Source organism: Vidua chalybeata, chromosome 11 (assembly GCF_026979565.1).
Source record: "Vidua chalybeata isolate OUT-0048 chromosome 11, bVidCha1 merged haplotype, whole genome shotgun sequence".
Classification (NCBI taxonomy): domain Eukaryota; kingdom Metazoa; phylum Chordata; class Aves; order Passeriformes; family Viduidae; genus Vidua; species Vidua chalybeata.
This window is the reverse complement of record NC_071540.1, coordinates 8,923,687-8,994,163: the sequence shown is the minus strand read 5'-3', so window position 1 is coordinate 8,994,163 and position 70,477 is coordinate 8,923,687. Positions and strand designations below refer to the sequence as shown.

Below are 70,477 nucleotides of genomic sequence, written 5' to 3'. Positions count from 1 at the left end.
AAACAGTAGTTGTATATACTTGGAAGTTTGGAAACCAACTAAATAGTCCTTAATAGTCCTTCTATTAACACCACCCTGTTAGTCACTGTTAAATCATACACGGAAGTTCAGAATGCAGAAATGTATTTAGCATGTTAATACACCAGAATTTTTCAACTCTCAGTTAATAAAGCTGATACTGAAAATCTTTATAGAATGCACGTTATTCTGACTTGTATTGCATACAATATATGTCACAAACAATAATGCAATTAAGTCTTACTTCTTTGTATGGGCACTTGGGGACTATTTGGATTAAATATAAATTTCTTAATCACCACTTCAGTGAAAAGATTTAGCCACTGTTTTGACATGGTATAGCATATCACAAAGTATCTTGATCCTCACTTACTAGATTTACACAGCAATGTCTTGGGTAAGCAATCACAATACATAGACATCTGTTATCTTTCTAATTCAGAGAGCTCCAGAGGGAAATATTATTATACAGTGAGATTTTCAAAGGTAGAAAGGGAGTGAAGTATTCAGTTAATACTGATTTTCAGTCAGATGTCTAACTGCCTTTGTAGCTTCAGAAATTCCCTCATACATATTTAGGTAGTCCTGTGAGGAGCAGGGAGTTGGACTTGTCGATGCTTTTGGGTCACTCCAAATTGAGATGGTTTGTGATTCTGTGATTCCATCCTCACCTGAGAGCCCGACCCCTTCTGGCCAGTATCAAAAAAGGTAGCAGATACATCAGGGGGTTCATCAGTGTAATGATAGGGTCAGCACAGAGGTAAAAGAAGAAAAAAAGCATATGATTTGGGATTTATCTTCAAAAGGAAAGAAATATAGCTAACAAGACAAAGATTTTAAGGTAATATTAATTGTAAGTCAGACACTGCTTTTTACCCATCTCTTTAAACAAAAAATATTGTCTCACCCAATAAGATGAAAGGCAATATACCTAAATCTTCCAAAGGCCATATTATTTCCAGGCATTTTTTCCACAATAATGAATTGATCAGTACTTGCCTCTGACAATGAGAAAACTGAAACTTGGAACCAAAGATAGCAACATTATTTCATAGAAGTAAATGACATTATTTTTGGTACCACTGTAGCAACCAGACATTAGGATTCCAATTATCACATTCCTAATACAATCCCTGCAATCATGCCCAACAGTGCTCAAAATTGGTTAGGTTGGAAGCAGATAATCTACTAGCACAAAACACAGTACAAGTTAATCCTGAAAATATTTACGTAAAACCTCAGCAAGTGTTACCTCTTCCCCTACATTCTGTGAGGGAATTGGTGTCCCAGGACAGTCAATTTGGACATACCTACAACACACTAAAGGCCCTGCATATAAATCATTATAAAAATAAATGACAACTGTATAACACTGCCTCATGCCTAATAACACTTTTGTCATTATTACAAAAGAGCTTTTACCAGAACTTTAAAGATTTGAATGAAGAAAAATTTTAGAAGTTTACAGGTAATAAATATCTCCTAATCAAAGGCAGCTTGGAAGAAATCATAAAGGTTACATGAGATTTACTTAGTCTCTTTTTTTAATGAAAACTTGGTTGATGACGGTGGGAGGCACAGACATAAACCACTTCAATTGCTGTAAGATTTTTGATGAATAACTGTTCTTATTTCCAATTAATAATAGAAATAAACAGGCAAACGAATTAAAAACTGAGTCATTATTAAGATGAGATGATTCTGTGGTCAGTGGTTTTTCAAGTTTTCCACACTGACAAAGAAAATACTGATAAAGTTTGCAGGTAGCCATACATGGAGAACTGAATCATAACAAGAACCAGTCATTTATAATAAAAACAGATATAAAAAAAGCCAAATCACAGATCTTGAGCACCTCCTTTTTGACAGGATTAAACACTGTCTGGTGTCACAATTGTCTCTCTTCCTCCAGAGGATATCTGAGTGTCCTTCTTTTGAAGCAAGAAAATGGAAACCCAATAGAAAAACATTTCATAAAAGAGAAATACATGTGTTTATACTCCCAAAAGGATTGTGGAATCCTGTCTTTTTGACAGTTTCTTTAAAACAGAGAAACAAACATGCTTCTACAAGTAAAATTAATAAAGCAGAATGTGGGATATGCTTTCCTTAAATGACAGCAAAACAATTGAACCAACTTGTTTTTCACATCTTCAGTGCAGAACAAAGAAGTGTGACAGCTTGCTGGAGGTCACAGACCACCTGATAGACTCATCTACATGGGATACTGTTGGGCAGAGTGGTTCCTACTATATACAGATCGAGAGGGCTCCCTGTTGTCAGGCAGATTGCTGTTGAGAATTTTAGGATGCTTAGAGTAGTTAATTAAAGAGAAGCACTGGGAGCATTGCGAGGCCATAAATTCCTCCCTCATAGCTTATGGGGCTCAGTGCTGGAACTTTCCATATGGCTGTTTTTAACTGGCATAAACTTGTTTTGACCTTAACCAGCATTTTAGACTAACACTACACAGGGCAAAGAGAGAAAAGGCAGGGAGAAGTTATTAGTCAAAGAGGCTTGCATACATACTCAATTATATCTGTACATATATAATGGGAACATCAGCACTCCTGATTTATCCACTGGTTTGTTAAAAAATTCAAAACAAAGTCAATATGGCAGTTTATAATCTAACTGTTCTACAAGCACATAAATTAACACACATTTTGCAATCAAACCAGCAAGCACTTGAAGAACAGGTTTGTTGTATCTGTAGGTATCAAATATCATAAAACATAAATTAACGAGTCTGTAGATTATTAAATGACAGTTGAGATGCCAGCTTTCCTTTTTTTATCATGGAAGATATTCCCAGGATCTGTGACATCTGTGGTGGCTAATCCCCCATAGAGAAACTGACATTAAAAGGAATTCACACTGTGGTAAAGCCATACACCATTACAATGTTAGCTATGGGTTTCCAAAGCTCTCCTGGATTCTGCGCTGCAGAGCAGAACTGGAGTGAAAACTGACAAGGTTGGTTTCCACATTTGCATTGCAAACAATAGCTCTATAAACTGGGACTTTGAACTACCCCACTGTGGTGAAGATTCCAACATCTTTCACAGGAGAAAAGAAAGATTGCTACACACCACTGTTCTCATCTGGCACCCTGAATGTCTTGCATCTTTCAAGAAATATTTCTTTTCAATTGCTACCTGCTTCATTTTCAGCATTAAATGTGATTTTTTAAAAGTTTGATAAAAATTGGAAGATATCACTATGAAATATCACTAATCTCTCCAAACTCTGCAATTGAGAAATGTATAGTTATTCACAACAGCTTCTCAGAGAAAAAAATATCACTAAGAAAAAGGAATGATAAAGTCAACTTTCTGTACCACCTCATCTCAGGTAGTTAAGCTTGGCCTTGCTTCCAGTCCAAAGTCACGCCTCACTGGTCTTCTGCTCCTAACAGGAATGCCTGTTCTTGCTTTCTCTCATAAAACCCTTCAATTTAACTACTTCTTTCATTTCATTTCTGATAATGACAGTGTCATTATCTTTTGTTTTCTATCTTGTGCTTTTGGATTGAAAATCTTATCTCTGCATCATCTCATTCTGACTTCATCAGAACCCTGCTGCACTAAAAGCCTTCCAGTAGAACCTAGCTCAAAGTGTGACCCTTCCTTTTGGATGGAAGGTTAATTTTCAATGATTCCATCATCCTTCCCAAAGGGAAGAAACCCAGAAACTAACAGATCACTTCATAAAACACCACTGTTTAAACAGAAACTTTATCATTTCTCCACATCAGCTGTACACAGCCACCTGCTTGTAAGTTGCTGGGGCAGCAGCTGTAAACCAGCAACTAAACAAGGCAGGCATCAGGAAGAAAACAAGCAAGTACCCCAGAGCAAACTGTGTCAGTAAAGACAGAACAGCCATGGAACCCAGCCTCATCTGCATCCAGCATTTGCCTCTGCTAGAAAGATTTTAAATAGGAAGCTATTTCTGCTCCATTACTTTTAGAAATAAAACTTCTAAAAGGGACATGACCTTTAAGGATTTTATACAAGGAGCTGTAGAGCTCATGCTCATTTACAACCCAGGACTAAGTCTTTATAGTGGTATGGCAGTAACTCCACACATAAAAACATCAAAATACTTCATTTCTACAGCATTAATCATACTTTCTGCTAGCCTTGAAACACAGCATTCTTTCATCCAAAACAACATCCCCAAAGTAATACTACATATTTTAACTTTGCTGCTATGATGAGAATAGCAATTACTGACTGTGCACATAATTTCCACTTATTTAGTTAAAATTACCCGCTCTTTTTAAAGCTAGTATTTTTTGCTGGCTTGTATGACAGCAGATATATAAACGAGACCATATTCACTTCTCATGTACGTAAAATCACCCGTTATGTTTATCTGAATTGCAACATTCTCCCTTCATTAAATATTCATATCTCACTAGACCTTCATTCTTTTCTTCACTACACTAAATTTTTCAATGACTGCAGTGTATTATATCAAGATTAAAGCATCAATAATTAGCACTGAAGAGAGATAAAAAATTTCAACAAAAGTCTGAAATAATTAAATAATTAAAATAAATGTTCAAATTACCTCAGTGGAATCACATCCAAAGAAAGGCTGACAAAATGATATTCTAAAAGAATATAAACAAAACATGATTTTGTTCTCCCAGAAACACCTAAGAAAGGAGACCCCTAGCCATTGGCTGGTAAACAGTCTAACACCACTAGATCAGCCCTAGTCTGCCTCATCACCCTAAACTCTTTAATCTGTATAAGCACAAAATGAACATATTAATTGCTCCTCAGAAACACTGGATCTGCTGGGCACAGTGACAGTCTCAGGGAACTGGTGGTCCCTGAAAGTACCTGTGCCACTGCACATAAACACAACAGCAACCTCATGCAGGGCTGCACTTTCTATTTACTCTGTATTTCATTTATTTTTATCCCAGGCACGTGACAGATCACACAAGCACAAATCTACGGACAAACAAAGCCGTTCAAGCTTTATATTTCTTCTGGGAGCTGATATAAATGACATTTTGAATCACTGAAAAGACAATTAGGTAAAGGTACAGGAAAAATATTCTGAGCAATAACAACTCAAAATATAAAATGCTGTAGCTCTACTCTGGTTTGCTTTAGATGGCAGGATATTTTGGATAAGAATCATCTTTCTGTGGGTAATTATAACACCTCACATAATGAGTTCTTGACTTATATAGTGAGAAAGCAGCTACCAGAGCACACATCAGACAGACAACCTTTAATTGTTATATTTTAATTTTAGCTGAAGGAAAACAATAGAACTAGGGATATCAAAACCCATAAAAAATATCTGAGAGTTCTCACATGAAGTCCAACATGCTGCTAATTTGGTCCAATAATCACAAAGAATAAGAAATTGTGAATTCTAGATGATAGTGTGTGAATATAAATCCACAAAGTATATTATCCCAACTACTAAGAAAACGTGCATCCGACTGTGAACTAAGACAATGAAATATGGAACTTCAGTTCCACTTAAAGCAGTAGTTGCTATATTATCAAATTTGAAATAATGTCTGATATCCTTGCATTAAATCCAAATCTCAGCATTTCTGGAGAACCAGTGCTGACCTAAATGCTGAATATTATTCTCAAAATTATTTTAAAAAAGGGGATAGCACAATTCTGACATTCCCTGTACAGAAAGGCCTCCAGTCATCTTCCCAAGGTCCTTAGGTGCATGAACAGGCATTTAAGATCTTCAATGGCCTCATGGATAAACTCTTGTCATACTGAAGATCAGGCGAGAGAGAGTTCTAGGAGAGAGAACTGACCAAGTGGTTAGTTCTTCTAAGCTGTCTGCAGGCTGGCAGGTACCAGAGATACATGATACTATGAGAGCAGCTCAATGGCTGTTTTTTACGATAACAGCCAAGGAAGGCAGACACCATTCCCAACAGCCCTAACGTTCCAGGAGATGGGCCAGGTAGACTGAAGTTTTCCTTCACCTTTGAATGCTAAAATCAGCCTGAAGATTTTTGGCAGTCACATGCAATATATAAAGGCAACTTGAAGCAGCCAGAGGCAAAAAAAAAAAAAAAATAGTAGGCGGCTGGAAAGTCAAGGGCACAGGAAGAAAGGCATGGTAATACATCCCTGCGAGAAAGTATGAGAGCAAGTGCACTCCCTGAAACAAAGGGCTGGGAACTACAAGCCAAGAAATTATTTGCTGTAGTTTGATCCCAGCCATGTTTAGATAAGCAGTACTATAGGTATTTTCTGTGAATAAGGAACAGCTTTTTTATGTGTCTTCCCATATGAAAATTTCTTCTTAGCAGAAACAGTCTGTAAAACTCTGAACAAGTAATAAAGCTCTTTGGCTATTAATAGCCTACATTTATGAAGTACCAGTTGTCATTGAGAATACTCAGTGTGCCAGTCACTCCCAGAGTCACAGACCCATCATTAAATGTCCAGCAAGTGGTTGTGTGAATAGTAAAGGACAGTGGAACATAAATCTACATTTGGAACAAAAAATAATAGGGAACAAGGAATATGACCAAAATTTCTATGGACACCAGAAATTTCTACACTTCTGTTTTAGAATATGTTCTTCCTAAGTATCCATGTAAACTGCCAACAACATCTACATATTCTAGTGAATTTAGTTTTTAAAAAGTAATTTTTAAATTACTTTTTTAAAAAGTAATGTGATTTGCCATAGTACCTGTAGTAGATGCAACACAGAATTCACACTGAGAGGTCACTTTAGCATTTTCCTTCAGGAGAACTCTTTCATCCAAAAGATATAAATTGTTTGTTCTAACAAGATATTTTAGGTACTACATACTAGCAGTGGAATTTACCAGAATTTCCCTTTCCTACAACCACTTCCCAATCTTCTCTCCTGTGCCTTCACATTCCACTGAGCTCTAAAGCCAAGGCCTCATGACAGAAATCCTTGTTTGGTGGATATCCCCATAGCCTCTGCATCATGAAGCACCTGGAACTGTTCTAAATTGCAGTGTTATGTTGCATTTAGATAAACTGTGTGAGTCTTTTGTCTTCTTGGGGAACCACATTCCCCTGGTCAAACAAACAAGATCCATCACTTCCAGTTCCACTGATCAGGAGAGTTCTACGTAACCAGTGCTCACTAATAAACATCCTTCCACTCAAAAGGATAATCAGCAAGACTAACCTGAGAAGGAAAGCTGATGTTATTCTAAAGTATTAACTAAAATCTGTGCTAAAATAAAAGGAACACAGCAACCCAGAAGTCCAATACAGTTGCCAACATTTTTCTCTTTTGTGTGTCCTCTAGAGAATGACCCATAACTGAACCAGGAAACCAACATAATAGCATGAACTGAAGTGTCTTTCATCTAAAATGACCCAAAATGCCCTCCTGGAAAAGAAAAAGAAATAATTTGGGAGAGGAACTTGTCTTCCCACACTACTGCTAAATCTCTGGGTTAAAAATCCATGCAAATCTAATGCAATGCAGAAATGTGATGAAAATGAAATTAATGTACTTTTGTACATTTGAGGATTTGGAAGAATCCCCCTTTCTTTTGAACATATAAAATGAAAAGATCCACAACACCCAGAAGGCTGTGAATAATTATTTTTACTAACAGGACTGCCAGAAATTTTTAAACACTTACTAAGCACAAGATTTCAAGATTAAAAAAAAATAACTTTTAAGTTTTTTCCCCAGATTCCTTTCCTCAACAGACTTCACATAAAGAACTTATTTCAATTTTCCCCTCTATTAAAAATAGATGACATTAATAAAGCCAAAGAGGAGGCATTTCTATTCATCTAAATTCTGCAAGGAAGCATATTTATGGAGATGGATTTGGATGTGAACAGTACAAATCATTCAGAAGTGTGGCTCAGGTTTGGCCTTCCTTGTGACGTAAACAATAAACTCAATTCTGCTGTTAACTTGCTGATTGCACAGTTGCCACTCTAACAGCATATTCTCACAGCATATTCTCACAGCTCATACAAAGCATATCTTCTTATTTCTTGTGAACTTTCAGTAGCTGAAGCTGCGCATCACTCTGTGGCAAATGAAGGCTACAACTCAGAATTATTTATAATGAAAGCCAACAGAGAGCTCAAATTTTTCTGTTGTTTGCACTGAAGTAATCCTAAAGTAACTTGATTTCTGAAACAAAGTTGAGTTTTGTTTGAATTTCATCTAAAATACTCTATAAGTTTTGTTAACAATTAACTGTAAAAGAGTGAAATTGTCTTTTTTCCCCTTGTGGGCTAAGCCATACTCTTCCAAGGAGGAAGCACTCAACCAGTTTTGAACTATAACATTCCTGAGGAGAAACAATCATGCTTTGCCCCTCTCACTTGCTGATCAGCAAGTATTTCTATCTATTCTGATCTCTAGAACATGTTGGCATGGGCTAGGAAATCCCCAACCACCAAAACTGACAAAGATTCAAGTATTTTTACCCTTGGGAAAACATGATCTCAGGTCTCTTATGTGGTAGCCAAGATGGTGGCATAACAAAAATCTGACAGGACAGTGCCTAGAATCTCATATTCACAGAATAAACTTTCTTGGTATAAGGAAAATAACAGAAAGCCTATGGTCAATGCTGTTTCTAAAACAAAGAGGTTTGTAATCTATTAGCAGAGTCTTTCTGATTCTAACTGAACAGATTTAACCAGCTGTCTATTACCTAAAAGAGGTTATCACATCTACACTCTTGCTCCCTAATTTTGCCAAATCAAGCCAGGTGCTTTTTTCTTGCCATAAATGTACAACCAGCAGGTATCTGTCACAATATACACCACAGACAAGACCACCACAATACACAGAGCATCATCACACAATTTCAGAAGGCTTTAAGTAGTCCCCCATACAGAGTAACACCTTACCACATCAGAAGGCTTCAGACATCCGTGCTTCTTGTTCTTCAGCCCAACCTTTTAACCCCTCATGCCCCTGTGTGCCCTCTGTTCCCTCTGTGGTTGCTCAGTGCCCCTGGGCACTCCCTGGCTCATTGCTGTCAGTGCTGCTCACCTGCTTCTCACAGCTGTGCCCACTGGGGATGAGGCTGGGCCCAGCCCCATCCCAATCACCACACACTGTGTGCCTACAGGTATCTAGTGGCCTATACAGCAAGACAGGCACAACTCTGTCAGTGAATAGCTGCCAAAGAACTTAAGAAAAAAATGTTGTCAATATTTAAGAACAGCCCATACAATTTCTTTACTAAAAAATGAAAGGTACTTGAAGCATATTCAAGGCAATTACTCACCTCTGTAAACAGGTGAAAATACTGGGACTGCCATCTGGATTTTGATTCCAAATTTACTCTAGAAAAACAACTACTCTGATTTATTAAATCAGTTTGTGAAGTGTATAAATAAGCATCCTTGATAGAATGATAAAGTTCTGACAGTCTGCAATAGCCTGGGGAGATTATTCGATAGTCATTGTGCTAAGGAAGTGCTGTACTTTTGTGAAATGCTTTAATACAGTGATATTGACAGGACCAAGAGAGCCTAAGCTAAATAAATACTGTCTCCCTTTTGAGAAAACTGTTTACTTCATGGTGTCTTCATCCTTAATAAATGCTTAGATTCACTTTATGAGTTACAGTTTTTTTCACAAAACAAGGATTATTTTAATCACTTCAGTTAAATACACCATGACACCTCCAGGCAGGTAAAAAGGTGTTCAGGCATTGCTGAGTCTGGCATCAACAAGCAGCTGTAGAACATATGCATGTTAGTTTTGAAGACCAGAGCCTTTCTTAATCTTTAGATATCCAAATAACAGGATAAATCAAGAAATTGTGATTTATCCACCTAGCAGTTTTTTCTGTATTATTTCTGTATTTGCCTACATGGGAAACTGTAGTCAAAGCGGAAAGTAATTTCAAATCAAGTAGAATAAAGCTGTTCTACTTCACATCCTTCAGTTTTTAGCAGATATTATCATTTCACAGAACAGGCTGTTACTTTTTGTTTATATTTAGTGTTATATGTCTTTCAAGATCATGTACTGAGCAACAATCTAAAATAAATTAATACACTTAGGAAGAGATGAAAGAAAACTAAAATAATGAAGAGGCAACATGGTGTAATACTTGTTAAAAATAAAGAGTTGTGAGATCAGAGGGAGGAAAACAAATCAGTGTAACTAAAGGTTTAGGTGAGATTTGGGGTCAGACTCTACCTGTCCTTTGATTGTTTTTTCTCAACAGATCTGCAGCCCCAACATGTAATGTGTGCTTAATACAAGGCACCTGTATAACTGGAGATCTTCTACACTACCCTGGCTCCCTGCCCATAATGGGCCTCTCTACCTTTACTCCTCATTCCACCACTCCTTGGCAAAGCTGATTAAATATGGAGCATCTTAATGGATTACTGCATATACTAACTTCATCTTTATTGTATGGTATATAAAAATACAAATTAAAATAGTTAAGATGTATGTAGGAAATACCATTAAATATTCTAGTATATTAAAACCATTAAGAATTTCATGCAAGAAATTTCAAAAATTGCACATACTCCTTTCCCCTCCTACCCCAGCAATGTAAAAGCAGATATCCCAGCCAACATTGCATATAAAACAATTCTTCATTTGAATTCTGAACCCTGACTCTTAAAGTCAGGTTTAACTGCTATCTTGAGCTGGGAGTAGGGTTTCTAAATTAACTATTATTTTTATTGTCTGTACTCCTTCACTGTTTATTCCCAAGGCACCATGGCAGCTTGTAGTTTACCACCAGGGGACAAGGTAGAAAGCTGTTAAAACAGAAGCTTTTGTAAATCTTAGGTAGAGTGGCTCCTACTGCTACTGTGGTAATAGAGCAAACAAAAATGTGACTGCAACACAGACCAAGAAAAAGTTCTGCAGAGAATGTGAATTAATAGTGTCCACATAATTTCTGTCTCCATTGCTGCTCTGTTAGATGCACCAATACAGGACCAAAACCCCACTTTGGTACAGATCACTATAGATATTTAATATCCCTTCACTTTGTCTCATTTATGTGTACTCACATCAAGCACAAAACTCCTGGTTTTTGTTCCTTCTTGGCCATGAGGTTGGCTTAGCAATACACCCCTGGAAAATGTTCTAGTTTTCACCATATTGCCTACTGCTGTTACCAGCATTATTCCCTTCCCATGTTTTACATCACAAATTATGTCAGAATAATAATGAATCAAATCAAAACACAGAATGGCAGTGTTTACCTGATGTGAACATGCATTGAGAGTGAAATTAGACTTGCTAAAATGCACATGCATAAAACTCTTATCTTTTATATACATTATCCACTGTTCTTAAAAATATGTAAGGACATATTATGAACAAAGTGTAGTTCAGCACAAAATGAAACCATGCTGGACCTGCTACAAGTTCAGTGTCCAACAAGAATTAGCTTTTACATGTTGTGGGAACTTCTTGCATCATAGTTGAAGCCTTATGGATTTCTTTTCTATTTTGTCATATCCTTCCTCATCAAGCTGTTCTCAATGGTTTTCTCACAACTGTTAACAGAACTCCAAATTTTCCAATTTTCTGTGAGTTTTGTCCCCATTTGCTCCATGTAAAAGGACATGCTCAGCTATGGCCTTCTTCCTAAGCAATATTTTCTTAAAACCTTGCTATTTTCATCCATTTCTTCCTCAAATAAAGTAAGTCTGTGAAACAAGGTCATTTTAAGCATATTACCTGTCAAGTAATTTCAGTCATTGCTATGTAAACATGTATTTTTCTTCTTATGGTTGCTCAAATGAGTGGTAAGTTGAGTCAGGTAGAACTGAGATCCTAGCACTTACTAAAAACTACAATTAGACTGATAAAAAATTAATGATCTTGCAACCTACTGGTGAAAACTCTCATTTAAATTACAGTCTTGTTAACTTTTCTTCCTTCACTCTAGTAAAAGTCAAACATATAAATGGGGGGAAGGAAATGAAGTAATAGCAATTTTACAGAGATATGTTTAAATGGTATTCTTCAGTACTTCAGTTAAATATCCCCAAACAATCATTCAGAGTGTTGTTGATGTTAGCATCTTTAATAATTTTGCATATCCAGAATAGATTCTATGACATTTTGACTTCAGTATTTCCTTAAAAACGGCAACAAGCAAAAAAAAAAAAAAAAGTGTTTCAGTAAACATTATCATAAAATATTGATTTGAATTTAAACAAAAAGCAACCTGACTAGCAATCAAAACATTAAGAAAGGTGCTGTAAACTTTATCTTATTTCATCCTGCAATTCTTCTCAATAATGTTTGTTTATAGCAATAAAAATAATTGCAATGTGCTAGATAAGAACATTTTAGGATGATTAAATAAACCTAGTGCTATTTTATGTTTAAAAAGAGATCAGACTTGCAAAGAAATACTCATTAGTAATTTGAAAACCATGCTATGCTACACTTGCATTTAATAACGTAATGATTTACATTTATGCAGTACCTTTTATCCCAAAGCAATTTACAATTTACAGCCACAGATTATCACTTCATCTCCAGTGGAACTCAGCAAATGTGAAGTGTACAAATTCTGGTAGGTAACAATAAATATAAGGTTTCAGTTGAATAATTGACTCTTATATTTACGCCTCCAATTAAATCAAACAAAAAATATTAAATTATTTTTCTGAAGTTGTATTGCCCTTTTTACATACCATCCATTTGCAACATGAGAAACAGGTTCTATGAGAAGCAGAAAAACATTTTCCCATTACAGATTATCTAAAATACAGCAATATTGGTGGTCCAGCAAGGATTCTGAAAGTGCCATCTAAGATATGGGTAGCACACTTCTTCCTGAACTGCTTCCTATGAACAACAGTATTTAGGAGTAGCTTGGGATCAGAACCCACATTTAGAAATACCTCTGATGTTCAGACATGTCAATGTAGACAAGTTTAAAAGAAAAAAAAATATAGATATACAAAGCACTCAAAATGTAACAAGTTCGACTTTATCCACTAGAACAACCATATCACCTTAAAACAAGTAGTATACTTCCATCTTTTATGAATGATTGTTTGGGGATATTTAACTGAAGTACTGAAGAATACCATTTAAACATATCTCTGTAAAATTGCTATTACTTCATTTCCTTCCCCCCATTTATATGTTTGACTTTTACTAGAGTGAAGGAAGAAAAGTTAACAAGACTGTAATTTAAATGAGAGTTTTCACCAGTAGGTTGCAAGATCATTAATTTGTTATCAGTCTAATTGTAGTTTTTAGTAAGTGCTAGGATCTCAGTTCTACCTGACTCAACTTACCACTCATTTGAGCAACCATAAGAAGACAAATATATGTTTACATAGCAATGACTGAAACTTGACAGGTAATATGTTTAAAATGCACACTTTCACCTTATAGCCTGTATCAACAAGGATGAAAAATTGCTCCCTTAAAATAAAGAAACAAAACAAAAAGCACTGAAGGCAAGAAGTTATATGACAAAAAATGCATTTGTTTTAGGATAAAAACACTGGCTAGCTTGCTCTAAAGTTAAACAAAATCAGTTTTGGCTTTCCAAGAAAATTTGGCATGAGTGTAACTATGACTGAAATTCAGGCTTTCCTGTATAGAAAAACAAGGACATGAATGAAATGGACAAAGGCATAAAACACTGCTAAATGTGAAAACACCTTCTTGTCCAATCAGCCTGTGGAACCACCTGACATGAGATATGGGAAAAAACAAAATATGAGCTTAAAATTTCAGACACCAGTGGATCATTTCATCCTCAGCAGGCAAGACAAAGTCCTTCAAGAAATAAATGCCCAACATTGGGCTGCAACATCTAGACCTGACTATGCCACCAGACATTTAAATTACCTAATGCAACTCTACATAAACTTTCATAAAATGCAAAGCAATTTTTAGAATTTGTAGTCTCCTTTGGAGACACAATGACCACAGAAGGGAAAGAAGATTACAAAAACCTATATAAAACGTCCATTCCAGTTCCAGGATCAGATTCTGATTCTTGCCCTGGGGCCTCCAGAGGGCTGTCGTTGAGTTGAGCTTCTAGCAGAGTGTCTGTGCAGACACTGCAACAAGAGGCAGCTCTCCAAGAACCTGTTGGTGACAGAACCAGACAGATCACTGACCTGGCTGATTTCATTTCACAGCATACACAAAAGCCCTACAAGAAGTGGCCATATTGTCATTTCCATGTTTTAAATTAATAGAAAGAATGAGTAAAGCACTAATTGATCATCTACTGTGAAAAGATCTGGAGAAATATTTAAAGCAGCAATGTGAATACCCTGTCAGAATAAATTATAAAACATGCATTTCCATATGTATCTCAGAGCGAATACTTCATGCAGTCTGACAAGGCCATTTTGAATTGATCACACCCAGTTCTTCTCAGACACTCATGCATAAACACTTGTTACAACAACATTAATGAGCAATGACATAAGGAATTTTGGTCTAACCAAACAGACTCCATCCAAACAGTTCCATGCTTAAACCCTTAAACTCCTTCCCCATCTCCCTTAAGCAAATGAGGGGTTTTTCTTTAAACGTGAAAAAAATTGATCATATAGCTGTCATTTCATACCTTTTTTTCAGCAAATCCTCTCAATAGAAGTGCAGTATAATAAACAGAAATATAATTAGGCCTCAGCAGAGCCATGTTCCTCCTCACAGACTGCATCTACTTCCCCTCTTGTTCCATATCAGGCTAGTTATTCACAGAGACTTTGAAAGAACTAAAATTGCTTCAGAGTTACAGTAAATCAACCAAGCCTGACAAATCTCTCACAGTTTTCATTTGATGTCATTTTCTCTGCAACTATCACTTTCTGACCTGAGCCAATCTTTTCTAAAAACTGTATTCTACCATGTGGGTTTAGAACAAAACAAAACAAAAAAGCAGAAGCTTAAACCAAATGTTCTTAGTAATTTCTTAGAGATTTATGTTTTGCACCAGGTCCTAAACATCTGGATATTGAAATAATATTCTTTTGGTTACATATAATCAGTAATCTAAAGGTTCAAGTGAATTTACAGTACATTCTTTTTATGCTGCTCTGCTCCAAGCTTTCACTCAGAGAACAAATTTGCAGAGCATACCACAGGAGCTATATAAGCATGTTACAAATTGTAAGTTCCTATCCACCCTACATCTTTGGGTGTCAGTACCACTGGGAAATTTCAGGAGACAGTATGTGTGACATATGAAAATGAATTATCTGCCACCTGGCTAGTGGTCAGAAAGTTAAAAATATTCCAGCTCTAATTTATGCAAAACTTTGTGGAGTGCAGAAGGTATTCCAGGAGAATGTGATCCAGGATGTCATTATCCTTAAGAACAAGCATTATAAGCAGTAGATAACCATCACTTGCGTTTGTCTTCTGAAGCACCAGAGTACAGCCTGTACCAATTTAAAGAGTCAGCCCCTCCTTACAGACAACATGTGAAGATCTCACTTCTACTACACATTCTGGGTTGGGAAATGTAGCAAAACCTAAGACAACGTCCCAGGTATGTTGGTACTTACTGGGACTGTGCTGGTTGCTTGTTCTTAGCATGAGCACTACTACTACTTAACTACTACTGCTACTTCTTTTAGTACCTAAATATGGTACAGTCATCCAGGAGAAAGCTATATCAGATCTTCAGTTTATTCAGCCCAAGCTGAAGTGGTCCTTAATTTTTATTTCTTTCTAGGTTTTAGACTAAAAAGCCAAACCAAATTCAAGCCAAATACCAGTCAAAACATCTTTATTTTTTCCTTCCTCAATCTGAAAATAAAACTTAACTGCTAGTTTGATGTTTCTGTCAAACAGGAATGGAATCTTCTTCCTTTTTCCCTCATTTTTTTTTCCCTCAGAAAATTCTGCTTACCACTTCAGAACAATAGTTTGACTAACACTGACATTCCTACTGGACCCCATTTAGCACAGAAACTGTTTACTTCTGCTAGAATTTACAGAGTGGCATCCTATTGATTCTTTTAACTTCATTTTTCTCCCTTCACATGAACACCAGTGCATGCAATATAAAATTTAGTCTCTGCTCACACTGTTCTGCAGACCCTGTGGCATCTTACTGAGCTCAAACACCATCCTTAAAGAAGTTTAAACTAAAGATGACAGAAGGCTGGACCTTTAATTCTTCTTACTGCATGGAGAAATAGAAATAGGCCCCACCAACATGCCCTTGCACACATCAGCCTCCCCTTTGGTGCTCCCTGCACAAGTGTCCATGTGTTCCACCTGCATTTGCTCAGGGCTCTTGGTGGCCATTCCCTCTGCTCTCTGGTCACAGCCTGTGCAGCTCAAGCCACCCCCAAAGCACTGCAATGCCACGGCTCCTCCCAGCTCCGCAGTCAGTGCGTAAAATACAAATACCTGGGGAGAAGCTGCTGCACCTGTTGGCAATGTGAATGAAGGACACAGACTCCAGCAGATGAAAACCAAAACTGTTACACAGTGGGGGGGCACTGCAGATCCCATGTGGCCGTCTCTGTTTTCAAATTATACATTTCCCACAGAGAACTGTATCAGGATTTCTGAACCAACTAACAGACCATTAATAGCTTGAATGCAAACACCTTCAGAAAGAGCTGAGCTAAACCCAGAACTTATCCTACAAAGTCTGCTTGACTACTTGCATGAAATTAAAGGTCTTTAAAAAGTAACCATTCATGTAATATCTTGTACTGTGCTTAATCAGATAATAAGCAAAAAAAAATTGTCTATTATGTAAATTTCCTTCTCTTGAACATGACAAGTTGCTTTTCCTTTGCATATTACACCACCAAGTGGCATAATGCTCTTATTTTTTGTTCAATATGTTTCCTCTAGAGACACCACTACACAAAACAAAATTTAATTTAAAAAGATGAATTGCTTCCTAAAAGAAATTAACTGGAGTATCATCTAAAACATTCAGCTAGACACTTGTTTTAAACTTTCTCCTATTATAGCTTACAAGTGCAAATTTAATACAAGTACAAATTTCATCATCGTTTTTCCTCTTACAGCACTTAAAATTTATTAGGAAAAGGTTTCTCTCCACATTATTTGGGTAATACATATATCTAATGGAGCATTGTGATGTGTCTGCTACAAGCACAGGCATTTTCAGATATTTTATTCAATTTAAAATATGACAAAAGTAATTAAAATACATATGGAAAACAAATATTTAGGTCTTTAACTAAAGTCTGGCGAAGTATGTGAATCAAGGAAGTTCAGAACTGGCTGGTAATATCTTAATTGAACAAACAAATCTTGCAGGTATTTGAAACAAGCAGGACTACACACATGAGTGAGGGAAATGGGATCAGGCTTAGAATCATGAGTAAATATAATTTGGTTACATCTCAAAGGACCCATCAGTTCAACCTAGAGTTCAAACTTTTCATTCTCAATTCCAATGCCCAACCTTATGCTGCTACCATATTGTGTAGTTTTATGTAGAAATACACTCCATATTTTGACAAAAAATATATATACATATAATCTACTGGCCTCTGCCAGTAACATCTCTCCTCCCCAGGGAAATTACCTGCTGCAATTGCTAAGACAGGCTTCAGTTCCAACTTGCTTGATGTTCAGGTTTCTCCCTTCTTTTGCTTCACATCCTCCAGAGGACTCGGGAAAGGCAGGGAGGATGGATAAATCCCATTTGTCCATCAATCCCTTCTCATGAGGATCCAGCTGAATCCTGTTGCATTTTCCCTACCTGTGCAGCAATAGCAGCCAAGAACCAAGGTCATAAATGTTTAAATTTCATGCAATTTCATGCATATCTAGCAAAATTTTTGCTATTTTAATTCAGAGGTGTGCAACAAGGTATTTCTTCAGTTGCACAAAATCACTTCAAAAGAGAGTTATTAAAAGAGGTGCCAGCAGGATCTGGGCAAGGTCACAGGAAAGATATTTACAAAACACAGATTTGTACAAATATACACACACACAGATCTTAGAGCATGATCCATATGAGTGCTTTATGGACAATAAGATAATCATCTCTATGACTGAATTACAACCTTATTATAAAGTTTATTACAGTCATAAGGATCTCGGAGTAGAAACAGATAATTGCCTATTTTCATTAGTAAATGAATAAGACACTTCAGTGCTAAATTGAAAAAAGAGAAAATGCATCATAATGATGAGACTGTCTGTTCAAATTAAGGGAAAAAATGCCATCTGTCACAGTGGATTTTGTCAGAACATGGAAAATGACAATGTCCCTTCAATACTCACAGAATCAAGAAAATATTTGTATTGATCATATTTTTAGCTAATGAGTAACTGATTTAAAAGTCATATTAATAACTCAACAATCAATAAAATATTGACTACATCCTTTACTTCAGCCACATGTATTCAGGTATTTTTAGAAAGGTGTGTTGGGGTAAAATACTGGTTTAAAATGAATGTCTGACACAAAACCTTTATTCCAATGTTTCCATGTGTCACAGATTACAAACCAAACCTACTTTTGAAAACCTCCCAGTGACTTTAGCATCCCAGGTTCCTTGGGAAATGGGCTTCTTTCTTGAATGCTTGTGCATTCACAGAAACCTGCTTCCAAAGACTTTGGCACACTCTCCTCCTGTGCCTTGCAGCGGCCTCTGCACATTTCTGCTGTTACCAGGATCTACCTCTTCCTCCTGAAGCAGTGATTAAAGCAACAAGGTTTCACTAAGTTTTTAATATCTCTGTTGACACACTAAATTATAATGCCTATGCTACATACTCACTGAGCAAAGACAAACCCACAAATAACCCTGCTTATTGCATCCTTCTTTTTTCTTTCAGGGAGGAGGGGGATCAAAAAAAACCCAAATATGACCAATTTAAAAATTATGGCATTTGATGTCTAGCTAAATGAACATACACTAATATGATCTTATGCTTTCCATGGATCTCAATAAAAGTTCTTTATGAGATGGAAAAGGTATATGTGAAAACACTTGGACATCTTGAAAGTGTTGAAGGCTAGAGTGGATGGAGCTCTAACTAACCTGATCTACTGAAAGGTGTCCCTGTCCATGGCAGAGGGGTTGGAACTAGGTGGTCTTTAAGGTCCTTTCCAACCCAAACCATTAATGACTCAATGATCTATTTTTGAACATTTTATCTGTTCGTGGCTCACAGTGATAACATACATTATTGTCTCTCACTCTTAAATGCTAGTTGCTTTAGAAACTTGACACAGATTAAGAACATGACCCTCAGAAAATATGCAATGAATTGAAATTATTACCTCTGCACATTCAACAAGAATGAGACCCTGCCTTCTAATACCAAACACTGATAATTCTTCATAGGCTTACAAATGGTGTTTCAGACATTATGTCCAGCTAGGCTATGAGGGGTTTGGAGTGGGAAGAAATACTGATCTTGTAATGGGAAAGCAGAGCTAGAGACAGGGATAGCAAAGCCAGTGTGTATTCTAGGTGTCTGTGAGGACTAACTGTTCAGAAATATCCTTCTCTGACCAGAGGATGCTATTGAAGGAGAGACCTAGAAGCTCTCAATATTGGCCAGATCTCACATTACTCGTTTGTGTATAATTCTCTGAGATTTTATTAAATTCAGGACAAGATTAGTCAGGAAATTTCAGAATAACAATTGAACAAATGATCTTACCATATGACAGCTGAAAGAAAAAAAACCTTAGAAAGTCTGCCAATCTTCTTGTGGGAACAGAGGATATAGCAACATTTTTTCATTCTATAAAACATGTCCTTTAAATATTTACTAGTCTTGTATTTTCTACATGTGGCCATATCCCAAGCAAAAGCCCTCTACCTCTCACTAAAGTATGCTTAAGAACATTCACTGCATATGCAATAAGAGTTTTAAAGGATCCAGATGTGAATTAGAAAAACAACTGTGTCCATTATAACTGAATTTCAAACTACTGGAGTAAGATCAAGCAGGAAAGCTGTGGTTTATTCCAGAGCACCACCCACACAATTCTGAGTAGGATACCAAATGACAAGAATGTAACCAGCAAAATGCAAAACAAAGCTGTCACATCTGATTACACTCCCAGTGACTGAATGGACAACAGACAAGAGATTTTCTCAATCTTTACAACCTCTCAAAATAAACCTTGTATCACTGTACAGCCATACATATCACAAATTTTTAATTCTACATATCATAAATTTCTAATTAACAACTCTTTTTTTTCTTTTAGCTATAAAACATCACGTAAGATTCAACAAACTTGAGGAATACTTACAGGACTATTGTGTGGGAATAAATTAAAGTTTCTCTTTTGAAATAGAAACAATTTATTTTTGCACTCCAGACTTCAGAGAAGTGAAATTTCAAGGTGCACTGTTGAAGAGGTCTTGGCAGAAAACAATACCTACACAGTGCTGTTGAAACAGCAATGACTGCAGCTTAAGCAATAGCAACAAATACACTATTAACTTTGAAAGACTATACAGTCAGCATTGCGTTTAATTTTGAAAACCAGTTGCTTGCTTTGGGAGCACTCCCACGCAAGGCAAATGGACAACTTCCAGCATTTCTAGGAGGTCAGAATTTCTTATTTTTGACCGGTAATGGAAAATATATATTTTTTCCTCAGTTTTAACCTGATTCATTTTCAAAACTAGTGAGCAGGTTTAGGCACTCAGCAAGGCTGAGCCTGTCCCAGCCTGTGCAGGACAGACAGAGCCATCACTGCCGTTTGCCAGGGCACAGGAGAGACGTGTCCCTTGGATGGGTACAGACTCGACACACCTCTGCCAATCCTTCCTCGGGTAGACGCATCCTCTGCTCTTCTCACTGGTACAGATTTAGGCACAGGTTCCCAAACTCCAGGAACAGCAAGCCTTTGTCCCAGACTGAGGGTCTGTGGTGAACCAGGGCCTAACGTGCCCGGCCGGCAGCAGCAGCCAGGTCGTGGCCGCATCGCAGCCGAGAAGCCAGGAACCTCGGCGGCCCCCTGGCATCCATCCGGGAGCAGAGCAAACTCTGCTGTCAGAAGGACAGACTGCCACGGCTCCCCTCCCGCTGCTGTCACCTTCGGCCCCTGGCACACGCAGTCACGGCAGGGACATTCTGTGGCACCGGGTTCTGCCAACACAGCAGGACTCAGGCTGAGTGCTCGGGTGGTGGAGTCACCGTCCCTGGGGGTGTTTAGGGACTGTCCGGACGTGGCCCTCAGTGCCAGGGCCTGGTTGTCACGGTGGTGATCGGTCACAGGAGTGACTCGATGGCCGCAGAGGTCCTTTCCAGCCTCAGCGATTCTGTGGCTCCGAGAGTCCTGCCCAAGTCTCTGAAGGGCTGCACTGGCCCGGGTTCCCAAGGGTGGGATAAGAGGGGCAGGGATGCGGGCACGGCCCACCTCAGGCTGGGAGCAAGGGGCAGCGCCGGGGGAGCAGCGAGGAGCTGCTGGCGGCTGCGTGAGGGGAGGGGGCGCGGGAGAATGCGGCAGGCGCAGGACAGGCGACATTCAGATTAGATATCAGGGGGAAAAAAAATCACTATTCGGGTGATCTGGCCTTGGAACAGGCTGCCCAGGGAAGTGGTGGAGTCACCATCCCTAGAGGTGTTGAAGAGGTGCGTGGATCTGGCTCAGGGTGATGTGGTTTAGGGGTAGTTTAAGGTCTCTTCCAGCCGTGAACATTTTATGATTCGGTAGGATGCCGTGAGGGTTCTGGAGAGGCGACGCTGCCCGGGGAGCGGAGGGGGCTGTTCACAAGGGGAAATGCCCCCAGCCCTCGCTCTCCGTACAGGCGCGGGGCGGATCGCGGATCGCGGTGCTGCCGCTGCCCGGCCCCGCCGCCGCTCACCCGCCCACCGCTGCGCCAGACCTCCAGCGCGCCAGGGGGCGCTGCGGCCGCCATCGCCTGGTGCGGGCCGCGCGGGGCCGGGCCGGGCTCCGCCTCAACAGCGCGGCCTCTCCCGGGCGGGCCGGGCCGGGGCCATGGGGAAGAAGCACAAGAAGCACAAGTCGGACAAACATCCCTACGAGGGTGGGTCCCTACGGGGGTGGGCGGGCAGAGGCCGCCGGGCAGCGCGGCCCGAAGCGGACGCGGGCCCTGGAGCCCCCGGCGGCGCCCGCCCCGCCCCGCCGGGCCCAGCGCCGGGGCGGTTTGAACGCTCCGGGCTGAGGCTGCGGGGAGCGGGGCCCTCGCTCCGCCGCCGGGCCCGGGGTCGGGAGATGGGCGGCGGGCTCGGCCCTGCGCGGGGGAGAAGCAGCTGCAGGGACTGGAAATGAGGAAATGGTGCGGTGAGCAAGAGGAGTGATCGCGCGGGGTTATTGAGGACGGGAGTGTTTTATCTGGTATTCACACAGCCCGTTTCTCTGCTGGTTTAAGAATACGTGGAAAAGCCGCTGAAGCTGGTGCTGAAAGTTGGAGGAAATGAAGTTGCTGAGCTCTCCACTGGAAATTCAGGACTTGATTCCAGCCTCTACGAAGACAAATCTGAACACGAAAAACACAAGGACAGAAAAAGGAAAAAGAGAAAGAAAGGAGAAAAACAAGTTCCTGGCGAAGAAAAGGAGAAAAGAAGGAGAAAAGTTAAAGTATGTATTCATGCTATTGCATTTTAGCAAAAAAAAAAAAAAAAAACAAACAACTTTGACTTTCTCTAGGTTTCACAGCCAAAGGTCAGCAGATAATTGTAACTTGTATCCTTAAATTGGAATACATTCAGCCTCGGTGTGTGAGGCGTTCCTGTCTCATTTTTAAAGGATTACTTTTTCTAAACAACTAATTCAGTGATACAGTGCATTGTATGGCTGAATTATTTCAGTGTCCAGCAGATGGAGACAGTACATAAAGAATACAGAATTTTTAAGCACTTACAAACTATTCTTATTTTTTAAATTTTGTGAATATGTTTTGAAAACTCTAGAGAGCATTATGTACGTTAGTAATGCAGGGTTTGCAGGTGGTCTTACATTTCCATAACAATCTTTCCAGGAGGATAAAAAGAAACGAGATCGAGACCATGCAGACAGCGAGGGCGAACAGGAAATGAAATGCCAGACCCCCGTCAGAATGGAATTGTCACCAGAGAAACCACTGACGAGCACTTTATCCAAGCAGGAGGGTAGGGGGAAAAAAGAAATTTCTTTTTCTAATTCATGTTTTCTGTAATTGACTCATGTTTTATTGTTGTTTGTTTCTGTAGTAAGTGACTTGGCATTTTGTGCCATCTCAGTGTTTTTCTCCATCTTGTACAAAAGTCTGGTGTTAGGTTGCTGTACACTTTTTTGCAGAGTGGTATCTGGTACTTCTGTCAGAGTGAGCAGAATGTCAAGTAAGGGCAATGAGAAAACTAGATCCCCCGTAGGTATTGTGGGGTTTGCCATTATATTCTTTTCTTTACACTGAATTGTCAAGGTGCATCAGTTTTGTTTGGTTGATTTCTACTATCTTGGAAGTGCAGTCAGCTCTGCCTCACACTGTTTCTCCCCCTCCCTTGTTTTTGGTCTAGAGGTGGAGCAGACCCCACTGCAGGAAGCTCTGAATCAACTCATGAGACAGCTGCAGAGGTAATGTCTGTGCTACAGGCTTGCAGAGCTGAGAAGTGAAAATAACATCCAGTAAGGGAAGGGGCACACACAAAGCTGAGTCAAAATATTATTGGTAAATGTAAGAGGGCTATTTTAGGAATTTAAGTGCTAGTTTAAGAAAGTGTACTTGGAACTTCTCTTCAGCTTAGGCTTGTTGTGAACACCTCTAGTTTCAAGTTCATAGTAGTTTTAAAAAGCTTTCAAATCCGGGAAGGTTTTCCAATAACGTGACGCTTTCTTTAGTGGAAGCTTTTGAAAGGAAAGCACAAGAGAATATAATTAATTTGCCAAAGTTTCTTTTACCTTGAGTTCTCCTATTTTAGCATTATTTACTATAAAAAGGAAGTATGCACTTGAAAACTTCAACCATGTTCTCTTACTGTTTTACTAACCACATGTCTTTTGGTTAGAACAATCAAGTCTACAGTTCTTTCAAGTAGTCTTTTATTTAAGATAATCTTTCTTGACTTTAAGAGTATCTGCATCTTGTGCAAGAGTGGTTGAAAGGTCTTTCCCTTTAGCTGTCTCACCAGTCTGAGCTTGAAACTTTGTTTGCAAATTTTCTCTTATCTGTAAATTTTCAAGGCCTAGGTGTGGTGTCAGTTTCAAGAAACTTAAACTATCAAAAGATGCCTCTGTTAGTTTTGGCTCCCTTTCAGTGCATACAAAAAGCAGCACTTTTGATTTTGAACCCTGTCTCTTCCCTTCTGATAATTTCTGAGTAAGCAATAAATGACAAGAATATTCTTATATTCTATATATTTCTTTAATTTTTTAATTATTTCTAATATGGTATAGAACACATTTGTTAAAATCTAAAACCTTTTTAAAAATATGTGGTTTTTTTCATCTTCTGGGGAACACAGGTAGTTATCAAAATATAGAAGGAATTTCTGAAATACATTTGTAGTACTTTCTTGGTGTATGGGTCTGCATATGAGATCTTTTCAACCTTGAAAGGGAAAGATTATGCTGATGCAAGCTATTTCTCTCTTTATAGTTCTGATTTCTTTTCCGCTTAGTTATTTCCTTCCTATTTAATTCCAGACTCAGTATGTTCTTTGTTATAAGTTGAAACATAAAAAAACATCTTTCATTTCTTAACAGAAAGGATCCAAGTTCTTTCTTTTCATTTCCTGTGACTGACTTTATTGCTCCTGGCTATTCCATGATCATTAAAAACCCAATGGATTTTAGTACCATGAAAGAGAAGATCAAGAACAATGGGTACCAGTCCATAGAAGAATTAAAGGTAATGCTTTGAATTTTGTTTTGACTACAGAGATTATGCTCAACTGACTTGAGGGCTAGTATTTTATGGGAATAGAAAGATGCCAAAACAAATCAGTACTTGTGCCTCAAGAAATGCTTCTTCTTGAATTTTTGTGAGCAAGAAAGTTCTGACTGTAAAAGGGAAAAGACTTCCAGTTTGTAAATGTGCATCTCAAAAAGATGCAGATGGTTTCAGGTTTTGTGCAGGATTGCATGGAATCTGTCAGTTTGTCCTTCAGCCTGTCAGTTGTTTCAGATCTATTACTCTTTCCAGGCTAGTCTGGTCATAGAGATCAACAACTCAAGGCACTGTGAGCTTGGTCCTGTTGACAGCAACCACTTGTCCTGGTGCTGTAGTGTGCCTAATGGATTCAAGGGCCTGGCTTGAAAGCCTCCTTGAGCTTTTAAAAGATGTGGGGCCTGGTTTTGTTTTGTTTCTTTGTCAGAAACACTCTAGTTCTTTACTGGGCTAGATGAGGACCTGAGAAGTGTAATTTGTGTGTAATTAACAATTAGGCATATGTTAGTTAATAGTATTGGTTGTATTTTCTTGTACATTCTTCTTTAGAGCTCCAAAACTTAAGAAGAGCATTCCCTGTTGTAACAGCTGTTTCTGGTTAGTTTTTTCATTTTAACTTTGTAAATAAATGAGAATGGGATAAAACATACTCACCTGTAGAGGCTGCAGTGAGTATAGAAGTGCAGTTTCTAGCTCACTTGAATTTCAAACAAGCATACATTTCTTCATTGTAACTAAAACTTTGGGATAGTCTTTGTAATAATTTAACTTTGCACTGCAGCTTTTCTTTGTCTTTGTTATGTTGCTTCACTTTGTTTTAATGACTGCTGATTGGCCAGCACATCATTAGTTGTAGCTAAGAGGGCTTCCCTTAAAACTTTAAAAACTACAAACAGTACTGAACACTTCAGAGTATTTCAAGGATGTTTGTTAGGTTGATAGATTCAGGTCTTAAAACAGAGCTACATACTTATCCCTGTTTATATTTTTAATAGATTTCTTAAATTCATTCATTAAAAGTGTTCTCCTAATATTATTTCCCTAAAGCTCAAGACACCCCATTTGCAACAAGAATATTAGTATAGTACATTGTAAAATTAACTTTCACTCCAAAATTATTCTTGTTTGAACAGGATAACTTCAAACTGATGTGTAATAATGCAATGATTTACAACAAACCAGACACCATTTACTACAAAGCTGCAAAAAAACTGCTGCACTCAGGGATGAAGATACTTAGCCAGGTAACAAAAAACACCAACCAAAATATTAAAAAGTATACTACTTCTTTTTTTTTGATCACTGTTTATCCCTTTTACAGGGATCTCTTGAAAATTAATAAAACCTTGATTGGGATTTGTTAAATGCTTGTATATTGGAATATAAATAGTACATTGTTTTAGTAATGCTGCCAGATCAGTCATTGTAGAAACAGTTGAATTTAGTATTTCACCTTCTAGACTCTGTTTATGTTTTCTAGTGTAAGAAAGAAAGAACTCAAATAAAATTAGTCTCTGTGGGTAGGTTACAAAAAGATTCATTGAAGCAGCAAATAAAAGGATTTTGATGTTATTCAGGAGAGAATTCAGAGCCTGAAACAAAGTATAGAATTCATGGCTGACCTGCAGAAGACAAGGAAGCAGAAGGACAAGACAGAACTGCAGCAAACTGGGGAAGAGGAAAATGGTCCTGGGAAAGACAGAGGAGAACCTATGGATGGTGACACCAAAGCATTCAAAACACCTAGCAAAGAGCACAAAAAGTGAAGTATTATCTGAGTCATAATAGGATACACCTTTTAAATGCTACAGAAACAAGATGACTTAGGGTCCAGTGGATGTGGGTTTCTCTCTGGTACTGCTTATATATTTTCATCTCAAGGGATCAACAGTTACATAAAGCATCCTCCTCTACTAAAACCAAATTAGTTTAGAATCATTTATGATACAATCATTTTTGAGTGTAGGTAACGATGTACTATTCGTCAACGCCATTCCTTCAATTATTTTCTGGTTTAGTGTCCCTTTCATGGACACTGTGTAGTTTTGGAGAAAGCTTGCAAACATGTGCTTTTAAACATTTTGGTACAAAAAGCTACATAGTCAGTTTTGATGACTTTTTGTTTGTTTGTTTGCATAGTAGTTGTATTTGAAACATGGAGCTGCCTAGCTACAGAAAGTGTACTTTCTGAAATAGCTATTCATATATAGAAATACCAGATATGAAGATGGGAAATACTTAGGTAAATAAATGCTGGATACTAAAATTAAGAGTATCTTTTGTTTTCTGGGAGACCTTTACAGTTATTAACATAGCATTTACTGATGTAAACCTTTGTCACATGCCTTCCCCAGCTGTATTAAATACAGTCATAATCAATAGCACTCTTTTGTTGTTAGTTGTTTTGTCTACAAAACCAGGTACAGAGTTGGCTAAAACTATTGTCACAGTATCCTGTTGTATTATTTAGCCAGTTGGTGTTCCAGCTAGTCCCTAAATTGTGTGGGCATATTCACAGGAAGGATAAAGACCTGCTTGAAGACAAATTACGAAGCAATAGCTTGGAAAGGGAGCAAGAGCAGATTGATCGGATTGTTAAGGAGTCCGGAGGCAAGTTAACCAGGCGCCTTGCAAACAGCCAGGTAAGCACTGGGGGGTTTGGTAGCTCCTTTCTCTTTTCCAGAAATCAGATTTCCTTGGCCTCTTACACCAGCTGAAACCTCATATCTGCTTTTACTGCAGCTTACACCATTTTACACCATTGATCATCTATGTAACATCATAAGGTTAAAAAGAAAGTGCTATTTGAATGCATGCTGAATTTCATCAGCAGAGCAAGTTAAGCTAAAATTTTCAATAAAGTAATAGAAAAGGCTGAATAGTAGAAAGCTCAAGAAAATAATTCTGACCTGCAAAAGTCTCTTAGTTCTGAAACATACCTGATCAAAAGTTTTACAGGAGAAGAAACTCAGATTGGTAGTATAATACTATGCCTGTTTCATTTTCTACATTTTTTGTCACTTGGCCTCTGCAGAAACACTAATATTTATCATAAAATCTTAATTCTTTGTGCCTATACCAATAATAAAATTATCTAGTGAAAGTAAAAATTTAGAGTGGCACTCAATTCTGAGTGACTGATTTCCTTTCTTATTCCTGCAGATAGGACAGTTTCATTAAAAGTTTTCATTAGTTTAAGGACCAGGATTTTCAAGTGCTATGTAAATTAAAATAGTCTAATCTTATTTCAGTGTGAATTTGAAAGAAGAAAACCAGATGGTACAACGACTCTGGGCCTTCTTAATCCCGTTGACCTTGCTGCAGGAGGTAAGTTGGCATGGTTCAGGTAACAAGTGACTTCCACATACCTGGCATCTTTGCAGGGCCAGATGAGCAAATCCTGGCCAAGAACTGAATGCCTCTTTCCAGCCTAATAAAGATCTGGATTGGAAAAGCTGTGGCTGAGGGATCACGTAGATGGGCCTCAGCTGTGGCTGTTGTTAGGAGCAGCTGGTGGGAGTCCTCAGTGCTATTGCTTCTCTGATTTGTGTCAGCTGTTTGTGGAAGCTGCAAAAGAACACTTTTGCTGCTGGAGAATTTCCCGGGATCCTCTTATTTCTGATCCATGTACAGAGTGCAGTGTCTGCTGACCCAGAAGGTCACAGATGTTTTAGAATTGGGAATTGTCTGGGTCCCAGATCATTAGCATGAAGCATTTGGATAGGAAAGCACACTTTGAGAGCCATGTCCTGTTTATTTTGCATTCTTAGCTGTGAGTGTTAAATGAATTTAGTCATCTTCATATGCCTTCTCTGTTTCTGTGTTTTGATATGTCCTATTGCAGAACCAGGTTACTGCCCTGTAAAGCTGGGAATGACAGCAGGAAGGCTTCAGTCAGGAGTTAATACATTACAGGGGTTCAAAGAAGATAAAAGAAACAAGGTTACTCCAGGTAAGTGCTGATTTTTTTTTTTTCTTTAAACACAAATCCTTCTTCTATAAACAAAGTGTATTGATATTGTTACTGGCACACAAATTTGGAACTAAGGATTTCTAAAGATAAAGCACATTATTAGGTTTCCTTGCCCATGGCAGAGAGGTTGGAACTAGATGATCTTTAAGGTCCCTCCCAACCCAAACCATTCTCTGATTCTTTGCATCCATTACACAATTAAACAGCACATCACAGAGTCCAGCTTAAGTTACACATACAGAAGGGGCAAGATATCTGCTTTTTATCTACACTGAGAAGAGAAACAACCAGATAGAGAAAGGTTTTTGGTGGCTTTAAAAGAGCAGGGGTGAGCCTGAGAACCTTTTTCCAGCATCAGACTCTTCATGTTGTGCTGAGGCACGCAGTGGTATTAATGCCATATTTGCAAATGCAAATGCATTTGATTTAGATCTTATTAAAAATTGTTAGTTGTCAACAGATGATGTTCTGTGAAGTCCTTAACAAATACATTCCTTCAAAGTTTTTTCTTGAGGATTGTTTTACAGCCCCTTCTCATTTCTAGCTGATGCATGCAAAGCAGGGTAATAATTAATACTATTGTTGTTCATTAGTGACATACTTGAATTACGGACCCTTCAGTTCCTATGCACCAACATATGATTCAACGTTTGCCAACATAAGCAAAGAAGATTCTGACTTAATCTACTCAACATATGGGGAAGACTCTAATCAAGGATCTTCCAGGTAATCCAGCAAGCAGGATGCACAGTACAGTTCCCATGGACAGAGGCAGTTATAGTTATGTGCAACTCTCTACAGGATGGGCTGGCTTTGCTGTGGAGGGATGGCCCCACTGTCTTTATAGCTCACAGGGGTTTGTGTAAGAAACAAACACTTAAGTAGAAGAACCTGCCTCTAAAGTGAAATTAGCCAAGATGGAAGAATTTTGATGCTGCTGATTCCTAGGAGTACACTGTCTAAACTTAGATGTATTTATAACTGAAGGACTTATGTTCAAAGCCAGAAGAATACTGAGTTGTACAAATGTTTATACAAACTGATGGGTTTTTTCACTTTAATTACTGCCTTGAATAAGATACAGCTTTGTAAAAATAATTCTATTGGTTTATTATTCTTGATTGTAAAAATTGCAAACCTCTTTTGTTTTATGAGAATTTCACAAGTAGCCAGCACAGTGATATAAATTTTTAGAAAAGGGAAGAATACTTTAGTACAATGTAAACGTGAAGAGCCTGTGCAAGTTTGCTTTCATGTTGATGCAGCTGCCTGAGACACTACACTTTTCCAAGTTTTCCAGTGTCCCATTCAGAATGGATTCTCCTCAGCTACAGAAGGCAGGCATGATTAAACTAAAGCAATCCATTTTGATCAGATCCTCTCCTATTTTTTGTGTTTTCTGTGCTGTACATATTGGTTTGACCTTACATAACTTTTACATTAAATGTTTGATATGAAAGTAGTTACCTTAACTATCTTTATTCTTCCAGTATTCAAGATTTTTTTATGAAATCCCAGGATTATCCTCTTTTAATTGCTGATAGTTTGCTGGATGTTCTAACTAAAGGAGGACATTCTAGAGCTCTCAGAGAACTAGAAATGGTAAGAGTCGATTTGTGTACTATCTAATCTTTGGTTTTAGCTCTAAAGCAAGAGAAGGATGATGCTAATCCTATTGATGGGCTTCCTTTTAACTGATAGAATTGGAAAGTAAAGACTGATCTTTGCCTCCAGTGGCAGGATTTTCTGGAAAGGAATTGTTGTATTGTTCAGGAGTGATTATTAACATATTGTATATGGAGAAATAATTACCCGTTCTTTGTCCATTATCCCATCCCATTATCACTAACTCCTGCTTCAAGACCAATAAGCAGTGTTTAAAAATGAGGTGATCATTGACAGGCTTTTTTTTCCATGAAAATTTTATCACATTCCTACCTGCCATTATTTAGTTCAGGTGAATTAATATGTAGTTTTTCCCTTTACTTGGTACCGTGCTTTTAAAATCAAACATGTGCTATGTAAAAATACTGAACAGTGACTTCAAATTCTTAGGAAATTCCAGTCCTGTCCATGCTAAACATAACTGGAATCAAAGAGGCTCATTTGATAACCTTAATTGACAATCCAAGGATTATTTGAGAATCTTCTCAGAACAGTTCCTGTTAACTAAAAGTCTTGCTTTGAGGTTCAAATCAGTGCTGGCTATTGAAATAAACAGATTGTAGCCTTTTGCTAATGGGTCAAATATTACCTAAGTTAATACTAGAAAAAGTTAATGGACCTTTTTGCCTCAGCTCAGACCTTTCCTTAGCATTACATGTTTAGCTCTTTTCTTGTACCCAGTAGTGGCACTGACTGTCAGGGTTTGGCCTCTTACTCTTGGCAGTATTAAGAGAAATACAATTACATACAGAAACAGAAAACTCAGCCTCTAATAACCACCCTTCCTCTTCTTCCTGCACCCCAGTAAATAGCCTCTAATGTGACATCGCTGTGAACTTTGCAAAGATAAATGAAACCTGAGCTGAAAAAATGTATTTCAGTAAACATCAATACCCCAAGAAAGACCCTAAAAAATAGCTGCATTATAACTTGCTTTACTGTGAAAGCAAATTATGACATTGCATACTCACCTAAAATATGGCATCTTGTAAGATTTTTCTTTGAATTTAAAAGAGTAATTTTAACGCCTTCTTTAAAAATTCTTTATTCAGCCATGTGATGAAGCTGAAGGCCCACAGGAAAGAAGTGATGCAGTGAAAGATGTAAAGGTAAAATTTTTCTTTATTAATTAACTTCTCCAACCAACCAACAAGCTCACAGATCTAAAAGGGCCTAAAACTTTCAGGGCTGTACAACACTGAGACTTTGACAAGCTGCAAGTCTTGTGAAAATGATGTGTCCCTTTGTAGGCATGAGGAGAGTAAGGTTCTCCAAAACATTGTCTTAATTTTATGTTAAGAGAATTGGAAGAAAATACTTATGTATTTTTGTTTGTGATTGTTCAAAGCTATAGCTTTGTTTCTGTATTAATCTCGTTTTGTTTAACATGAATTTGTAGTGTGAGTGTAAAATGCCACACAATATGTGGCAGTCTTTGAGAAGTTCTCACTTTGTGCCCCTTGTAGGCAATACAATATAGATCTCAAATCGTTCCACCCAAACTTTGCTCAATTAAGAGAAAGCAGTTCTAGGGCCAGGGATGCTCTCCTGCAGCCAGTGCCCAGATTCCTTTTAAATTTTGGCCTCAGATCTTTGATAAAATCTCCTTTAGGTGAGCTGAAGGAATACCTAAACGGTTTTTTAATTGGGATGCTGCTCTTAAGTTACCACATAATTTGTGCATATCCCCATTTCCTATTTGCATATAAAATAGAATGAGTAAACAATAACTGTAGAACAGTCAGTTATACAGGGTCTTTTCAGCTTTCCCTCTGTATGTTTACTTATTTTTGTAGAGTACACTAACCTTACCTTTGCATTCTGATCTTCCCCAGATAATTTGGTTGTTTCAAGGCTGAGCTAAATATTATCTAAATTATTACTTGCTGATTTTTTTTCAGATTATGGAAATTGATATTGCTGCCAGGTTGGACACTGCTAATAGCGACAGACTTACAGCTCTGAAAGCAGTTACGAACTTTGGCATGCCTATAGAAGAGTTTGATTCTGAGGGTGAGTCTTCTTGATAGTCATAGTTCTGATATATGTATGTGTAACTCCTTTAGTCCCTCAGTCCCTTACAACATTTTATATCAGAAAGTAAGTAAATAGACTTTATTTAGGTCTTACTAGTGAGGACTACCTTTTTCTCTTTAAACAGAGGCTGAAATCTTCCAGAGGAAACTTGATGAAACAACAAAGCTGCTCAGAGAACTCCAGGATGCTCAAAATGAGCGACTGAGTACAAAACCACCCCCTAACATGATTTGTCTTCTGGGTCCATCTTACAGAGAAATGCACTTGGGTAAATACACTTTTTCTGATCATTCTTGCAGAATTGAGAAGTCCCAACTGGTATCAACTCCAAGAAAAAAAAAATCTCAAGGGCTATAGTGTACATTATGTGCTCTGTTAGGCCTAGAGGATTAATTTAAACTTCTTTGAATTTAAAGCCAGATGAAAATCTTGAATAGTAATTGCAAGTATTTCCTCTTTATTCCTAAATGTCCCTAGAACTGATGGAATCGATTGATGCCATGGGGCAGACACTAGCCAAATATCAATAACTCCATGAGTTTTGCAGTGCCTTTGAACAGGGCTCGATTAAGTATTACCAAGTTGTTATTGCAAGGCCAGCTTTGGTCCAGGATGGATCTGGTTATCAGTCTATTGAGTTACACTAATTAATACCAGTCATACATTCTTTAGTTGTTTAAGCAAACCTGCTTGTCTCACAGACCAACTACACAGCTTGTGTAAATGGCAGCCCTGTAAGATAGGACTGTGTGCAGGGTGCCTGTTTGGCAAGTAAAACTGTCTTCAGACTGCAAGACTATTCATGGTCTAAACTAAACCACATTGATGTGATTAGATAAATTCCCCATTACAGAAGAAATATGACCAAGTTGGTACCACACCAAGCCTAAACCAGATCAAATACTATCTTTTTAATGGTTCACTACTTATGGCTTCCTTCTTGAGGGAAAACCACACTTGTAGCAACAAGAACAGTCTCTCTTTATATCCAAAGCTTTGTGCTGAATCCCAAAATCCAGCTATTACTAACACCAGTGCTGTGTGAGTACCACCAGCCCTCTCCCAGCTGCTGCATGTGTGGCCCAAGTTTCATTAACTTACTCTTTAACATCTGGTGTTTCCTGATGGCAGCAAGCCTTGGGCAGCAGCTGTTTCATTCCTCCTGTTCTTCTTACTTTGTCTCTGGGTTCCCAGGATGTCTTGCATGGCTGCACACAGCACAACACAGCTCTTCTGGTCTAGAAATATTACTTAACATAGTAGCCTTTGTACTAAATAATTGAACTGTTTGCAGGGTGATTCAGCAATTTGGTTTCTATATATAGCATATAAACACATGCTCTTATCTTTTCCAGCGGAAAGAGTAACCAATAACCTGAAAGAACTTGCCCAGCAAGTGACTCCAGGTGACATTGTCAGTACCTACGGAATCCGGAAAGCAATGGGAATCTCGGTCCCTCTACCTGAGACAGAAGACAGCTGGGTGGATTTGACAGAGGGTGAGTATATGAAAACATCTTGTAGCATCTGTTCAGCTGGAACAAAACCACATCTGCAAATCCTTAGACTGGCTTATGGTAGAACTTGGTTTGGTTCCAGTTTTCAGTTCTTCTCTCCTTTTTAAATTCTCTTTCAAATGGAAAGTTGCTGCCTTTGGTCTCAGTCCAAAACGAATCTTTTGTGTGTATGGAACTTTGCTTCAGCTACAATGGTTACTTTACAATCCATCTTACAACACTGCCAGATTTTAAATCTCAGTAATTCATTTAATTTAATTTTTCCATTTTGCGTGAGGTTGCAAGAGTGGAGTTAAAATTCTTCACTTGCTAAAATGAGAACATCGTGATTCCTTCTGCAGGCTTTTGGCTGTGCAAGCCTTTTGCTTAGTTTGGCCAGCTGTTGTGCTTTGGAATTTGACAGTGTGAGTTCAACTCGCCTCATCCAGCACAAGTAGTGGCTGTTTTTGCTGGATTAGAGAGTCTCATCAGTGGAGTCTCAGTGCCAGACCCTGTCCTCTCCCATTTAGAACATGCTCAGCAAAAGAGCACCCAGAGTTAGGGTAGGGCAGGAAGAATTTCCTCTCATGAAACATAATTCACACAACAAATTCACTCAATCTGTGGTTTATGAAAGTTTTCATTAAATAGCATTTTAACTGAAAGAGCGGGATTAATTCAGGAACTCATTTTTAAGGAAACTGCTCAAGAAATTTCAATTTCAAAATTATTGAGCCTTTTCCATAACATTACACAGAGGCCTTGTAACAGAACCAAATGAAAAGGGATTTTCTGGGAGTGTTGCAGAACAAACAGCTAACACAGGGCTATCTGCATAAATAGCAAATGATCTGAGGCATACTCTGCTGTATATGCATGTCTTCACTTGAGCATTCTGTGGTCAGTGACATGCTATCATCTGTTGTAAACTTTCAGATTTTGAAGAGCCTAAAAAGACCATCACTGTCCCTGAAAACGAGTGTGGTGCAGTTACAAGCTGAAGATTCTGTTCAGCTTACAGCTGTCTATTTGATTCTGTTTAAGAACCAGGTAAATGTCCTTCAGGTGCATTCACTATGTGTTTTTATTGTGTGTTAAAATACTTTTGTTTATTAAATTTTGGAGCTGATGGCTTTTGAAGGGTTTGTATTAGTTACTTCTGCTATGTAAATGGACTAAATTATTCTTTTTGCATTCTCTATAATATTTTTAAACTCCTCTGCCACGTTTAAGTTTTCCTAAATTACCAAGTGTCTGGAAAAGTCAAAGCATAATGAAAATGTGCCTATATATGGTGCAGGGACTCAACCAAAAGTTTCTAGAAGCACTGTATAGATTTGTCTCTGAGTCTGGTTAGTGCAAACATCATCAGTGTCTGAACTCCCCCTTTTTAAAATTCCCGTGCAACTCTCATGGACTTGGGGAAGAGAAATAAACTTTTTATACAAAACTGATGCAGTGTGATGAATTAACAAAAGCTCAGCTTTGTGAGACTTTGAATGTGGATTAATGTCCTCTTAGAGAAACCTTGCTGTGTGCTCAAGAGTATCCTAAAACTGGAGGGCAATCTCAGACCCATGACCAGAAGTGAGACTAACACTGTCAGCAAGTAAAAGTACCCCATGGATGTGGTACAGTCATCTCTGAGACACTCAGGCAGACAGTTCTTCATATTAGGCAGAGGTATTAGCAGATACTGCCTGGATAATGGTTCTAGGCTTATTTATCAGAAAGCCTTCTCACATTAAGAGACAGTTCCCTGTTCACCAGAGGTGCAGACCAACAGCACAGCTCTTGGGCACAGAGAACTCGAGCATTGTAGGGGGTACAGGTGCAGCCAGTGGCACACTCAAGAAGGCTTTCCCTGTGCTCCCCATTTGCTCTCACACAGTGCTGCACATGACTTCTACCACAGGCATCCTTCATCATTTTTAAATGTTGCTTTTCTTTAATCTGTGATTCCAGTATAACCCTGGAGTTAAGAGAAATGAGCTGTAGGGTTCCAGCTGTCGCTGCTGTGTGCAGTGGCAGGGAACTGAAGTAAGAGATAGCTTACAGGCCAAACAGCACCCTCTCCCCTCAGTCTATGGCCAACATCATCCTTGCTTCCTTCCTTCCTCTAAAAATGCTGCAGAAAGATTTGTTTTTAAACTTTCACAGTTACTAAAATGCATTGCAAAATTAACTGTCAGTCTGGGTTTATTCCAGCAGTTTCAATTGTCCCAGAAGACTTAATAGTCACCACTGGAGTTTTTTCAGTTCTAGGTAATAGTGGCTGAATTATTACTCCAGGGAATGAATTTTTCCATTACTATTTAAATCATTTTCATGCTACAAGAAAAAGACAATATTCAGGGCAAATGTGCCAGCCAAATCCTTACTGGCTCTGTCCATAGCATCTCGCTGCCCATCACTCACCTTTTAGATGGTGCAGGAGGTAGCTGCTAGTGACAGAAGTATTGGCATTTCTCATCAGCTGTTGAACATGTGGATGTCACTAAGCATTTTCTGCTGGCAACATTTTTTAAAAAGATAAATACCAAGTTTAGTTCATGAGTAAAAACAGTCCCATTAAGTCTGCAGCACTATGAAAAATATAAAACATAAGAATATACCTCCTTTTCATGGGTGGTATCTCCATCAAAATAATTGCTAAACCAGACATGTTGCAATGAGTTTTTTATTTCATAGTAAAAACAAAAGTTTGTTCTTTAAAACAGATTCCTAGTTCCAGATGTTATTAGCTCTTCAAATTAGATACAGTGCCATTTTTTCCATTTAAGAAAAAAAATAATGCTGCAAGGAAGATTTTTTCCACCAAGATTCTTTCCTCAATGTTAAGTTTCACATTTCACTCTCAGAAGGACTGCTGAAAACAATTATTTCAATACAGTTACTTGTTAAGTTGAACTTTTTCTGTGGTTGAATATAGTTCTCATATTGTGCAGTTCCAGTTCTGGTGAGAAATTAGTCATCCTCTTTTTCATTACACACAGTTTCTGACTTCCCCAAGAAGGCTGTGCACAGCACACCAAGTGAGCATTCTTTTTAAACCTGCAACCAAACCCAACTCCTTCCCCTTTGGAAGCTGCAGCTCTTCCTGCCACTTCTGCAAATGAGGTTGAGTTGAAGTTGCACCCAAACAAGTTACCAGCCTGACAGGCGACATCATGTAAACAAAAGCATTTCAAAATGCTGTACAGACAGCAAATGTTCTGTCATAGATAACTTACATCTACAGTCTACTAGTTCTGTGAACAGGAGCACTTCAGAGCCAGCTCTATTTATAGGCGTAATGCATTTTTCAAAATAGATTCATGAGACAAATGGTCACTTTACCAAACATGACATCAAAGACTGCTTAAAGGAGCCTTTGACACATGCATGGTCCTGTAAAACAATAAATATCTCAAAACAAATGCTTGCTGAGCACCTGTAACTACAAATATACAACATACAAGAGTAGCAAAAGCTGTTTGAAGGTTTATTCAACTGCAACACTGACTTGCACTAACATGACAGTGAGTATGACACTTCCTTCATCAGCAGAGCCCATGCGTGAGGTAGACAACCTCAAATTCAGGTTTTCTTACATGCTGTTTTCAGTTGGAGACCTACTACACACATAGATTTGATCTACAAAATTGATAAAGACTACAAGTACAATTTTTAATCCACAGTTGGACTATACTTAGGTTTGTTCCTGTCTTGAATACAGTCACTTCCTCTTAAGAAATTACACAGTAATTAGAAGGCAGCAGTGAAGCACAGGACTGCTTAAACACTTGTCCAGGATGGGTTGGTACTAAACCCAGAAGCATTAGGAAATGCTGTTTGTAGAGGAGTAAGGCTCAGCCAAACAGGTGTTGTACTCTAATCACTGTGCTGTCCAGCCCTGACATAGTATAAGGGGAAAGGGGAACCCATCCTTACTAACAGACGTAACTGGGCACAAGATGTTAGCCTTACAAACCACTATCATCTCCACCAACAGCAAACAGATCAAGAGATTGCAGTAAGTAAAAATGCCAACATAGAAATTATCAAAGGACACTTAACAGCTTAAAAACCTTACAAACTAAACTAATTTACATCATGTCCACAATGATTTTATGAGTGCTCTATTCATGCTTCCAGTATTGGGGCTCTGCTGAAACATTTCATTATGAATACATTTTTTCCCATACATCCTTTTGTAACCTTCAAAACCAGTTTATGAAAAAAACTGCACTGCCTTTGAAAGGCATAGAAACCAGCCAGTGGCTAGTCAAATTGTAGAAATAAGAACAGGAAAAAAAAAAATAAAACAACCACCACAGACACAGTTCTGTTTATACAGTATCTGCTACTGTTTCTAATACTATTTTAGTAATTCTGTTCTTCAGCTTACCAGCAATTCAGAACAGATTCTTTTTTCTTCCCTAAGTGCCCTCAAGAACACAGCACTGAATCAGAATTCCTGCAGGGATCAGCAACACCAGCTGCTATCAGAGCCTGATCCCCGTGCTCCTCACCATCACTTGTACTTTTTGAAACGTAAAAGTAAAAAATTTAAGATTTACCATGACAGAACAAAATGCAATACAGATACTAATTACAGAGAAATACAAAGGAGAACATGTAATATAATGTAAACACACTGAACTAGATGAAAGTAATTTCTCAACAGCTCTTGGTCATGAAAACATCTGCATAACACAAGGTACTGCTGTGGAGGAGGCAAGGGTGGTGACGTGACCCCATACTGTGCAATTCAGCTTTTTTCCTAAAAGAGCTCAGCACGGTTATCACATGATACACTTGAGTTTCCTTGTATTCCTCTTCCCATTATTCTGCTGTGCAGTCTGTTCAGCATTAAAAGCAGGATACGCAGTGCCCTCAGTATCAGCGCACACATCAGGACAAACACAATACTGTAAGCGGGTGCAGGCAATGGAATGTTTTAACATGGGAATGGCTTCTACAGTGCATCCACACCAGCTGTCACTGGAGCTGTTACTGGAGCTTACTCCCAGTGCAGTAAGGAAAACAACTAACTGAAAATGCTTCATGGCAATTCCAGGTAAATCTTCAAATTACTTCAGGAAAAAGTAGTCATTTTCCGACTGACAGTTGTGGGTCTTCTAGGAACTTCTCAGAATTCTTTGTTATTTAAAAAAAAATTCTCTCATCTTGAGATGTAGAAGAGATAGGAACAGTATATACATGTTTTTAGAATAAAGTCCTTCACATAAGGAGGGAATTCTATGTCTTCACAGAAGGGAGGCAGATCTAAGTCTATTTTGATTAACTTCATTGTAGCCTCAGTTCAGTCCCATGCCTTGGAATTTGGCTGTTTCAGTGCAAACAAAATAAGTCCTCAGTTCTCCCTTGCCTTTGACATTAATGAGTCCCCTACATTCACATGAGTATCCCAGCTCCTGTAGTATTTTGCTTGTTTCTTCTGTGACCTTTGTGTGAAAAAAATTAGAAACGCTTGTGAAATTCTTCTGATTATTCACATTAAAGCAAAATTTCACAACCAATTGGAAATAATGCCTTGGACATTGCAAGGCTCATAGTTTTACCTGGATTTTGCCAAGCTCCCCTGTGCTCTCCATTCGGCTGGCAACATTAACAGTGTTGCCCCAAATGTCATACTGAGGCTTCCGGGCACCAATCACACCAGCAATCACTGGGCCGTGATTGATCCCTGCAGAAACACAAGAAGCTGTCATTACTGAGGGAGAAAGGGATTCGATTGTGTTAGCTGTAGCTTCAGGGGAAAAAAAACATCCCAATCTTAACAACAACACCCTTCTAGCAATCAGTATTAGTACTGTTCTATAAATATTCATACTGAGGCTCAGGAGATCTGAAGTGACTCCTATTGCAAAATAGGAAGTCTAGGCACAAAGCAGAATTCTTCCTCTTATACTTTTAATATATAGAAATGAGCATTGTAATGACAATACTGTCTTTATTTAACAGTCACTAACAGGGTACTTCACTCTACATCTATATCTTTCATTTCCTCCAAAGTCATCCAGCTGCACTCTTCCTGCTGCTCCCTCCAGTGATGAGAAAAAGCCCATCCGTGCAGGAGCTTAGCCTGTGTGAAAAGCTGACCAGACAATACTGCCTTTGGCTATTCAGCACTTGGACCTACCTCATTGTACTTATTTCTCACTTGTCTGAGCAGTGGAGTTCACATTCCCCACAGACAGAACTTACCAACACGTAGGCGGAAATTGTTAAAGGAATGTCGGTTGATGCCATCCAGTTTACTCATCAGGGCAATTCCATACTCCACCATAATCCCAATGTGAGCGTGCTGCCTTTCCCTATCCTGTGCAAGTCATAACACATATTAATGACCAAATTACAACACGAAAGGCTGTGTCAGGCTGCTACTCCAAAGCAGTATTAGAAGTGACTGGAGTGTTTAGAAGGATGAGACCACTCATCCTTGTAAATGCAGAACTGCAGAATTTCAAAACTCCCTTAAATACAGCTGGGATGTCTATGAGGCAACAAGAGTGATATGATTAAATTTTATAACAAATTCATGTCTGTATTCCTTTATGGTTTCAGCTTTAATTTTACATATTTTGGGTGCATTATTACATGCACTTTAATGTCATACAGAAACCTGCTACACTGAAAATGAGCCAGAGAAATTAGTGTTAATTCTTCTGGGTAACAGTTTCAGACCTAATGTGGCACTTGAGGATTCTCCTTCTGTGCCAGTTCTCAGGTAGCAGAAAAAGCCTACTGTCCAGTTCCGAGATGGCCTTTTCTTTGGCTCCCATTCTTTGACTCCCCTATTTTTAGAGCCCTTCTGTTACACATCTAGTAATGTTAAACTACTGGAATCAACGATGAAAGATGTAAAAAGTATGCTGGGATTACAGACTGAATACTTTAATTCAGAAATAAAATGGAACTAGGAGATAAATAGTGGATTCAGGAGGAGACAATACAATTTTGTCATCTTTTTCCACGTTTCAGGAAATCACTATTCATTACATACTTTTTCCTATCATGTTATATTTTGTTACTTTGAACGCACCTATGCACCCACAGAATATTGAAGGAAGATTCAGAGCAAACATACCTGGTTGTTCTCCTGGCCTGGTGTAACACTGAGACCAGCTGCTGCCATGTAAGTGCTTCCAATTGTTTTTATTTTTTCAACACCACTAAATTTAGGTTTTAACAAGAGCTGTTTGAATGGAAAGAAAACAAAAACTTGAGACTTTAATACCATATTTCAGTGTAGTATTTAACCAGAAATCCCATACTGTCTACCATAAGCATTAAACATCTCTAGCAATACTATCACTCACATGAAGATATGATAAAATACTGAGGGTTAGTTTCACAGTTTTGCTCTACCCACTCACAGAAGAAATGAAAGCACTGAAGTACTGAAATAAAGTCCTTAAAGTCAGAACTTTCAAACCGTACTTCTAATGGATTAGATGATGTATTTGAAAATCACAACCAGATGGGAAAATATCTTTCAAGACTGCAAGGCTGAAGTCAGATTATTAGTACAGCATAAAAATGTTTTTTCCCGCTCTAATGCTGGTAGATCTAGTGAAACATTTATTTTACAGTAAATATGTAATCCAGTACATTTTTGACAGAAGCTTAATTACCTCATCAAAATCAGCAATGATTTCATTTAACAGCCTCAAGCATTCCAAACCTTCTTTATTGACATCACATTCAGTGTAAAACACCTTAAAATCTGGTACCGATGCAAACATGACACAGACACAGTCGTAGGATTGATGGTACCAGTCCTAAAGGAAAGCAATAAACCCACACATTGTCATCATAATTGTTTGTAACCAGTAATCAAATTACTGCTTTCCTATGAAGTCAACCACATCTCTTATTCTATCAGAAACATTAACAAAGTGGATTCACCTAAGGAAAAACTAAGATTCCTTAAAGAGTTTAATCTTAAACATTTCGCCTTCAACATTTTCATCTACTTGACCACTGTCACTCTTCTGAGACACAGCATTGTTCTCTCTGATGACATGCTGGCAGAATGAGATTTCTTAAAAAAAAAAAAAATCATTATCAATGAACTTCTCTCTGGGAGATACTATCTGCTCCTCAACTCATTTCCCAAAAATCTGTGACCTGTCCTCTCTGGTAAAACTGTGTCTTTAGAAAGCAGTAAATCTCATTTAAATATTTGTCAAACAAACTATGTTCTGAAGCTGAACTACTAATTCTGAGAACAGATTTCAGGGACTGACACTAGAAGTATTCATTTGTTTGAGGCCATCTGGTTAACGGGTTTTGGGTTTACAAAGGTCTGGGAATACAAACAAAAGGCAAAGATTGCAGAAGTTTACAGTCTATGTTCTTTTTCACATCATGTGTAATATATATCACAGAAATCCAATCTGCTGTCCTTTCACATAGGAGAGGCTCAACACACCTCATTTCGTTTTTCTCCAATGAAATATGCAGCAACGTGTGCTGGAAGTACATTTTCCAGCAAAAGCCTGTTAACATTCTCCATAGTTTCAAATTGTTCATGTTCTTTTTTAAACTTGTTTTTCCACAGACAATCCAGTCGGCAGTAATAGTCAATCTGCAAAGAGATCAAATACGATAAATTAAATCCATAAAATAACTCACTGAAAAGTATTAGGCAATTTTCTCAAGAAGTGTAGTAGCAATATTTTCTTCAAGACCTTTTGAGTCTATATAGTTATGAAAATTGTGCTTTGAGAGCAAAGGTCAGAAAAATATGAAGCAGCCACTAAGACCAAATGTCATTTGATAGCATCAGGTGTATTTACCAAAATGACACTTTAGTAATATAATTATTTTTATCTTGAATTGCTATGTTGATTTAGAATGAATACTGATAAATACGGATAGATCAAAACTGGAAGAACCAGGAAGTTCTCATGTCTGTGATGCAAACACTGTTGAAAACAAGAAAAATGTTTCCATCCTTTCACAGTAAAAACTCTTTCATTACCAAAAACTCATCATAAGTCTGCAAGTCCAGAATATTAAAAAAAAAAAAAAAATATATATATATACTAATTTAAAGCACAATTTCAAGGAACAACACTTTTGCATTTCATTTAAATCAACTTGCTGCAAGTAAAGGAACTAGGCAATTGCATTTTAAATACATACCTGTTTTGCAAGTAAAACTAGGGTTATGTAAAACAGAACCAGATATAAATTAGACATTATCCTTGGTTCTTTGATGAAAAACCTGAAAATAAGAAAGCAATATAAAGTCATCTGTATGCTTAAAGAAAATCTGCACGCTGGAGGGTTGGGGTGGGAGGTGAGGGGAAGAGGGTGTCTGTCCAGACTTGCACCACAGTGTCACTGTTCATTTGTGCCAGTGGCTGGCTGGGGACAAGTCCTGTCCTAACAACGAGACAGGATTATCAGCCAGTCCAACACATGGAATGATGCATTTCACATCTCGACACCCTGGGTGTTGAAACCTTGTTCAGTAGCTGTTACAGTGAGATGCTCAAGTAAACATGGCTTTATCTTAATGGAGCTATCTTAATTTCCACCAGACTGAGTTTCAGCTTCCACCCCACACCACCCTACAAAAACACAGCCAACAAACCTTGAGGTAGGAAAAGAAACTTTCTTATTTGTGGAAGGAAAGACAATAACAAATTAAAAACCTGAATTCCTAAGACAAAGACAGCAGTTAAATCATACCTGTATCTGAATCATTACTCATATTTCATAGTAATATCAGTCTTACCACATCTATTACTTTTTCAAAATGCAAATTAAGTTCTTATCATATGAATGATTAAGTTCACTCAAGCTTTTTTAAGGTGTGCTGACATGTTACAGCCCTTGCAAAATAAATTTATTCTAATCTTCAGCAATGAGACTATGCTGAGGAACCTGAGTAAGACTTAAAAACTAACAGTAAAACCTTTGCATGTAAGCCTTTCTCTCCAGTGTTCACAGTTTCTGCAATTAGATCAGGTAAATTGCTGTTACTTTGCAGAATACCTGCACTTAGGTTAGGACATGAAGAGCTCACCATCCTATTGGCTACCAAGCTTGAGCCTCAGACTTTTAGCAAGGCTTTTCTTCATAACTTATCATAATATCAACCTTGCTATGACATTAATATTCTACACCCTAATCCTTAATATAGTCCAAGGCTTCTAGGGATCTCAGAAGCCACATTACAGAATTTTTTCAGAGAACATATCCTTTGTTTAAAAAGTTTATGTAATAAAAGGTAAGACATGGTCTAACAGGATTTCCATGTTATTAACTTTACAGAAAGGTTTGCAGTGTCTGGCTTACATGATTTTGATATTTCAATATTCCAGTAAGTGCACAAAAATCTAACACCTCCTTAAATGAAACATAAAAGGATGAGAAACTTTACAGTGCACCTGGTACTGTTGCCATAGTTGTCTTTGTGCTGAAGGGTATTAAAAATGATGAGGTAGACAGTCACAGCAATGGACAGGAGGAGAACTTTGAGTTCGAAGCTCATTTGAAGAAATACCGAGCAGGCAATGAACCCCAGTATACAGCAGTAAGCATAATACTGTAAAAGAGGAATGTAAAGAGCCTTTGCATTATCCAGAACTTATGTCTAAGAAATGTTCAAACCACAGCAAATGCTCTGCATTCATGGTCAGTGCAATTTAAAGCAAAGAAATTACAATCACTTAAAGTTTTTTTTTTAATGGCACTAAAGGTTTGAACTTAATATTGATTTTAGTTTACTTTTATAATTTGTTATGGGTAAACAAAAATATTTAAACAAAAAAATCAACATAAGTAAGCAACTCCAGATAAAAACTGAAATGTTGAGAATTTATCTCCTGAAGTTTATTAATTTAAGCAATTATTTATTTAAAGTTCAAGAGTAATCTCAAGTAGGTTCACAGTCCATAGAACCAGCACTGAACCAGCAAGTCCAGCACTCTAATCCTATTTGGACTGTGCTTTCCCATTGGAACCTAAAGCAGATACCCCACTCCCAGCTCCCACTCCAGTAACACCTGGAGACCGTGACTGGTTTTCCAGCCTGAGACACAGCTCCTCAGAAGAACTGTGATGCTAATAAGCACTATCAAGCTGTGGCCACTATCCCCATTATGGAATTACTGAGCACTTTGCCAGGAGAATCCCAGCTCAGGCAGGGGGTCCACGGTCAGCCTGCAGCTGGCAGCACCAAACATGGTACCAAGTGTGTGGTGCAGACAGGACTGCTGCCTGCAGCCACAGGCACCGGTGTGAGGTGCTCAGCTGGCATACTTCAGTCTACAAGCAGCTCCAAAATTACCTCAGCTTCTGCTCCTCAAGAATTTGTTTCTCTTTATGCACAAAGTACAGTTTCCCCACCTGTAATAGCACGGGCCTACTACAGAACTGTGAGATTCTTGGCTAAATAATTAACATTTCCACTGAAGTGAATGAAACCAGAACCATTTATGAGGCAACTCCTAATCAGAGCCCATATATTACACATTATACCAACTCTGTCATCCTGAAGACATTAAGTCTACCTCCAAAAAATACTGAACACTCTCCCTCAAGCCAAACCTCTGAAAAAGGAACCACTATGTAGAGAAGCCAAGAGAGGCCACTTAGGCCCTTTCACTCTGTAAACACACTTTACTGGGACATTTGCAAGTACAGCTCTCATCTTTCAGACTCAAAACATTATCATCACCCTGTTCTGCTGGTTTTTTCCTTAAAGATTGAGACCTACTTCTCAGTCTGAAATTTCTAAAAACTGCAAAGCCATACATTACTTAGGGAAACAACAGCAGCTGAATTACCTTGATTTCGTGAAGAATTTTTCTGCTGTCAGATATCTAAAAAAGCTTCCTTTTATACAGCAACATAACCTGCCATTTGTCAATAGTACACACAACATTCAAAATCAGGCCTAAGTGAGATGCATTCACTACTTACAGTTTCCTCTATGCAGGAATGAGTTGTGTTTCCAAAAGCCTGATTTACAAACATGCAAGAACAAAAAATTACCAGGTGAGCACAATGTGCATTTCATATGTGTAACTTATCATTTGTCATAAGCACCTGAATGAAAGGCTCCTCACACAACTTGTTGCACATAATTCAAAAATATGTCCATCATCTAAAGGGGTGGCCAGGTGACAAAGGAGCATCTCAAACATTTGGATGAACTCAAAATAGAACACTACTTGGCATTAAAGACATAAAAAGTGAAACCCCCAGAAATAATACTTTTGTGTCACTAGTAAGTGCTGAATTTACCCTTACAGAAATGCTGGAGAACACCTTTCAAATATGCTGAGAGACCAAAATAAACCAAAACTTCAGTTTTATACATGAAGACTCCAGACTTCTGAAAATCCCTAAAGGATGCACAAGAAAGCTATATATAAAAATACAAAATATCCCTTAAAATTGCCTTGTGTCATGAGCAAGTCTTCATATGTCCAACAATTTAAAAAAAACCAAAACCCTATCTTTATAAATAAAAAGAAAAAAATTTAAAATGTTGCCATCCACCTCCATGATAGGAGTTGGACTTTGATGATCCTTGTGGGTGCCTTCCAATTCAGGATGTTCTATGATTCTATACCCACCATCCAAGACTCATTTCATTTTAATCCTAGAAATTCAGATGGTACTCTACTCACATAGGTGGTAGCACTCAAATCATTTGATCCAGTAAAGTTGGCAGGTTTGTTCTTTTCAGTAGTCTTGATTTATTGGAGGGGAAAGAAAAAAACAAAAAACACATCAATAAAACCACCATACAAACTTATTAGCAGGTAATCACTGATATTTTTTTTCTCCATGTGTTTTACAAAGAGTGCTGATCTGGTTGTCTTTTCAGTGCTACTAATAAATGTTGAAATAGAATTGCACCCCATGTAGGTGTATTAAACATACATGCACACACAAGCTGCAAAAAGGTTAAAATTTACTTATTTTCTAATTGGGGGTAAAGGTTTACATTATGGCTATGTTAATTTAGCAGCTATCGGGCACAAACATGTGGTTTTGTCTCACCCCCCAGTTTCACAGCTGCTGTTCCTGTTTTCTTTCAGTCTGTCTCTGGTGGTGTTCACATGACACCACTGTGAGTCAATTCAAGGACCTAAGCCAGCAGAAAAAAACACCCTATGAAAGAAAATTAAGCATTTTCTGCAGTATTGCTTTCAGAATGAACTCCCCATGGAATCAGAAGAATGGCGAGGCAAACAAACACTTGGGATCAGGAGGACATCAGTTTTAGTAGTTAACTATCAGTTAAATGGAACTGTTAACACACAGCTTGTATAAATAAAAAAAACAGCACAGTTATTCAAATGTACATGCCCCAGGTGCAATATAATATTCAAACTAAATTTAAAAGACAGATGCCATTTCCACCTTACTCCAGCAGTACCTATCCTCGATGCCTTTGCTTTTAGAAGAGAGCCAAGTTATACTCTTCCCTCCCTCATCCACATTACTACCTGTGAGTGCAAATACCACAGTGAACTGCTTAAAGTGCTGCCTGCCATGCCAAACATTTAAAACCACATTAAAATAGGAAAACATCTTAGTGATGAGGGTTACAATCAAGAGCTGTTATGTGTCATCTTGAAAACAAGAACAGTTTGTAGAACTGAAGTCTATCACTTGTACTTTCAGTTCCACAAACTAGGAGCTTTTCTTTTTAATGCTTTTACTTGCACTATCCCTGTGCAGATCAACTCATGTTGTAAATCAGGCATTAGAAAAAGCAGCAAAAACTGGTACTTGATGAAAAGAATGCAAGAAATTACTTAAACTGTGGATTTTACAATAAGTTTATCAATTAATGTGATTACTTACCAAGTTAAAAATGGCTATAGTCAGCAAGGCAGCTATAGTGATGACTGCTAACGGCAGCCTAAGTAAAGGCATTGTTTCCACCTTTTCTGAGACAGCACACAGATGGCGCAGGAGAGGCCACTGATCTGAGCAGCACTTCTGTAAACACAATTAATTCCTTTCAGTAACAGGGATAACACTTTAATGCAGGGGAAGAAATATTTCTAAATATAAAGTTGACCTTTTTTCTGCAGGAGAGTGTCAAGAGCCTTCACTGGAATTCTAATTTAGAACTTTGAATCTCCTCATTCAGAGTCAATGTCTAACACCTTTCCCCAATTAAAAATAGAGACAATGTTTCCTTTCTTCAAAGGGGTTGGGTGCTAAATTTTTTCTGAATTTGTGCTTTAAAAATACAGAATTATGATCTGCTTGAAAGTTCTAGAGAAAAGTTAAAATGCAGTAAAAATTTTGTTTGTTTTTTTTTTTTTTTAGTTATAGAGCTATAATATTATATTTGGAACTACATTTTCAGATTAATAAATCAAAACTAACCCTACACAGTCTCCATTCCTGTGTCATCCCTATGTCATCCAATTGTAGCTATAGACAAAATCGTCCAGTAAGCATGTAATTTTAATGACTGCAAACATTATTCCATTATTTGGCTACACCAAAACACTCCCAGCATAAAACTCAAGTCTGATGCAACTGCAGTCCTGGAATTTTCCATTTTCTCTGTGTGTTTCTACACGTGTAGGAAAAACACATGAATGCATATACACACACCCCTCTCTCTCTACAGACATATATGCAAAAATTCATGTTTATACATATATAAATACCATACATACATAAAATCCATAAATCTGTCTAACCATACAATTAAATGAGTCAAAAAAATCTTTATCCTATGTCCTGAGTGCAATTTTCTCTTATTTTTTTCTTTCCTCTTTACACAGCTTGACCGTGGCTCTGTAAGAGACTCTCTTTCCCTGGAGAGCTCCATCCCCTCTCTGGGTGCTGCAGTGCAGTGGTGCTGCATGTCCTTGCTCTGGCACAGTGTAGGTTTGATGAGTGCAAGGAACATTCTGGAATCCCTTCCCTCTCCCCATCCTGCTCCCAGGTAGTTCTTGAACTGAGAAGGACTTTTTTTTTTTTTTTTACTCTGTATTCATTGAACTCCTCATCACTATGGGCTCTCCCTGTCACTATATATTCTTAAACAGTAATTGCCTGTGTTTAATAATGCAAAGAAAAAGGAACTACAAGTGCAAACTGTCCCAATTGATGTAATGGTGAATTTGGAATTCTAACAGACATGAAATTGTTGCCAATAAATTATTCATAAGTTTGTAATTTTCATTACACTTCATAAATTATTATGAAAACTGATCTTCTGTTCCAACTTATTTCAATATTGTTGCCAGCATACAGAATAACAGTACTTATAACCAAAATTACTATTAATGACAAACATAAAAATAAAAATACATTTTAAAAAAACAATCCCATGTCCTCCCTCCTACCCATCTATTTTTGCACTCAAATAATTCTGAATTACTGTGAGAATTTTCAGACATGAAAATCTGTTTCAGACAATGGAATCTTCTGGTAACCTGAGGTTCAAGACTCCTGTAACTATTATTGAAATTACTAAAATTTCATCAGCCTAAAAGACAGACCAAGTTGCTGAAACATATCCATTCACTTTTGAAAACAGGAAGTGTTTTTTAAAAGTAAACTTACCAGACACTTCTCAGCAAAGCACACAAACAAAATAAGCGCAATGATGACTGCAACAACTCCAAAGGAAATTCCCAGTTCTGCAGTTCTAAACAGAAGAAGAAAGCACTAAAAAACCCAAGTTTAAAAACCCAAGTTTATGATTTTTGTTCAAATAGACTGAATAACTGTAGCATCACACAGGTTATGGTTGCTCTGTTGCACAATCACTGCTTTAAGAGATCCTGCTCCTGATGGCCTGAGCCACTGCCCTGTGCATAAACCACATGGAAACTGCACTGCAATAGCCATGAAAAACAAACATACACTTCAGAATTATCCATCATCTGCTTTCTTGGAGGTGTGACCAGCAGCTCAAAGTTTCCTCCTTGTAGCTCTACAGAAAAGGATCACTGAGCACAGTTTAACCAGCTAAATCCCATTTTCCTACTGCTCAATGTCTTTACAATCAACTGTTCTTACAAAATAGTATTTCTTACTTAACTGACCTCCTCCCTGTGTGTATAAGCAATCAAAATATTAAAGAAGTATTTCTATTTTATTTTCATACTAATATCTTGGCTCTTATGCCAACAACATGAATGCAATCCTTTATCATGGGGTAAATTAATGTATGTTTCTTAAATTTAACCCCTCAGGAACTCCAAAAAGTTCCAAGCACATGAGGTTCACTTTAGCTGTTGGTTAATTTGAATTATCAATTATTAAAATACCAGCACTTACTTTGGCATGATAAGCATCTGGATCACAAATATACAGAGGAACACAAAGCTGGCACACACGAAGTAACTCTTGAGTTTTAGAATAGGAATGGTGCGATACTGAAACACAGAGAACAAAGCATCAGGGTCATTTCAGGGGTGTTTTTTCTTAATTTTATTACATTCTTTTGATGACACATTTATACAATTTTTACTGTATTATTAAAAATACACTAAAACAGAACAAAAGACCACCAAAAAAACATAATCACTTGAGCATCATTCAAGAAAAACAGCCTAGGCCAAAGGATAATTTCCAAATTTCCAACCTAGAGGGAAATCCAGGCAGTATGTAAAACAGCTCTCCATAGATGCCCGTGGTCAAAATCCTTATCAAGAAAGGACATACACAGAAGTAAACTAAAGTGTACATACAAATCTACACCAGTAACTACATCCACAGCAGAGAACATTTAACAGCAGTTATTCAAACAGAAAAGCTACACTGCACCTAATAAATACCAGCATTATATCTACAATGAAACAGCCACAGAAAACAAAGTGTTTTCATTATGGATGCAGAAATATGGTTTTTTTCTTTCCTTCTTTAAATCTCATTACTTTTGAGAGAAGTAGTTTATATAAAAAAAATCAAACTCCCACTAACTCCCTTATGGCAAGAATTTGACCACAGATTAGAGACAATCTTGTTTAAGCTCAGAATTTGCATTCTCAAGGAAGAATGACCAGTTCAAACGACTCCTGAAATCTGCTTTCCATTAGTTACCAGAAACCTCTTAGGATGTGCAGTCACCTCTTGAATCCAGTTTCAGAATGAAAAGTTTCAAACGTATTCTTATGCTGCTCTGAAGGGTAAATCAAAGACCAGGAAGGATTATTTTGTTCTTACCAACCTCTTTTTCAAGACCAGGTTCTGCAAAGATCAGTGAGAATCCACAGAAGTCATCTGACCTGCCACACCATGGACTGCAGCCAGAGAGAGACAGGGGTTAGCAGGAGCACACAGGGGCCAAGGACAGGACATAAAATCATCGCTGCACCTGAGACCCCACAGCCACTCTCAACACACGTCTGATGCTTCTGCAAGGGCTTTATGTTTCAGAGCAGAACAAAGCAGTAAAAATACAATGTTTTTACTCATCTGGCAGGCAGATCCACAACACTCACAGACAGCAGCATCTGCCAGCTACACGAAAAATGTAGCTCCAAACCTTCCTGAAGGCTGACAAATAGGAAAGCGTAACAGCAGATTTTAGAGAGGGCTCATGACCCCCAAAAGCTTCCCCTAAATAATATCAGACTCCTATCAGGAATACCTGAGGTACAGCCTTCCTAGAATTTAGATGGAAGAAAGAGTTTTTCTTCTTCAATTCAGTGTTTTAAGAATTTGTTAGGAATTTAAATATTGTATTTTAAATTAAAACAAAACAACAACAACAAAAAAAAAGAAAACCCAAACCACCACCACTTCTTTTAAATGCAAATGTACTGCCAAAGGAATTACCTGCCCCTGACAGACCATTTGCCTTCAGTGGACCAGACACTAAAGCAACTTTATTACCCACAAAACTGTTTTGACTTTATATGTAGTTTTTTGTTCAGGAGAGCACCCCATCTCATAACACTTCTTGCTTTAATTAAGAAAACATTGAACAGCAAGACTGATCACTGGCTTCTTGCTAAATAATGCAGTAACACTCTCATATTCAAATTAAATAATAAAATAGAAACTAAATAAAAACAAAGACCAAAAAAAGGGCAAGACAAAAATCCTGATAGCTTTATACTAATATTTTATATCTAGGCTTAAATTGAGAATGCAGGCTAATCTCAAAGAAAAGATGAAGAATAAATTAAAGTACTGCATACGTAGTTGAACTGAGGCCTTCAATGGTTGACATCATTTCATCATAAATATCTTCCTCTATCCTTCCCTTCTGAGATGAATTTCTGGGGATGAAATGAAGTCTGTGTGACAAACGCTGCTCAGAAACAAGTAATGGGTACAGAGCACACTTTCTCAGCACACAGTGGGTCAAGCCTCCAGCAAAAAGTTAAACCAGAATGCTCCAAACTACTTAAAAAATACACCCATGAGTACTTTATTTCTCTAGTAACCAAAATCATACATTTTTCAAGACAGCGTTTTGACAAACTGAGGAAACGTTCCACAAGTGCAAATCAGCTCCACATTTAACTCAGTGCTACAGGTTTGACAATTCTTATCACATTGTAATGGCAAATATTAACAACACCAACCAAACCCAAATCTTTCCACTGCTCTTTAGGGCTCTCTCTTCCCAATTCCCTCTCACCGTGCTGCAGCCCAGCAAGCAAAATGGAATCTGAATGACTGGAGGGACAGTAAGACAAGAGGCTCCTTTTAGAGACTGCTAACAATAACAAACATCAGCTGAGAAATCTTCTAAAGGCCAAAGATTTAGCTTAACCTTTCTAAGGCAGGACTACCATACACACAGTGATAAATCAACCAAATAATCACATCCTTACAGCACACTGAACTGCAAGAGGAGCACAGGAGCAAAAAAAAAAAAAAAAAAACAAAAAAAAAAAAAAAAAAACCAAAAACAAAACAAAAAAAGAAACAAACAAAACTTGACAAACCTATCAGAAGTTCTCTGGCGCCCAGTAGAACACAAGGGTATTTCCTAAATAAAATAGGAATTAAGAATAAGTTACACACTCTTTGAATAGCAAACAACTATGGGAAACAAACATCAAGAAACTTCCAATATAATTTTTATTCAGAAATAAAAGAAATCAAGAACCATTCTCAAACAGAAATGTTGCTAAAAATCAATCATTTCCAGCAATGTTTTCTGCTTTAACAAGTGAGAAGTGAGTGTTTTCTGACAAAAAAAGATAGTTAGATCTTCCCTCTCGTTTTTCTATACACAACAAAATAATTAAGCATGCACCAGCAGAGGCAAGCAGACTGGAAATTACTTCCACGCATCTGAATGGATGGATGGATGCTTAAATTAAAAGTTGCTACAGCTGTGACTCCAGGACCACACCTGAAAGCATGCACATCTACTTCCAGCTTTCAGGAAGGGGTGATGGAAGGAAAATTTAATTTTCTTATATTTTAAAATCTTAAAAACCTTAAGAATTCTTGAACTTAAAATTTCTTTACTGATAAAATCCAGTTGCCAGGAGAGCATGGAGGGACTACTTACTTTCTATACATTTCAATTAAATATTGAGTGCATCTATCCGTTTTTGTTTGTTTGTTTGTTTGTTTGTTTTTACAAAACCACATGCACCAGGCAGGATCTCAAGATGGAAAAATAATAGGGAAAATAGATAGTTTTACTTTGAAGATAAGGCATGGTTATGGTATGCTAGAGAGCTTGGCAGTGTGAGAATGGTGACGTTCTGACAGAAGATGTTGCACAGGCACCCCCTCAGTTGAGTTGTGCGCACACTGAACACCAAGGCTAAGAGCAGACATGCAGCCACTCAAGTGAGGGGCAGAGTTTCACAGCGCAGGCACAGAGCAGTTTGCAGCTGCAGGCTGCCGATCACCACTGGAGCTGACCTTCCTCCGCCGGCCCTGCGAGCCGGAGGAGTCGCTGCTGACGCTCTCGCGGTGGCTCAGGTGGGCGAAGGGCCGCGCCGCTCCCCAGGACTCCAGGTAGCGCGTCATCCGCACGGACGCGCGCATCTTCAGCCCGTCGTTCACTCGGGTTTTGGGCAGGTGATTGCTTGATAGGCATTGCTTGGACTGGCAGAAAGAAAACACGCTCATGGACAAAAGAGAAATTCAGACAAATAACACACAGAGCTTCAGTATTTTGTAGAGTAGTTTAAGACTAGAAAAATCTCACTGTTTTGTAGGGCTCTGAACACATCAGCAACATGTCGGCCAACCTCAATTCCTTTATCGCGTTTAATTAAGGTGAGCAAAGCAAATCACAGCACACACAATTAATTGCTTCAGCTGCCGTTACCAGACTCGGCTTGCAACACTGCAACAGTCAAACTTCCAGGTTTACGTACAGTGACGCAAGGGCTCACAGGATCTCACAAACAGGTACAGTTCCCTTGCAGTCAGCACTACAGCAGGGAAAAAGGTGCCAAACTCCTGAGCTGGGGTGTATCAAAACAGTGGTTAGAAGATCCCACAAATTACAGACTCCACAGGAGATTATATCTCTGTGTCTCAGGTGCTGAGTCAGGCAGTACAGACAGGGTGTACAGCAATACCCTTGCAGAACTACAGGGAAGCTAAAACTACAGAATAAACCAAGACATCAATGACTGACAATTCTCTAACATTTCACAGGTATCTTCAAGGGAGCAGAGACCATTCTAATAGACATAGGTCCTCATTCTGAGAATATGTGCTGTGTGCAACTGTAGGGGGGGGGAAATTCTTGCTAATTAGAAGTGGCTCTATGCTGTTCCTTCCTGTAGAGATCAGGAAGGAAAGAAGTTTCTCATCTGCATTCTTTTTTCATTTGAAACATTTTACTCATCAACCACAAGCCAATTCAAAATAGCAATATTCCAATGTTTGTAGTTAACAAGCTCTAAAGGAGCAACTCACAGCTGCTAACTTCACACTCTGAATAGAAGGTGAATCTTAATTTTTAAATAGAGAGGAAGACATCTGATACTATTTTACAAGGAATATTTTAGCTGGAAGTGGCCACATAGTACAGGTACTCTTTCATTCCTTCATCTTCATCTTTTGAGACACTTCACACAAATACATAGTCAAATATGTGTTTTTACTCTAAGTGGGTCACATAAGAGGTTTCAGCATAACACTTACTACCTCCAATGCAATAGGCATGTCATAAAAAAGCAGGATGTGCTTTCAGATCTGAACTCCCAAATCCAGGCTACTCAGGTGATTCACACCAATCTTTAATTCTGTTCCCGAATGAAAAATCTGTATGCACCACAGAAACCTATGTATTTATGTGTGTATATAATTGAATAAGTATATATTAAAAACAAATACATACCCTTGGATCGACCACTAAGTAGGTTTTGATATTCATGGATTCAAGGTAAGGATCCCTCAGGTGTCCATTCCCTTCTTCTACTTCATAAGCTTTGCCTAGGTGATTTAATGTTGCTTCAGTGATGTGCACACGGCTGAGAAGGGGAGAAAGAACAAGAGATCCAAACACTCACAGAAAGGTCACATTAAGCATTTCATTTACATTTCAATGGCCCCTGCTGACATTTCTGCTTTTCAGACATCCCCTGCTTTGGCAACCAACTGAAAAATCCTGCCAGTACTTAAAATTATATTTGCAATCTTTTACTATAGTACATCATTCATAGCAAGCGTGCTAAAAAACACTTCCCATAATGAGATAGTATTGGTATAAAATTAAATTGAAATAAGCAGGAAAGTAAATGAAACAAGAAGAAATGTGATCAAAGGAGATCTGATGACTCACAAGACAGGCAGGCTCACAGGCAGGTTGTGAGAGCTGCAGGGAAAACCCATGAACAAAACACAAGCAAGGACTGCTTTGTGCTAGGGTGGGGGAGACACAAAGTCTGGGAAAAGAAAGCTGGGGAAGATTTTTTGTTAACTCTGAGGAGAAGTCTGAAAGTCTGCTTTTTCTGACTGAAAAAATCTGAGGAAAAGGCAACACAGCAATAACAACAACGCACTTCTGAGAAGAGCAGCCAGTATTTTTCTGTACCTATTCACACTTCCACTTAAATGTTATTTCACTCAGTATCCCAAATAATGTATTTCCACATAAGTTAAGAGCAATATCTTTCCATATAATTTCTCAACATGAGACTGGAGAGAGTTTGTAAACTAGCATTGCTTAAGTTCTACTTTCTCACTGCTCATCTTCCCATGCTTTTCTCACTTTTCTTTGGCACAGAGGGGTTAGACACTGTCCTACAATCCATTAGCTCAGGACGGGGAAAAGCAAAATTCCAGAATGGAAACTGGCAGTGTGCAGCACTGCTGCCTAACTACAGAGAGCAAGGGACTCACTGTTCCATCCACCTCTCCTTCCTAAAGCTGGACATAGGTTTGCATGAACATAATGTGTCTAAGACCTGAAAACTACTGGCTGTAGCTTCTAAGAAGGAAGAATAAAAACTTTCTCAGTACTTTTCAAGCCAACAGTAAGAGCTGAATTGCAGAAGGTGCTTTCATTTGTTTACTGGCAGTTTTCTAAAAAAAAAAAAAAAAAAAAAAAAAAATTGTTACTTTGACTACACACTTTTGCAATTAAGGTGAACCTTCAAATCTGAAATTTTTAACTTTGCTCTAAAGCATAATTTTCTTACACAGATACTGGGGTATTCTGGGTGATGTCTGTGCCCTGAGCCTTAAAACACAGCCATGTGCTGCAGCAAGTTTCCTGTGCTTTTCCCTTTACTCCAAAAAGCAGAACATTTGTTCACTACCCACCGATTTGCATTTTACCGGGCTTCCTGTCCCCTCTCCCTCAAATCACACACTGCCTGAGGACATTTCCGATCTTACTGCAAACTTCTCTTCCAGTTAGATGCCAGTGATCTCCCAGAAGTTACTAATTGCTCACTGGATTCCAGGATAAGCACATAACCAAGAGCTGCTCTCCCAGGCAAGCTGGAGCACGCACTGCTGCCCTTGCCATGGCAGGACAGAACACCCAGCACACTGTGCCCAGTTTCCTGTGCTGACAGCAGAATAACACGTGCTGAGCTTTCAGGCATTTACACATTAGAGAGAATTGGGCATAAATGCATTTTTAGTTTTGGTTTTATGCTACTCCTTTCTGCTTTAGTAGTGTATTACACTGTTACGAATGAAAGTAATTTTTAAAATCACAAGGAATATGAACAAGGTTACTCTGACACTGGACAGAAAATACTTTGAAAGCTAGAAGTTTTCCTGCATCCCTTCAAAAGTCTTTAGAATTCCTTCATTTAGAGAAACTCAAAATAGATATGATTCCTATTTTAAACAAAACCTCTGGCTGGCTCCTAATGACAAAACTGCTTCCAAAGGAGCAGGACTAGCTAACATTGGGATGAGGAATCCCCAAAAAATAACTCCTTGCAGGGCAGGAAAAAAATAACACTTGCATAGTGAATAATACCCCTTCCACTCTGTCAGGCTCAGTCTTCCACAAGTGGAAGGTGTTTCCTCTGGCCAGTCTTGAAACACAAGTTGAGTGATACTACACAGCTATACGTAGAGGAAGTAATAAGAAAAATGTTTCCGGATCAGCATGACAATCTAAACCAGCTTAATGCTTTACCAGCTTATCAACTATAAACCTGACAACCATACAAGAATAATTAGAGTTTTCAAGATTAGGCAAAGGTCCTAAACGTGACTAACAAAGTGTGGTTTTGTGTCATATTCAGAGTAATGCTGTTTGTTTTACCAACAAAAGAAAATTTACAACTCTATATTCTTGTTTAATCACGCTGAATCAACACACTAAACCCTTCAGCCTGGCTGCTGGTGTAACTGTTAACCAAGCTCCAAGTAGTTTTCTTTCTGTTTCAGTCACCAATGCAATAAAGTATTTTGATATTCATAACCTATTATCACTTAATAAACCACTTTAATTTTTAAATTACAAGCATACAGACCTAAAAGCTGTCTGAGGTACAGAAATAATAAGAAAAGCTGGTTAGAAAAGCTGGTTAGAACTGGTTAGAAACACTTAGTAAAAGAAACCAATTTGCATAGACTACCACAACGCAAAAAAAAAAAAAAATCATGGTCTGATTTGGGAATGAAAAAAGGAACAGACCCATAATGGCCTTTTTTAGTGCAAACTACCAAAATAAGAAAGAAAAAATAGAGGTTTTCTTAGATTAATTCTAATCCTTAAATTTAATTTAGAAAACAGGAAAAAAGTATACTTTCCTAAACAAAGAAAATGCAAATGTTGGTGGTTTTGAAAAACATTTATATCTGTTCTTTTCAAGGAGTGTCTTTAAAAGGCTATAAGAGACCTTTAAGGTCTCTTGTAGCCTTTTAAAGACACTCCTTGAAAAGACCTTTAAGGTCTCTTGTAGCCCCAATCCTTGTATCACTGAGCAGCACATGGCAAGTCATATTCCTGCTCAGCCTCAATCCTCCCATTCAGCACCACTCCCTTCCCTTCCTTCTGCCCATGGCAAATGCACAACAAACAGCTCCAGACTCTCCTTCCTGGGATACTCCCCATCAGGATGCATTTGAATTTGAGTTGTTTGTGGGGTTTGGGTGGTGGGAGTGGTGAACACAGAGCTGATATAAATCAAGTGGAACTGATCAATGCATTAGCAGAAACACTGGGTAAAGACAGCTTGGCCTTGTTGACCTAAGGAGCACAACTGTTCTTTAACTGAATTCACAAACGTAGAATTATCCCTGTGTACAGCATGGATTAACGAAGTCAACATAACGCACATTTCTCCCACGAAGGGAAGGTCAAGAAGCAGTCTCTTGCCTAAGAATAGAATTTAACGCAATCAGAAAATACTACCATTTTATAGCTCCACTACATACACATCTGTCCTGTTTCCACCACCCACGGTGAGGATGTGTGCCACGGCACAGTGACAGACCCTGGGCCGTGCCAGCCCGGCCCCGCACGGATGGGCCCCGCTCACCCCGGCACGCCGGCGGACTCCATGCGGTTGGCCAGGGACACGTCGTGCGACCACACGTCGTACTGCCACTTCCTCAGGCCGATCACCCCGCACAGCACGTTCCCGGAGTGGATCCCAACCCTCATGTTGATGTCCACGCCCGTGGCTTCTCTCACCTGCCTGGGGAGGCATCGGGGGTTAGACCAGACTTGTCATTTTATCTCCTCCTCCTGCTAAGGGTTAGTCTCATCATATACTTGGTGCAAAGGCAAGACAGACTTATGATTAGAGCTATGCAACTACAGCTCATGAATACACTTGGAATGTTGGCAAGAAAACTAATTAATTCAACTAGTTTAAGCAATTAATTCAACTTAATTCAATATCTGCACAGTATCTATATTTTAAACAGCCTTCTCTGTAACACTTACTTTATTGCTTCACACATGTCGAGCCCCATTTTAACACAGTTCCTGGCATGAACTGGTAAAGACACGGGCAGGCCTGAGACACAGTAGTAACAGTCTCCCAGGATCTTTATTCTCATGCATTCATTCTCCTGCAAAATGACACCAAACATTTTTAATAGGAAAAAATTAACTGCAAGTAGGCTAACAGCTCCAAAGGTTCTGGTTTGAGAAAGTCAGGCTTTGTTCAATCCTTGTTGAAACAAAGCTTACTTCTTTTTCCCCACATCTGAATGCCTTGACATTGCTCACTGGAGAAGACAAAAATGATCACTTGAAGCATTTCTGAAATAAAACCATCTTGTTAGTTTCTCACCTTTTTCTTGAACCGTGTGAAATTGAAAAAACTATAAAATAAAATCGTTGCAGGATTTACCATCTAAAAGATGAAATCTACTTCTCTATCTTTTAATCTTTATCTGAATTATGGGCAGTTTTCCCTCTATTTTTACATGGCAGCCTCATAAGTAAAACGTGAGGTGTCACAAAACCTCCCAACACTGAGGGAAAACTTAGAAATTCAGATGCCCAACCTAGTAGTTGTGCAGATGCAAAACAGGTTTTTTTTTGCTATTTCAAACATGACTGAAGAGAAAGCTGGGACACACTACAGGCTTGCTATTGCTAATAAAAACCCCACAATACTAAATGGTAGCAAAGCAATTTTTCCTAACTGTGCAACAGAGGATACTGCTGCCAATGACTGGCAGGAGAGAGCGATAAGTCTCTGATACTGTCTTTTGTGAACACTTTACTGAAGAATTTTAACTACAAAGGTTGCAAGAAAGCCAGGGCTAATTCTGCAAGGCTCTGCAATGTTTGACTGACAAGCAGAGATGGCTTAATTTGGACCAGCCAATAGCTCCAGCTGTTCAACACTACCTGCCGTGGGAACACGGCTCCTAAATCAACTCCAAAATCAGCCCAAATATGTGGCAATTTCCCAAACTGAGCTGTTCTCCCTGATCAGTTAAAGCCTTTAGGGAACATCCATCAGTCTCCAAATCTTAATCCATCCCATGGTTCTGAGCAGTGCCACAAGTGACAAGCTCAGAGGGATCAGCAGGGAAAACCAGCCCTGGATTAGAGCTGCTGCACTTCAGCATCCAGCTCAGTGTCCATCAATTTTATTAGCTAAATTGGAGCTTGCAGGATTTGTACTTTATGGAAAAGATGACAGAATACTCCCTGGCAGAACAAAAATAGTGCAAAAAGCAGGAACCTCTTCTCACAGCTCAACCACAAAGTTGCAAAAGACCTTGACTCACTAAATCCAGACATTACAGTGCAATTTGCATATAGCAGTGAGAAATTAAAACACATCACTCAAAATCTAGATTTTTTTCTATTTTTGTATCTGCAGAACAGTTACAAAACCTGACCAAATGTGTTTAACCTCAGCTTCTACTTCAGCAGTAAAAGAAATTTTGCCATTTGACAACTAAGATGACATAACTTACTCTTTTATAGCTGCTTCACAACAATACAACTGCAACAGATATAGTATAACTTTTATTTGTCAATACTTAAACACTTAACAGCAATTGAATTCAGATGAATGCAAAAATTAGCCATGTCATTTAGTCAAAAGTGTTACTAGCACCTTAGTCAGGTTTTAACCAGTAGTGTATTTAAGAATTGATTCAATTATATCCACAATGGTTTAATTTCACTCCTCTGCTACATTAATAATTTTAGAGTTTTTCAATTTTTTCTGACAATTTTTTTAGATTTCACAAACACAACACACAAACATGGAGGTGTCCCTATAATGTGATTACAGTCCCTATAATGTGAGCAATAAAAACCTGAGTTTGTGATTACTGCTGCAAAAAATTAACCTGAAGCAGCACCTGCAAGTGGTAACAATTCCTGCCAGGCTGAAGGGTCAGTATTGAGGACATGTCTTAATAGGGACTATTTTAAACGACTCCCCAGTCTTGCACTCTTTTATAAGTATCCATTAGTAACAGGAAGCTTTCTTTAGTTCACTCCTGAGCTGAAGAACTCAGCCTCTAAATTAATGAACTTAATTGTGTGTCTGAGTTCTCCATTTATGGAGTCAAACAAACCTTTCAGCTGCACACAGCAAAGCTCCTCAGTGGAGTTCATACACAGAACCTCCTACAGCCCTGCTGCAATCACTTACCACCATCAGACAATTTCCTAAATGATACGGATAAACCTCCACACCCAAGAACTGGAATTACAGTAGCAACTTGCTACATTTCCCATTTTTTATTTACATTTTGTTTTAATGTGATTTTGCCAGTTGGCTTTAAAGCAAAAGCAGTCTTGCCTTCCTGACTTGAGGACTAACACCCAGCTGCCTCCTATTGTGCAAAAAGACTCCTTTTTCCAAAGGCCTTTATCCTACAGCACAAACTGTAAACGTACCTTTGCAATCTGATCAAACTTTCCAAAGAGTTCATTCAGCATCACTACAAGTTCCTTAGGAGAGCAGTCACTGGCAAGGCGAGTGAATCCTACAATGTCTGCATAAAGAATGCTAGACAAGAGCAAAGGGAAAAAGCAGGGAAAGTGAAATATAAAGATACATCAATTCCACAGTCAGCATTACTATTGAAATGCACTTAACAGAAAACACCTCGCTCCTCTTTGGGAAACAACTCCAGCAAAAAGGGTTCAAGTATCTCCCCTGATTCAAAAGACAGCTCACCAGTTCAACATGCATTATCTTCCCATAGCAGGAAAGAAGCTCACTTCAGCCTCACAGTCTGCCTTCAAATTTTAATTTCACCAGACCAGACCACTGATAAGAATCAGAAGTTTATATCAATACAATTATTTCTAGGGCTTTCACTTACCTAACATTTTGGTGCCTTTTTACATATAGGCTGTGGAAGTTGTTGTCATGCATCTGCCTGTTATCATTAGTTTCCTTCAGTCGCTCAATGATTGCCAGCTTCATTTCCATAGAGATATGAGCAGGCAGGATGGATAAAAGCAAATTTTCCTAAAAAAAAGGGGGGGGGAGGAATAATTGTGCAAAATTATTAACACAGTAAATTTGAAACTGTAGAATTCTACTGACTGCAAGAAGGCATTAAAAAAAACAAAACAAAAATGTCTTTATTCAAATAGTTTTTGAGTAACGCATGTCAGGTTTTCCAGAAGATATTTTTACATTGCTATTCTCCAAATTATTGAATTCACAATTATGTTTCATATTTTTTCTTTTGTTTCTTGTGGCCTAGGTGTGACATTCCATTGTAACCATGAAACACACACACAAAAAAATGTCAATATTCAGTACTACATTTTCTAGATAAATTACATTTTATTTTGTCCCCTGATGTAAGTGTTATGTTGGCACTGTCTGATAAAGGTTCTGTAAAAGCTTATGTTTTGTACCTAACAATCTATTCAGTATTAAAAACGTTTGTAAATTTTCAAATGCTGGAAAAGCAGCAACAGATATAAAAGTGTCAGCTGCATGCTGCTCTAGCTAAACTGAAGCAATGCCACTGAAGTGAAGTCTTTTGAACTGAAGGAGAAACAGACTCCTCCAAACCCACTTCCATTGTTTGACTATTCAGGGCACCGTTTTACACTGGCTCTCACTCAAAAGCCCATTCTTCAAAGAAGACCCTGGTAAGTTGCTAGGCAGAAGAGGATGACAAAAAGAGAATACTTTGAGTGAGGAAGGGCTCTCCCACCGCAGAGATGGAAATGTTGTGTGGAGCAGCTACAAGCAGGAACTTTTTCAGACAATATCAACAGCAAGATTAACACATTGTGCAGCCAAGTAAAATGCTAAAGGCTGTCCCCTGGGACCAAGTTCTTGTCCCCTTTCCCTTACTACCCAATGCAGCCATGTGCAGGGAGCAGTGAGCTGCCAGGGTTATTTAAACAGTACCTGCCCCCGAGAAGAAATACCCTGGGATCACAGTGGGCAGTGACAGTCCTTGAGCATCAAGTACTCGTCTATGCAAGGTATAGGCAGCAGTTTAGCTTGAGACTGATCCCAGAACTAGAGACACCTCCTTTCCCTCACCTACTGTTTTGGTACTAGGAGAGTCAGCCCTGGGAAAGAACTTAAACTGACAGCCGAATCCCAGGGAATATAACAGGGCCACTGGGAGGCTGACACATCACACAGATTTCAAGGAAGCAGCGAGGAACCCTGAACTGCAGTCCTCACGTCTTTTTCACAGACAAGTGGGTGGCAGAAAGGATACTCAGAATTGCCTGACAAATTGCAACATGGATGAAAAGAAAGCTCTCCATAGACTTAAGCACTTTTACACTTCAAACAAGCAACCATTACAAAAAACAATCCCAAACCCAAAATCCCGAACACCTATGGAAGTGAGCACATTGCCCAGGAAATGAGAGCACACTGCCTGCCTAAGGTGATCAGAGGCTTCCCCGGCAGCTGCGTGGGGAAATTCTGCCAGGGCTTTCATGCAGATTTGTCATCTCAGCTCACAAGATTAGCATCAGAGAACAGATCGCACTAGCAGTGTGGCATTTTCTTCTTCCCAGGGTGATCAGGTCAGTCACTTTTCAGCCCCCTTTTTTTATCTAATAACTGGTGGGCAGAGAACACGATAGACATCAGCCTTTTAGAGCACTTCTTAACCCTATTTCAGCCAGGAAAGTTGCCTCAGTTTCAGTTTTGGTATCTCTATAAACCTTCCTCAGTAAGAAATTCATGCTTGTTATTCTTTGAATACCACTGGAGTGTATGGAAGCAAATATTTTAATCTATTATATGATTTCCTTTTCTCCCTTCACATCCAATATTCTCCTTCTAGCAAAGGAAAAACAGTTTGTGAGACAATAAAATATAAGAACAAATAATACTTTAGAATTCAATGCAAAAAAATGTGACCAAGCAAACCATAAAACTGACTGCTAAAATTACCTTACAAGTAATTTCAGAGCATTAAGGGTATGTCTTCAAGTTATCTTAGGCCAGTCCCAGGAACAGTTTATTCTAGGAAAAAAGGAACTAAAAATGACTGGCAATTACATTCCTGTTACAAATACTGTGATTTTCATGTAGACAAGCCCCAGAAAACAGCTTCCTCCCTTTAACTTCCTTCTTTTGTTACAAATGCCACAACTTTTATTTTTGACACTAGGTGGGTATCTCAAAGATTGGACCAAGCCTTTCAACATGGATTAGTCACCAACCTTATGAAGTTATGAAGACTTTGGAAGTGAAAACAAGCAATTCATAACATGAACTAGCTCACTCACTTGTTGCCTCTTTTCAATCTTCAGTTTCATTCGGACCTGAATGCACTTTAAGGTGTATCTGTATAAATCCCATGAAGCAACCTGCATTTGGCGTTTGTGAAATGCACCCATGAAGTTGCCACAAAGGAAAATTACAGCATTGGCAAGGAGCTGCACAAGAAGAAAAATATTTACCTACTGCAGGGCAGTCATTGATACTTCACTAACACACATATTAGTCCCATAAAACACAATCAATCCCAGACTCATTTCCTCTTACCCCATCCCATAACAAAGCGCTGTTGCTATTACCCAGGATGGACCTGGCAGATGTAATTTAACTTTCACAGTCACATAATGAAACAGAAAATGCTATGATATCATTTAACATTTATTTGCAGGCACCAGTGTTTGGTTTGTGGAAAACCAGTGCACAAACTCCTGCTTCAGCATGCTGTGTGGAACCTGGCACACCTGCACGGAATGAGCTGGGGTGCTCCTGTGAACACACCCTGTTAATGAGTGTTGGGAGCCCTGAACGCAGCAGGCTGCACTCCCAGGCCCTCTGACACCCCAGGGCAGCACTGGCCCTTTTGATCCACCCTGTGGGCAGTGCCTAATGAAGGCAGGTAGACCCACCTGAAAGAGCACAGGTTGGGAAGAATGACTGTGACTAAGCTAGGCATATTTTTAACAACTTAGTTTAAAAATTAATATAACAACCTTGCTTTATCCACTTAGGTCAGAAAAACAAAGTTGCACTGTAGATTTAAAAATTTGCAATTTTACAAAAAGCCCAAAGGTTTTTGGGCCCAAGATCCAAATCCACAAACTTGGAACATCAATGGAACTTTTCTAAATAGAATAGTTATGCCAAAAGCAAAGGGTACCTTGACTAGAGTATTTCATTATGCAACCAAGTTATTTCCTTACCTGAAATGGAATGGGTTCCTTATTTCCTTGAGATGTCGCACTTACCACAGTTAAAACAACAATATGGGAGAGAGCAGAAACAACACTAATTATGACAGCACCTCTCATCCCAAAGGGTAACATGGTATAAACTGTGAAGATTATAAACAGGAAGAATGGCACCTTTGGAAAGAAAAAGAAAAAAAAAGAAATAATCACACATACCTTTTATCAGGTAAATCCCAAAAACCACTACAGAAACAGGAGCAAAGCAGTAGGATTCTTGCTCAATTTCAGGCTGAACAATTAAATATTGATGTCTCAAAACATAGTTAAAACCATAAGGACAGTGGTAGTTCTAAGAGTTTTGAGGGATTAACAGCTATAGGCTCATAGACAAGATAGGTTAACATGACATATCACCTATAATTTTTTCACTTGTCCTTGCCCTTTATCCTGAACTTATCCTTTACAGCTGGAGATGCACTTTGGATGCACTTTGTACTCACACATCAGGAACAGTGTGTTGCAAGGGTAGCAATACTGAATAGAATCAGATTTCTCACCTGTTGGAAGATATTTTTCTAATTTTAACATCACCCAGTCACATGTGTATGTTTGCTTTGTGCTTGATAAAAACCAAAAATCCAACCAATACTTCCTGGTCCTCCCACAAGAGAATAACCTTTATTACCACTAACCACGTATTTAGCTGCACACATTTTATAAAATGCAGAACTGAACTGGTCCAGATCAGTGTGTAAAACTTAAATTCATATTTATAGACTTGTTACAACTGTCAGCTTATAAATATATAAATATAAATATGGAAACTAACTACCCTGATCAGAGGAATATATTGCAGCATTCCTGGCTCAGCTCCATCTCATCACAGCAACTAAATTGTGCCATTCCAGACAAGAGCTTCCTTTGAGGAAGTCTCAAGGTCCCGTCTGCCCTTAAATATTTTTCCAGACTAGTTAGTTTGACTGGGACAGCAATAATCAGATGAACATGCAAATAAAATTTTCATTCAATAAAAATATTTTTCCTTCTGTATCTTACTACTTTAGCTGCAGTAAAACCATTTTTTCTGCCATATTTGCAACCCCCATCACACAATGTTCTGAATGCTGTGTGATAGTTTTATAAGCACAAGCAAAGGATGGAAAAACAAGGGCCATACCTCCATTTAAACGAAATAAATAAACACTAGCTTTAATTAGTGATAAATTCTTAACTTGAGGTGAAAATCTGAAATAAATTTATCCACTTTCAGAGTAGGGCATCCTCATATTTTAGACTTAAAATCAATATGAATGAATTACTACCACATGACGACACCACATTGGCTTGTAGCACTGAAAGCAGCAAAACCAAATCTTGCTTTGTTACATATTTACATTTATAGTTAAGAGCAATACATTTGGGGGTGGGGGGTGTTCCTAAGGTAATAGGCATTTCCTTAAGTTAAAAAATACTGAAGAGCAACTGCAAATGTACAGTGCTGGATTAAGGCCATAATGCAAATCAGATTTTGGTTGTTTAACTGGTAATTTCTATTTTTATTCAAATAAAGAAGGGAAGGGGCAGAGTTCATAAAACAAGATAAAAAGTCATTTTTATTTAATTAAAACTCTTCTGCTTGCATTATGAGCTCTTAGGAGGAGTTTCCTACAAATTATGATATTTTTGGCTTCATGAAATCATCCATCTTCTGATCAGAGATAGCAAGCAATGAAGTTTAGCCACACCCAGCAATGCCAGGATGTGTCATTAATCCTTATTGTTCACTTCACCTCTCCCACTGACTTAAAAACCTGCTCCCTAGGGCACACCCAGCTCTGGAGTCCTTTGTACATTTTTTGAACACCTCTTTGACCCAAATTAACTAACAAAGCAAGTATTATTAACAAAAAATTGTTAAAAAAAAGTATTATTAACAAACAAAAAAAAAAGATATTAATTCATAGTAAATAAGATTTAGTAAAATTCCTAAATAAAAATCCCATTCAATTACAACTTAAAGATGCAATTCCCACATAAGTTTATGCAATTATTCAATTTTTTCACCGAAACGTATTTTTACTATAATATAGAATACCAACTAAATTTTACTGCAACAAATCAGCAAAGCCAGTTTTTAAAAGTTAACCTAAATCTCAGAAGAGTTATTACACAGTTATAACATTCTGAAAGACTGAAGCACACAAACACATCCACAAGTGAACACCAGTCCTATGCAAGTACCTGAATGAACACAACATACACACCTGTTCCCACAGCTGATAATCACTTCCTTTTTCAAAAAGGGAAACATATCCCACCGTGAGGAAGCAGACCCAAACCATCACCCCAAACAGCGCCAGCCACCTGCGGAACAGGGACTCCATGCACAGCAGCAAGTACATGGCTGCAAACACGGCCAGGGCAGCGCACACGGCGATGATGAAGGCAAGGTGGGAATGAGCTTCCTGCAAAAGCACAACAAACACTTACAGCTGGTCCAAATGTCCCCTTCAGAAAAATGAAAAATGCATCTATACTGCCCTGGAAACAGCTTGGATACCTTCAAAATAAGTTAACCTGGGTTTTTAAGTAGACTAGCTGTGGCAGCATGAACACTTTCTGATAGTCACACATACAGAGCTAATATAATAAATACTATTATAGATACTCATTCTTCCCCAGTTTCACTGCTATTATTTTCCAAACTAGCTTAGAATGCAATCCCCAAACCACTAAGTTCTAATTACAATGTAGCTATAATGCAGGTGTACCCAAAGAAACGTATTTAGAGTTTAAACTTTGCTAAAGAGGAGTATAACAGTGGTCTAAGTTTCACAGAGGATGAAGTTAAAAATAGTGTTGGTCCTTTTTTTCCCTTCCTAAGAAATAAAAGGTAAAAGGGATACAAGTGCAATTGGTAAGATTTGCTTTGCTGCTAAAGGGAGACTTGAAGACCCTTTATCATGAAGCACAGGGTTTGGAAAATAGAGTTAAAAGGCAATGAAGGATTATAACAGCTAGTTTACTGCCTTTTTATATTATCTTTAAATTAACTCCTCTTCTTTCCAGCTGTCAGCTGGGCTTGTACAACACCAAATTTGTTTACAGAAAATCAAATTACACTACATAATAAAAAAATCTTTAAGCTGCATCTTTTTCTATGCCTATAGGACCATCGCCCTTTGCTAACTAAATATTGATTCCACTGATCAGCCATTGTACTGGGAGGTTCCTGCTGTGTTTTTATAAAAAAAAAAAAAATTTAAAAAAGGAAATTAACATCTACAAATAGCTGAAGAAAAAAAACACTTCAGGAATAACCTGATGAAAAACCAACAAGTCATATGAGAAATGCATGACATTTTAACTTCTGTTCTTGTTCCTTCATTGGCCCCTTTAGTACTTGCCATCATAGCTAGCATTCAATACAGATTAGGATTTGTTGCTAATGTATAGAAAGGAAAAACAATCCTTATAGCAATTGTGCAGGTGCCTGACAAGCTCTCCTCTCTTCCCATCCTTTCAAAAACATACACAGTAATACATGCACAGTTACTTGATATCTTTCAGCACTGGAACTTTGATGCTGTGTGGCTCAAAACATTATATAGCCAAAAACCTTTAGTCCGCTGTCAGAGCAACTCCTTATCCTCTCTGCAAACACTGAACACACACAAAAGAAGTTTACTCACAGCAGTAACAAAGAAGATTATAATAAGAGTAGTCCAGAAGAGGATGGCAATGAAGAGCAGCAGCAGCAGGAGGGGATGCTGCTGGCTGGTGTAGCGGTACTTCTCGTAGAGCGGGTCTGATATCCTGCCGTCATCGCTCTCGTTGAAGAAGTATTTCCCTTTAGCTGGCATCTTCTCCCAGGCTGGCTGCTGCTATTTCTCTCAGTTCCCAGAGCACACAATGACACAGCTGAAGCCACTGCTTCAAAGAGAAGTTTTGTCGTTTGGCTGCTGCCTCTGTGATCTTCAGGCACACCGAGTAACCCACGTTCTCTGATTTTACTTCTCATGAGCATCAACTTCAGATTTCCAATGCAATCGAAAGCAAGAATTAGCCTCCCCAAAACCGCAGGCAATTCATCATCAGCACTAAGCATGAAGCTCCAGATCAACTTCCATTGGTGCAGACAGGTGTTTTTGGCATGAGGTTTTTTTAATTATTACTTTGCAAGTTTCAAACTCCTTTCCATAAGCTTCAATCTCACTTCCTGGGATGAATCCTGCAGAGAGACAGGATTAGTAAATTCATAGTTAATCATACACAATGTTCCCCAGGAGGGAGGGAATAAAAACAGTTGATTCCTTAAACTTTCCTTGAACTTTCTACCTGCATGCTGTGACCAGTGAGCAAAAGCTGCGTGCTGCTGGTGGGTGGGAGCCCAGGAGCCTTAAGCGTGGGCAGCGCTGCCCAGCAGAGCTCACCAGAGACTGCTCTGCTCACCTGGCTCTGGCAACTCCAACATTTTCATATACAAGTGTACTACATGGGGTTTTTTTTCCTTTTGAGCAAATGACACAGTTCCTGTGAGCATGTTGTATAACTGAATGCTCACAACTCTTTGGAAGTTTTGTGCATCTGTGTGTGTGTGTGTATAATTTTTAATCACAATACACTTGGCATTCTTTCTCAAAACATGCTTCTTAAAAATTAAGAAATCCTCTTTTATTAATTTCACACTTTAATTAAGGCATAGAAAAATGAGAAAAGAATACAGCTGTCCAAGTCAAAATTCATTAAACTTATTTTTAAAGACGCTTAACATCTAGTCCTGCATTTCATTCCACTTTAAGTAATACATTTCCAAGGCAATACATGTGTTCTGCTAACAATGAACATTTAAGAATAAACTGTATTGTTTATTTCTAATGACCAGTATTTTTCATATAGGTTCATTAATATAGTTCATTTAATGCCAAGAGCCATAAAAAAGAAGCATGGGGATTTGATGGAGGGAAGCATGAAAAACAGGATTTTTTAA

The 70,477-nt window shown here is 38.4% G+C and overlaps 3 protein-coding genes across 5 annotated transcripts; 1 reads left to right on the top strand and 2 right to left on the bottom strand.

Annotated features, from left to right (window-relative positions):
• Window positions 1-17,080: 17,080 nt before the first annotated feature.
• LOC128793678 (uncharacterized) lies at window positions 17,081-21,764 on the bottom strand. Of its 3 annotated transcripts, XR_008432858.1 has the most exons (3): window positions 20,249-21,764; window positions 18,492-18,665; window positions 17,081-17,728 (listed from the first exon to the last, which is right to left on the bottom strand). XR_008432858.1 is itself a non-coding variant. In XM_053953043.1 (2 exons), the coding sequence occupies exons 1-2, from the start codon at window positions 21,470-21,472 to the stop codon at window positions 18,643-18,645; spliced, it is 738 nt and encodes a 245-aa protein (XP_053809018.1). In that variant the 5' UTR covers window positions 21,473-21,764; the 3' UTR covers window positions 18,336-18,642. The 3 variants fall into 3 exon arrangements, 1 of the variants encoding a protein (XP_053809018.1); XR_008432857.1 differs by lacking the exon at window positions 17,081-17,728 and having other exon boundaries at window positions 18,336-18,665; XM_053953043.1 differs by lacking the exon at window positions 17,081-17,728 and having other exon boundaries at window positions 18,336-18,665; window positions 20,758-21,764.
• A 93-nt stretch (window positions 21,765-21,857) lies between these two features.
• On the top strand, window positions 21,858-35,147 carry BRD7 (bromodomain containing 7). Its single transcript, XM_053953042.1, has 17 exons — window positions 21,858-21,995; window positions 22,341-22,549; window positions 22,950-23,079; window positions 23,467-23,524; window positions 24,653-24,797; window positions 25,970-26,080; window positions 26,414-26,598; window positions 27,355-27,478; window positions 28,088-28,163; window positions 28,681-28,788; window positions 29,403-29,535; window positions 30,300-30,411; window positions 31,527-31,583; window positions 32,376-32,487; window positions 32,636-32,779; window positions 33,867-34,010; window positions 34,944-35,147. Exons 1-17 carry the CDS (start codon window positions 21,947-21,949, stop codon window positions 35,006-35,008), a joined length of 1,962 nt encoding a protein of 653 aa, XP_053809017.1. The 5' UTR covers window positions 21,858-21,946; the 3' UTR covers window positions 35,009-35,147.
• A 1,524-nt stretch (window positions 35,148-36,671) lies between these two features.
• On the bottom strand, window positions 36,672-69,579 carry ADCY7 (adenylate cyclase 7). The gene is made up of 26 exons (XM_053952883.1): window positions 69,180-69,579; window positions 67,752-67,952; window positions 65,500-65,661; window positions 64,588-64,737; window positions 62,187-62,335; window positions 61,756-61,867; window positions 59,323-59,450; window positions 58,913-59,071; window positions 55,300-55,432; window positions 53,865-54,050; window positions 52,928-52,971; window positions 52,172-52,252; window positions 51,196-51,268; window positions 50,304-50,401; window positions 49,584-49,668; window positions 47,856-47,993; window positions 46,670-46,732; window positions 45,957-45,995; window positions 44,420-44,577; window positions 43,167-43,248; window positions 42,451-42,606; window positions 41,651-41,797; window positions 41,104-41,211; window positions 40,221-40,335; window positions 39,575-39,699; window positions 36,672-39,457 (listed from the first exon to the last, which is right to left on the bottom strand). Exons 1-26 carry the CDS (start codon window positions 69,348-69,350, stop codon window positions 39,311-39,313), a joined length of 3,210 nt encoding a protein of 1,069 aa, XP_053808858.1. The 5' UTR covers window positions 69,351-69,579; the 3' UTR covers window positions 36,672-39,310.
• Window positions 69,580-70,477: the final 898 nt, after the last annotated feature.

What these genes read in the sequence shown, in the direction of transcription:
- LOC128793678 (XM_053953043.1), bottom strand. Translation starts at nt 21,472, where the DNA reads ATGTCGCCTGTCCTGCGCCTGCCGCATTCTCCCGCGCCCCCTCCCCTC. An exon ending in CCGAGGAAGGATTGGCAGAG is followed by an intron (nt 18,666 to 20,757) that starts GTGTGTCGAGTC and finishes TCACTGCTTCAG; the next exon opens with GAGGAAGAGGTAGATCCTGG.
- BRD7 (XM_053953042.1), top strand. Translation starts at nt 21,947, where the DNA reads ATGGGGAAGAAGCACAAGAAGCACAAGTCGGACAAACATCCCTACGAG. An exon ending in AAAGAAGGAGAAAAGTTAAA is followed by an intron (nt 22,550 to 22,949) that starts GTATGTATTCAT and finishes CAATCTTTCCAG; the next exon opens with GAGGATAAAAAGAAACGAGA. An exon ending in TTACAGAGAAATGCACTTGG is followed by an intron (nt 32,780 to 33,866) that starts GTAAATACACTT and finishes TATCTTTTCCAG; the next exon opens with CGGAAAGAGTAACCAATAAC.
- ADCY7 (XM_053952883.1), bottom strand. Translation starts at nt 69,350, where the DNA reads ATGCCAGCTAAAGGGAAATACTTCTTCAACGAGAGCGATGACGGCAGG. An exon ending in ATTATCAGCTGTGGGAACAG is followed by an intron (nt 65,662 to 67,751) that starts GTGTGTATGTTG and finishes TTCTTTCCAAAG; the next exon opens with GTGCCATTCTTCCTGTTTAT. An exon ending in GAAGGCCTCAGTTCAACTAC is followed by an intron (nt 51,269 to 52,171) that starts GTATGCAGTACT and finishes CTCTGGCTGCAG; the next exon opens with TCCATGGTGTGGCAGGTCAG.